We start from the raw sequence: 72,089 nt of genomic DNA on the forward strand, positions 1-72,089 counted from the left end.
AGGGCTACAGAGCACTTTGAGAGGAGTTTAAGTGACACAAAGCGAGAACATGGACTTGGTTATTATGGGGCTTAATTACTGTGGGAGTTGGAACATGCTGTAAGGGGGCTGTGTTGTATGCTGTAACCTCTGCCCCCAGCAGGGTCTCAGCAGGGACTGAGTTGGAAGCAGCTGGCAGGCTGCATTCAGAGAGAAGGGGCTGCTGAACTGTGATCCTGTTCTATGATTTTTTACAGAATAAAGCCTGTTCCTGGTGGTTTGTCTGAGTGGGTCTGGTCTGAGGTGCACACACATAATACACAACACAGAGCACACCAAGGAGCCTCAGGCCTAGCCTCCCACAGTTGTGTAAGAAGTCACAAGCCTTCCCCTGTGCTGAACAACCTCATGCTATGCTAGTGAACAGGAGGGATTACACTTACAATATCTGAATCATTGTCTCTTTCTCTTTCTTAAGTTTCAGTTTACCTTCATGTTAGTATGAATCCTGACAGCCAGTTATATTTTGGCTTCTTATATGCACCCTTCCATTTTAAAGTGTTTCTATATTTGGGTGGCCAGATAAACTAGGCGTAAATGTTTCCCTTCCAGAGAAAGGGACCAACATATAATACTTGTCAATCACAAGTCCTTCTTGTAACTGAAATCTAGGGGTGGGGAAGGCATTTCACATTAGTTTTATATAATAATGTATACCTGCATGTCAGTAATACAAACAGTTTTTTTAAACTATTACTCCCTGTGATGGATGGGAGGAGTACTGCCTACACAGAAAATCCTTGACAAAATCTAGGAAGTGTTGGCAATGGGAAGAAAGTGTTAAGATATATTTGGTAAAGCAAGTAAATCTGTTTTGTTAAAAAGTCACCTTTTTAAAGACTATGATCTCATTCTTGTGTCCAGCAAGGAGGTCTGTGCGTGCACGCTAAAATTGAGAAGTCAGTTATCAGATTAGTTTGTTTTCTTTATTCAAGCTCTCTTGTGGTAAAAGACCTTCAGGTGCCCTCTGGAAAAGGTTCCCAAGTGAATCTTCTGGAGATGAAGAAGGTTTTTTTTTTTTTTTTTTTTTTTTTACTTGGGTGGTGGCAGCATACATGGAAGATGTTTAGATAGTCTGGATCGGGATGCATAGCATACCAGGTACCCTTAAAAATCTTCCCAGAAGTAACTGATCTCAGACAGTAAGAATAATGACTCCTTGAGCTAGATTTTGTCTACACTGGTAAGTTTTGTCAAGGCAAAGAGCTTTTTGGTGACAAAACTGCATGACAGTACACATTGGAATGCAACTTTTATCAGGAAAAATGCCAATTTTTGTTGACAAAAAAATTTGATTGCTCCATGGGGGACTCTTTTTCTTTTCCCCTCCCTTTATTGTCAACAACCTGCAGTGTGGACACCTCAAGGTGTTTTGTCACTGATTCTGGCCTCCAGAAAAAGCCCCATAATTGTCAATCAACCACTTAGGTCAACAGTTTGAATTACCCTGTCCTGCAGCCAGGTGACCAGCTATCCATCTCAAATTTTAAATCCCATTTCCTGCTGGGTGGCTTTTCTGTGTGAGTTCACTAAAAGGGCTAGTGATTGTCTGGTTTGTGGTGGTGGAGTCATTTGATGCAATGCGTGAGGTACACCCTGTACCCTGAACCAGGCCCCCTTGTGGGCTGGTTCAGGGTACAGTGGTCTTATGGTGTCTTCCCAAGTGTCCATGCCCTGGCTATCACACCAAATACTCCCCCATTTGGACCCTTTCCATAAATTTCTTGAATCTGATCAGTGTGTGAGGAGAGAAGGCTGTTCAGTGCCAGCTGAGAGTGACCTGTAGGAATTGGGACACATATGGGTGCAGTTCTTAATCTTTGTGTAGGTGTATGGGCATGAGGGGTATGATGGGAACATGCTGCAGCATAGAGCAAAGATTAAAGAAATCTGACAAGCCTATCATAAGGCCCATGAAGCTATCCAACACTCTGAAGAACTGCCATATCTATAAGGAGCTGGATGCTATCCTCTGCAGTAACTCCACTTCCACTGCCAAGAGCACCGTGGATACTTCAGAGGGCATGGAGGCGAGAGACAGATGACCTAAGATGGAGGATGAAAGATGAAGAGGTTGAAATAGATATGGACCAGGAGCTTCCTGCAGGATCACCAAGTGTGTCTGGCAGCCAGGAACTATTCTCCACTGCTGTTGGCCATAGCCAGTCTGAGCAATCACTTTCTGGGGACCAGGAAGCAGGGGATGAGAGACAGGGGAAGTGGCTGTGGTTTGTGGAGTGCGGTGTTGAGGGCATAGAAAAGTGGGAGGCTGTCTGTGTTTCTTTGAGCTGCATGTAGCCCTGGATAGCCAATAGATATGGCCAAGCAAGGTCTTGTTCCTGACTGTAATCTCAATGGAATTCTGCAGAGAGAAGCTATCAAAACTTTTCCTCAGTTACTTCTTAATTTTCTGCTTCAGGTTCCATGGCTGTGCAGCTTTGTCCCTTCTCCCATTGTAGGATGCTGTCCTGTACCATTCATTAATCACTTGTGCAGGAACCATAATGGAACATAGGTGGGATGCATATGGAGCAGGGGGAAAGCCTGGAGAAGTTATGCCCTGGTTTTCCTCCTTGCCTCAGCAGGGTGATATCTGTTAGTGGCAAAGTGTGACATAATTAGAACTATTTTCCCGTTAAGGAATTTTTTTATTCCCAGCTGCAATTTCTTTTGTCCATATGCACACCCACTAGCCACCCCCACCTCCTCACTTGCCATATTTATGGTGCTTGCTGAGATACATTCCTTTCAAGGTTCACTGTGAACGTGAATAGAAATTTTGGAAAAGGGTTTTGTAACTGAAATGTTACATGAAGAACTGGAAGTAATAGGGTCATTTTTGTGCCTTGTGATAAACAGCTGAGCCCATAACAGCCTGCCATGGACCACAACAGAGCAGTTGCAACAGATAAGAAAACACCTGAAAAGAAACAGGGAAGGTATGGTTTGTGAAGTATTAAAACAATCAGTGAGTGAATGCAGACATTGGGAACAATGCTTGGAAAAGGGAGCTGTACAATGGCAAAGGCAACCAGAACCAAAACATATGATCAGGGTGATGGAGGAACAGACAGAGATCCTGACGTGTTAGTCAAGCAGCAGATTGAAGCCACATGCATTCACATACACCCAGCAGATTCACAAATTTGTGTCCATCAACCCTTCCCCCATTCCTTTTCACTCTCTGGAGTTAGGCTACATCTAGACTGCAGGCTGGGTGGCATTGACTGTGTTTCCTGAGTGGCCTTATAAGCATGCAGCTTACAGGCAACACTGGTGTAGACATACCCCTAGTGATGCAGAGGTGTAGTTGAGGATGCAGGAAGCCTGGACTGAAGAAGTTGTTTGTCACCCTGAACAGCCCGTACATACATGTGTATTGGTAGGTGTTATCCATTCTGCTAAGGGGGATTCTATTCTTTATAGGTTTCACATCTGTTACTAGTTTGGCTATGTCTATGCTACAATGATTAATTGTTTTGGAAGAGGCTTTTCTGAAATTTGGCCCACCTCCTCTTTCAGAAGAGCCTTTCTTCCCTGTGGGAGGAGGAAGACAGGGTTTCCGAAAGTGCACTGAAAATCCTTGGTCCTTTAATATGTCTTGAGATTTAGTTGAACTCATTTTGGCAGCATCCATTTCTAGAGAGGTCGTCTCTGTATCAGTACATAATCAGATCCAAGGTATTGGCAAGCTATGTGAGTTTGACCTGTGGGAATCACATGATAAAGAGAAAAAGGAGCTGCCTATAGTCCTCTGATAAATTACATTCCTCTAAAATCTGTATATTTCTGATAAATCTTTTAGTTAATATAAATCAGCTTTGGTAAAATGGAGACAAAAATCTGGCATAAAAAGTAGCAACCAACCATAACAGCAGCATGAGCAACGTTTGAGCTATAATGCTGTAACATCTTAGCAATTTTATTGACAAATTAGTACGTTATTAGGAAAATAATTGGGAGATAATTAACTTTGTGCAGTAGTATATCCAGAATATACAGTAATTACATCAATTTTCAGCATTAATTGAATAGTGCTAATAATTCTCTAATCTGCTGATCTCCTTTTAGATGTGTAACTTTCACTCAGAAAAATTCACCGATAGTATCATTGAATTCACTGGCAAAACTCCCATTGATGAAGTGATTAGGCCTCAAGAGGGAGAGTAAGTATTTTTGAATCAGGTCCTACATTCTTTGTTAGGCTCAAAACACCCCTTAAAACCAACTCAAGTTTTGAACATGCAAAGACTCTGAAATCAACTACTTTATGTGTTATAATCCAATTGCTTGCAAAATATAAGTAGTTATTTACCATAAAGTACAATATAACACCCTAATCAATTAAATTAATAAGTCAATCTGTCTTGCAGTGCTTCACATTTGAGTAAAACCTCTGTGAACATATTATTGCGTCAGCATATTGGTTGAATCTCCAAGCTACTGAGTGTCCCCTGAGTTAGAAGTTATCTTGCAAAAGACTCAAGATGTGACAAAATTGTGTGACTTCTGGTATATAGAGATTCTTATATGGGATGCATAAGTGGTTTATGTAGGAAAAGTCCTAATAGTTTGGTTGCCATCAGGAATGGGTTTGTTAGAAGACAGAGATTAAATTGGTGATTTGAAAATACTAGGCCCCTTGTGGACACTGAGTGGACAAACAATAAGCTATGATAATTTTCTTCACAAGCATGCCTTGGTGAAGAAAAAAACAACTTACATGATCTACAACATTTTTTCAAACAATTGCTGGAATATTTCAAGAATCACATTTTCTATTTCCCTACACTCTTTCCCTATAGCCATTTAAATATGAATAAAATAAATATAAAATGCTGCCATTCTGATCAGCATTGTGTGCCATTCATGACCAGCTGGTCATGGAGCAGTGGGACGACCAGGAGTGGCTCCAAAACTTCCTTATGCAGAAGGCTGCCTTTTTGGAGCGGTGTACCTGGCTCGCCCCCGCCCTCCAGAGATGCAACACCACTTGTGGCACGTCATCCCCCTGGAGAAGTGGGTCGCAACAGCCCTCGCCACCTCCAACAGCTACTGGTCAGTGGGCAACAAATTCGGCATGGGGAAGTCCACCGTCGGGGCCCTTCTCATGGGGGTAAGGCGCTCTCAGGCTGTGGTCCCTGCACAGCAGGGTGGGGAGAGTGTTGCATAAGGAGGACCCTAGGGAAAGAGGAGCTGCAGGCCCAAGGGGTTGTGCTGTCCCGCCCTCACACAAGTCCTGTTGCTGGGGGGTGGGAGTGGCCTCATAAGAGATGGCTCCTGGGATGTTTGGGAGGGGGGGGGACAGAGAAGAGGAGCAGGGCAGGCACCTCCCAAGGGCTCATGCTCCCTCGCTCTCATTCTTTGTTTTGTGTGTTTCTTTGTCTCCTTCTACAGGTTGTGAAGGCCATCAACTCCATCCCGCTGTACAGGATCATCTGCTTGGGAGACCTGGACTCAACCATGGCCAGGGGTGGCGGTGGTCACGGACTCCCTCCTAAGAGGGACTGAGCCATCCATCTGCCGTCCAGACCTGGAATCTCGGGAGGTGTACTGCTTACCGGGAGCTCAAATTCAGGATGTGACTGAGAGGCTTTCCAAACTGATCAAACCTTCGGATTGCTACCCCTTCCTACTTCTCCACATGGGAACTAACGATACGGCCAAGAATGACCTTGGGCGGGTTATTGCAGATTATGTAGTGCTGGGAAGAAGGATCCAAGAATTCGGAGCGCAAGTGGTGTTCTCATCCATACTCTCTATTGAAGGGAAAGGACTGGGCAGGGATTGTCGAATTGAGAAAGTAAATGCATGGTTGTGCAGGTGGTGTTGCAGAGAGGGCTTTGGTTTCTTGAACTATGGGACTCTGTTCTGGGCACAAGGATTGTTAGGAAGAGATGGGATCCACCTCACAAAGAGCGGAAGGAGCATCTTCGCGGACAGGCTTGCAAACCTAGTGAGGAGGGATTTAAACTAGGTTAATTGGGGGACGGTGACTAAAACCCTGAGGGGAGTGGGAAAGTCAGATATCGGGAAGAAATGCAAAAAGGAACAAGCAAGAAAGGAGGACCCCTGATTCGAATGGAGAAGATAGGGCGATCAATTGGTTATCTGAGGTGTTTGTACACTAATGCGAGAAGCCTCGACAACAAACAGGAAGAACTGGAGGCCATGGCCCAGTCCAAGAAATATGATTTAATTGGGATAACAGAGACTTGGTGGGATGACTCACATGACTGGAGCGCTGTCATGGAAGGGTATAGACTGTTAAGGAGAACAGGCAGGGAAGAAAAGGAGGAAGAGTTGCACTATACGTAAAAGAGCACTATGATTGCTCTCAACTCCAGTATATAGAGGGAGAAAAACCTGTTGAGAGTCTATGGGTTAACCAGCAGTGATGTTGTGGTTGGTGTCTACTACAGGCCACCAAATCAGGTGGATGACGTAGATGAGGCATGACTGAGAGAAGCTTCCAGATCGCAGGCCCTGGTTCTCGTGGGGGACTTTAATCACCCTGACATCTGTTGGGAAACCAATTCGGCAGTACACAGGCAATCCAGGAAGTTACTGGAGAACGTTGGGGATAACTTCTCAGTACAAGTGCTGAAGGATCCCACCAGGGGCCATGCGCTGCTTGACCTTCTGCTCACAAACAGGGAGGAACTAATAGGGGAAGTAGAGGTGGGTGACAACCTGGGAATCAGTGATCATGAGATGGTAGATTTCAGGATCCTGACCAAATGAAGAAAAGAGACTAGTAAAATACACACCTTGGACTTCAGAAAAGCAGACTTCAACTCCCTCAGAGACCTGATGGGTAGAATCCCCTGGGATGCTAACATGAAGGGGAAAGGAGTCCAGGATAGCTGGCAGTATTTTAAAGAAGCCTTATTGAAGGCACAGAAAGAAACCATCCCGGTATGTAGCAAGAGAGGCAAACATGGTAGGAGACCAGATTGGATTACAGGGGAAATCCTCGGTGAACTTAAGCACAAAAAGGAAGCTTACAAAAAGTGGAAACTTGGACCAATGACCAGGGAGGGCTTTAAATGTATAGCTCGAGAATGCTGGGGGGGGGGGCGGGGATGATTATCAGGAAGGCGAAAGTGAAATTGGAATTGCGACTGGCAAAGATATGAAGGATAACAAGAAAGATTTTTACAGGCATGTTAACAAGAAGAAGGTGATCAGAGAGGGTGTGCAGCCCGTACTGCATGAAGGAGGTAACCTAGTGACAGATGATGTAGGGAAAGCTGAAGTACTCAATGCTTTCTTTGCCTCTGTATTCACGGACAAGGTCGGCTCCCAGACTAACGTGCTAAGTGACGCAATATGGGATGAAGATCAAAAGCGCTTGGTGGGTAAAGAACAGGGTCGGAACTATTTAGAAAAGCTAAATATACACAAATCTATGGGTCTGAACTTAATGCATCTGAGGGTACTGAGGGAGTTGGCAAATGTCATTGAGGAGCCTTTGGCCATTATTTTTGAAAAGTTGTGGAGATCAGGAGAGATCCCGGATCATTGGAAAAAGGCAAATGTAGTGCCCATCTTCAAAAAAGGGAAGAAGGATGATCCGTCTTACCTCGGTTCCTGGAAAAATCATGGAAGGGATCCTTAAGGAATCCATTTTGAGGCACTTGGAAGAGAGGAAAGTGATTAGGAATAGTCAGCATGGATTCACAAAGGGCAAGTCGTGCCTGACCAATCTGATTAGCTTCTATGATGAGGTAACTGACTCTGTGGACATGGGAAAATCAGTGGATGTTATATACCTTGACTTTAGCAAGGCTTTTGATACGGTCTCCCACAGTATTCTTGCCACCAAGTTAAGGGAATGTGGATTGGATAAATGGTAAGATGGATAGAAAGATGGCTACAAGGCCGGGCACAGCGGGTAGTGATCAACAGGTCGATGTCAGGATGGCAGTTGGTTTCTAGAGGAGTGCCCCAAGATTCGATTCTAGGACCATTTTGTTCAATATCTTTATTAATGACCTGGATGAGGGGATGGATTGCACCCTCAGTAAGTTTGCAGATGACACTAAGCTAGGGGGAGAGGTAAATATAGTGGAGGACAGAGATAGGGTCCAGAGTGACAAATTGGAGGATTGGGCCACAAGAAATCTGATGAGGTTCAACAAGGACAAGTGCAGAGGCCTGCACTTGGGACGGAAGAATCCCAAGCATTGTTACAGGCTGGGGACCAACCAGCTAAGTAGTAGTTCTGCAGAAAAGGATCTGGGAGTTACAGTGGATGAGAAGCTGGATTTGAGTCAAGAGTGTGCCTTTGTAGCCAAAAAGGCTAATGGCATATTAGGTTGCATTAGGAGGAGCATTGCCAGCAGATCCAGAGATGTCATTATTCCTCTTTATTCAGCTCTGGTGAGGCCACATCTGGAGTACTGTGTCCAGTTCTGAGCCCCCCACTACAAAAAGAATGTGGACGCATTGGAGAGGGTCCAGCGGAGGGCAACCAAAATGATTAGGGGGCTGGAGCATATGACCTATGAGGAGAGGCTGAGGGAGTTGGATCTGTTTAGTCTTCAGAAGTGATGAGTGAGGGGGGATTTGATAGCAGCCTTCAACTTCCTGAAGGGAGCTTCCAAAGAGGATAGTGAAAGGCTGTTCTCAGTGGTGACAGATGGCAGAACAAGGAGCAATGGCATCAAGTTGCGGTGGGAGAGGTCCAGGTTGGATATTAAAAAAAACTATTTCACTAGGGGTATGTTTACACTACAAAGTTAATTCAAACTAACAGCCGTTAGTTCAAATTAACTTTCATAGGTGCTACACATACAAACCACTAGTTTGAACTTAATTCGAACTAGCGTAGAACTTAATTCGAACTAGGTAAACCTCATTCTACGAGGACTAATGCCTAGTTCCGATTAAGTAGTTTGAATTAAGGGCTTTGTAGCCACTTAATTCGAACTAGTGGGAGGCTAGCCTGGGCCAAACCAAAGAAACTTTTCTGCCCCCTTCCTGGCCCCGGAGCCCTTAAAGGGGCATGATCTGGCTACGGTGCTTTTGCCAGGTGTAAGCCTGCCAGCACCTAGCCAGCAGACCCTGCACCCGACACGGCATGAGCCAGCCATCTGCTGCCACCCAGCCCTCCGCCTCTTCCTGGGACCAGGGTGGCAGCTCTCAGGAGTCTGCCCAGGGCCGCAAGAGCAGGTTTGAATGAAAATCAAGGTGGTCCAGTGAGACACCCGACCCTGAGCTTCAAACATAAGAACATAAGAATGGCCATACTGGGTCAGACCAAAGGTCCATCTAGCCCAGTAGCCTGTCTGCCAACAGCGGCCTACACCAGCTATCATGGAGGGGATGGACCAAAGACAATGACCAAGCCATTTGTCTCATGCCATCCATCTCCAGCCTTCTACAAACAGAGACCAGGTACACCATTCCTACCACCTAGCTATTAGCACTCCATGGGCCCAACCTCCATGACTTTATCTAACTTCTCTTTAAACTCTGTTATAGTTCTAGCCTTCACAGCCTCCTTTGACAAGGAGTTCCACAGGTTGACTATTTACTTTGTGAAGAAGTTTCTTTTATTAGTTTGAAGCCTGCTACCCATTCATTTCATTTGGTGTCCTCTAGTTATTATATTATGGGAACTAATGAAGAACTGTTCTTTATGCACCCTCTCCACACCACTCATGCTTTTATAGACCTCTATCATATCCCCCCATAGTCTCTTCTTTTCTAAGCTGAAAAGTCCCAGTCTCTTTAGCCTCTCTTCATATGGGACCTGTTCCAAACCCCTAATCATTTTAGTTGCCCTTTTCTGAACCCTTTCCAAAGCCAAAACATCTTTTTTGAGGTGATGAGACCACGTCTGTACACTGTACTGAAGATATGGCGTATCATAGTTTTATACTTCCCCTCCTCCTTCTTCCCCTGGCTTCCCCCTTCCAGCTGCCTCTTCCCAGGTTTCCTCCTCCCCTCTCCCACCTCCTTTTCCCAGTCTCCCCAGAGGTTAATCCCCCCCTCCCAGTTTTGTTAAATAAAGAGAGTATCTATTTTTGAACACACGTGTCCTTTATTTTTTACATCAGGAAGGGGGGCTAGGGAGGGGTAAATGGAAGGAGGTGAGGGAGGAATCGGGCACAAGCCCCTGATGGGGAGGACTGGGGTGGCTCTGCAGGCTCCTCAAGGTGGAAGCTCTCCTGCAGGGCCTCCTGGATTCTGACAGCCCCCCGATTGACCTCCCCTCTCCCGGATGGCAGCCTGCGGCAAGTGCAGCCGGACTGATGGCTGACTGCTGTGATGTGCCGAGTGTGGGCACTCAGGGCGCTCCAAGACAGGACTGCTTTGCTGTCCCTCATTGGGGTAGACAAGCAAGTGGGGAACCTTGGGAACTGTCTGTCCGGAGTGGGAGTTGGGTCCCTTTAAGCACAACCCTCAGCTAGCCTGAGGCAGCAGCTCCCCACTCTAAGTCCTAACCTGATGCCCTGCCGGCACTGGTTCCTGCCAGCCTTAACTTCGGTTCAGGGTCCACTCAATGTGGACATGCTATTTCGAATTAGCTAAACGCTAATTCGAATTAGTTTTTATGTCTAGATGCACTAGTTCGAATTAGCTTAGTTCGAATTAAACAAATTAAGTTAATTAAACAAATTAAGTTAGTTCGAATTAGTGCTGTAGTGTAGATATATCCTAGGAGAGTGGTGACACTCTTGACTGGGTTACCTAGGGAAGTAGTGCAGTCTCCATCCCTAGAGGTGTTTAAGTCTTGGCTTGACAAAGCACTAGCTGGGTTGATTTAGTTGGGATTGGTCCTGCCTAGAGCAGGGGGCTGGACTTGATCACCTTGGGTATGTCTACACTACCCTCCTAGTTCGAACTAGGAGGGTAATGTAGGCATACCGCACTTGCAAATGAAGCCCGGGATTTGAATTTCCCGGGCTTCATTTGCATAAGCGGGGAGCCGCCATTTTTAAAACCCCGCTGGTTCGAACCCCGTGCAGCGTGGCTACACGGGGCTCGAACTAGGTAGTTCGGACTAGGCTTCCTATTCCAGAGGTGTACCGGTAGTTCGGAATAGGAAGCCTAGTCCGAACTACCTAGTTCGAGCCCCGTGTAGCCGCGCTGCACGGGGTTCGAACCTGCGGGGTTTTAAAAATGGCAGCTCCCAACTTATGCAAATGAAGCCCGGGAAATTCAAATCCCGGGCTTCATTTGCAAGTGCAGTATGCCTACATTATTATGCCTACATAGTGTAGACATACCCCTTCTGAGGTCTTTTCCAGCTCTATGATTCTATGGTCTCTTAAAAAATGACATTGCTCATTTCTTAATGTATAGCACTAACTATAGATACTTTCTGGTGAGCTGAAAAAAATGCTCACAACTTTAGAGATGCACTTCTGAGACTGTTGGGGTTCAGAGCATTTTATATATCAGCCGAAGTGCCTCATACATCTTCACAGTGGTAGATGTACTTTGATTTGCCAGTGACCCACTTTGAACAGCCTGAGGAAAAGTTTTAAAATATACGCCTTACATTTTAAAATCATAAGTTGTCAGAGGTTCCAGGATCTAGCCTTAGGTCGTGATCCAGCAAAACACTTAAAGGCTTGGTGAATTTTAAACATGTGAGTAGTCCCTTTGGGGTAGACTCAATGAGATATCGGTGCTTAAAAGTTGAACACATTTTAGTGTTTTGGTAGACTAGTGCCTTAGGCCTTAATAAGCAAAAATATTTTCTATGAACTTAGTTCATATTACTATTGCTTTAACTGTGTGACTCCTCCCTTTGCATCCCTTCACCACTGCCCCCTTTTCTATGGCATCAGACGTAAGCTATGTTGTCGTCACTTTCATGACCTATCCCCATCCTATCTATCATCTATAATTCTGTAGCGAGAGGCCTTGACCTCATGATGCCAGCCTCCATTCCCCACATTCAAACAAATACCTTTGTGCTTTTTCCTTTGAGGCCTCTCACATTTTGGGGAAGCTCCCTATACACAGCCACAAAACCCACTTCATTATCCTCCTTAAAAAAATCTCCTTTGCTAGTAAGCAAAAAACCCCTTAACAACAGTTAGGCTGCTGGTGCACTGCATTTCAAGGTGAATAATATTGTCTCTTTGTTTCCTTGAAGTCTCTGGCTTCTGAGTTCCCTTTCATCTTATACTACATCTACATTGCCCAGTCTTGTGCAAGAACATAGGCAAATGAGGTGCGGCGATGAATATCACTGCACCTCATTTGCATGCTTTATGAGCTACCATTTTGCACAAGAAGGCACAGTCTATTGAAAATAAGCAGCAGAACAGCTCTTGCGCAAGAGGGGGGTTTGGCGCAAGAAGGGTTAGTGTACACTGCTCCTTCTTGCGCAAAAGCCTCTTGCGCAAAAATGGTGGCTTGTTAAGTATGCAAATAAGGCTCAGTGATATACATCACCATGCCTCATTTGCATATGTTCTTGAGTAAGACTGGACAATGTACATGTAGTCAAAGTGTAAGCTCTTTGGGAAAGGTACCATCTTTTGATTTGTGTTTGAAAGATACCAAGCACAATGAGGTTCTGGTCCATGGCTAGTTCCTATTGTAATTCACATTAGTAAAAATAAATTGAGAGCTACTGTTGAGAGCCTTACTAATTTTGGTTTCAGGAAGCTAACAAATTGTTACAAATTTGTTAGCATGTTTGGAGTGAGGAACTGAGAAAAATAAAAAATGGAGGCTAATCTGCCATGTGTTCTCACCCCAGAAAGAATGTTTGATGACAAACCACTATGAAAAAAGAGAGTCAGATGGAGAGTTGTTCCCATATAAAATGAGGGTTAGAAGAGACCTCAGAAGGTCATCTAATCCAACCCACAGCTCAAAGCAGAATCAACCGCAACTAAATCATTCCATCCAAGACTTTGTCAAACCCCACCTTAAAAACTTGTAAGGATGGAGATTCCACCACCTCTCTAGGTAACCCATTCCAGCGCTTCACCCCCTCTCCCCAGTGAAATAGTTTTTCCTAATTTCCATCCTGGATCTCTCTGGATATATCTACACTACAAGGTTTTTGTGCAAAAACTCGCAGTGTCCACACCTCAAGTGCGCTTTTGCACAAATAAATCGACAGTCAATCGACAGAACAGAGGGCTTTTTGCATTGTAGGTAAACCTCCTTCTATGAGGCATAACTCCTTTTTGTGCTACAGCTCTTGCACAAAAAGGCAAGTGTGGACGCTCTGGAAGGGTTTTTGCGCAAGAATTGGCCTCCAGGGGAAAAAAATGGGGGCCTGTTGGTCACTCCAGCCAAGTCAATCAGAATTCTATTGTTCCTGTCTGCTGGCTGCCTTTAGGCACAGGCACCCTGCACAAGCCTTGTGGTTAGAAGTTTGCCCAGAGCAGATGCCTTCACCATGCCACTCTGCTTCAGCCACAAATGGCCTCCCACCAAGCTCCCCAAGACCTCCCTGGCCCTTCCAGGGACCAGCCACAGGGGTCATAGGACCCCCCCCCCCGAGGGGGACCAAAAGGCATGCCCCCAACTGGAGTGGCCCTGAAAACGCCACCCTCCTTGAATTGTGGGGTGAGAAGTCCCTGCAGGATCCCCAGGCTAAGCGCCACAATACGAAGATCTTCCCTGCATGGTCGTATCCCTGGCAGAGCGAAGTTGTGTCTGGTGGGGTGCGGCAGCCAGACTGAAGCAGCCATAGCCATGCAGAGGGACATGAGGAGGAGTTCAGTGTCCTCATCCAGTAGTAACAAGAAGGCTGCTGGAATGAAGTGCTGCAGGAACTGCAGCATGGCCATGTAGGACCATTGCCTGCCTAGGGGCAGCTCGAGCTCCATGGTAAACGCCAAAAGGCAAAATTTGTGTCATCCCCAAAACGCAAAGGGCAAACACAGCAGGCACTGCCGGAGTTTTGCTTTGCCAAAAAGGCTAACAAGCAGGCAGCAGAAACAGAGAATTGGCAGTCCAGGGGTCCCTTTAAGTGCCCATATATGGAGGACTCCAGCAACAGCACTCAGGAGTGACTGGTGACTTCTAGCCTGGCTAGAACTGGTTCTGTGTGGCTTTTATGTGAGGGAGAGCGCCCAATAGCATGGACACTCTCTTGCACAAAAGCGCATCACAAAAGCGATGCGCTTTGAGGTGTGGACGTGTTTTTGCACAAGAAATTTTTGTGCAAAAATTCTTGTGCAAAAGGCATCTTTCACAAAAACACTGCAGTGTAGACGTAGCCCCATAGTGCAACTATTGCACCTTGTTCTGTCACCACTGGTAAGAGCTTCTCTCCTTCCTTTTGGAACCCCCCCTCCGGGTAGTTGAAGGCTGTGTCAAATCCCCATTCTTCTTTTCTGTAGGAAATTTTTTTTTCAAGAGGAAAGGAATGTCTGACTACAGGAAATGAATTAAATAATGACAATGGTTTTCATAGAATATGGCCATTTGCATCATGTAGTGGAACTGGCCAAACTAGAATTGGCCAACTCTTTTTATTTTTATTTTGTAATCTGTTGTGATATTGTCCAACTGTGCAGTTAAACTTTCCCAAAGTGAAAATTAGGAGCGGTGAACCCTGAATTGATCTACTGCATCAATAGCAATTGGTTGCCACATAACTGTAACAATTTTCAGTTATTTAATACAGGGTACTTTAGAAATAAACTTTCTGTAGTGCTCTCCTCTCCTCTCCTGAGACCAAACATGCAGGCTACGTCTACATTGGCAAGATTTTGCGCAAATACTTTTAACGCAAGAGTTTTTGCGATAAAGTATTTGTGCAAGAGAGCATCTACACTGGCATATGCTCTTGCACAAGAGATGTGCTTTTGCACAAAAGCATCCGTGCCAGTGTAGACGCTCTCTTGCGCAAGAAAGCTCTGATGGCCATTTTAGCCATTGGGCTTTCTTGCGCAAGAAATTCATGTTGCCTGTCTAAACTGGCCTCTTGCACAAGAACAGTTGTGCAAAAGGGCTTTTTCCTGAGTGGGAGCATCATAGTTCTTGTGCAAGAAGCACTGATTTCACACATTAGAACATGAGTGTTCTTGCTCAAGAACGCCCCCCGCCAGTATAGACAGCAGCATGTTTTTGCGCAAAAGCAGCCACTTTTGCACAAAATCATGCCAATGTAAACACAGCCACAGAGCCTTCAAAAGAGTCAAGCACTGTAGTATACAGCGTACTGTATTGTCACTGCTGCTGCATTCAGCGACCAGACACTTGACCTCTTGGGAGGTAGGAGTTGAGTTCAGCCAGCAATGAAACAATGAAAGCAGCATATGTTTTCAAACGTGAAAGTCAAAAAAGAAAAGAAAATTATATATAGAAGAGAAACAGCTGAGCTGTCCTTTATTTGGGAAAGGAATTCATTTGAGTCAAATTATTTGGGTTTAACTCCATAATGAATCTGGCAACCATTTCAATAGCTGGGGCTAATAATAAAATATTTATAGATTCAAAATATGTAGTATCTGGAATTACTTAATATTGAAACAATTATTATTGCAACAGAAATGGTATGGGTTTCCCTTATTTCCCAGGGATTTCTCTGTAAGTTTAGGTTCAGTTTGACTGAGGAGGTGGTAATAATGGCTGGTCTTTTACAAGGAAATTGACAGGATAAAATATTCAGGGAGGCGATTAGTATGTGACCTGAGCCAACTCTGCAGTGAATGGAAAAACTCTTTGATTTAAATTGAAATTGGGTTTAGGGTATAACCCTTTATGTTCTTTTCCACAATACTAAGAAACACTGACTCTATATCATGGGAATATTTTCTGCAGTATTAACATAACAAAGTTTCTAACTAACATGTCAGGTACTTAACACATTAAATGAGCCTCTAATGTGTGGTTTATGTGGTTAGTTTCTATGATTATATCGCTTATATAGATGTGTGGACAGAGTTGACACCGGGATTGATTGCAGGGGTGGGTTCCCCTTCCAACACATTGTCAACAATCTACAACCTACTCTGGAAATGACCCCTCACTCCCACAGGCCTTGGCCGACAGACCAATCCTCACCTACAGACCATCCCCTAACCTCAAGCAAATTATTTCCAGTAACCACGTTTCCTTGTGTTTCTTCCCAGTATCCCAAATCCCCAATTAGTTCAGGGCTTAGATCACCATCCCCTGACGAACCTAGTTTAAAGCTCTCCTCACTAGGTTTGCAAGCCTGCCCATGAAGATACTCTTCCCTGCCTTTGTTAGGTAGATCCCACCTCTTCCTAGCAATCCTTGTGCCCAGAACAGCATCCCATGGTCAAAGAAACCAAAGGTCTCTCTCTGACACCACCTGCACAACCATGCCTTTACTTACAAGATTTGATGATCCCTGACTGGACCTTTTCCTTCAACAGGGAGGATGGACAAAAACATCACTTGCACATCCTTGATCCTTTTTCCTAGTGCTATAAAATCTGCCCACTCGAGATCATTCTTGGCTGTATTGTTAGTTCCTACACAGTCAAGAAGGGGTAGCAATCCACAGGTTTGATCAGTCTCAGAAGACTCCTGGTCACATCCTGAATTCTAGCTCCTGGCAAGCAGCATACTTCTTGAGATTCCGGATCTGGATGGCAGAAGGATGACTCCGTCCCCCTTAGGAGGGAGTCCCTGGCCACCATCACCTGTCTTCTTTTCTTGGAGGTGGTGGACATGGAACTCCCACTCCCTAGCACCATGCTATTCATGGGTATGTCTACACTACAAAGTTAATTCGAACTAATGGACGTTAGTTCGAATTAACTTTGATAGGCGCTACACAAGCGCTCCGCTAGTTCGAACTTAATTCGAACTAGCGGAGCGCTTAGTTCGAACTAGGTAAACCTCATTCTACGAGGACTAAGCCTAGTTCGAACTTACTAGTTCGAATTAAGGGCTGTGTAGCCCCTTAATTCGAACTAGTGGGAGGCTAGCCCTCCCCAGCTTTCCCTGGTGGCCACTCTGGCCAACACCAGGGAAACTCGTCTGCCCCCCTCCCGGCCCCGGACACCCTAAGGGGGCACTAGCTGGCTACGGTGCCCGTACCAGGTGCAAGCCTGCCAGCACCCAGCTAGCAGACCCTGCACCCGGCACAGCTCGAGCCAGCCACCCAATGCCCCCCAGCTCTCCCACTCTTCCCGGGAGCAGGCTGGCAGCTCCCAGTAGCTTGCCCGGGACTGCAAGAGGCGGGCACCCTCCTGGTCCTTGTCCACAATCTCCGCACTAGGCACAGGAAAATGGCCGTCTAGGGCACGAGAGCTGCCAGCCTGGCCACCCAGGAGCAGGTGTGCATGAAAATCAAGGTGGTCCACTGAGACCCCCGACCCTGAGCCCTGAGCTTAGGATGGCCGTACTGGGTCAGACCAAAGGTCCATCTAGCCCAGTAGCCTGTCTGCCGACAGCAGCCAACGCTAGGGACCCTGGAGGGGATGGACCGAAGACAGTGACCAAGCCATTTGTCTCATGCCATCCCTCTCCAGCCTTCCACAAACTTTGGGCAGAGACACCACTCCTACCCCCTGGATAATACCACTCCATGGACCCAACCTTCATGACTTTGTCTCACTTCTCTTTAAACTCTGTTCTAGTTCTAGCCTTCACAGCCTCCTGCAGCAAGGAGTTCCACAGGTTGACTCTTTGCTTTGTGAAGAACAACTTTCTGTTACTAGTTTGAAGCCTGCTACCCATTCCTTTCCTTTGGTGTCCTCTAGTCCTTCTATTATGGGAACTAATGAAGAACTTTTCTGTATGCACCCTCTCCACCCCACTCATGCTTTTATAGACCTCTATCATATCCCCCCTCTGTCTCCTCGTTTCTAAGCTGAAAAGTCCCAGTCTCTTTAGCCTCTCTTCATATGGGACCTGTTCCAAACCCCTCATCATTGTAGTTGCCCTCCCCTCTCCCAGCCTCTCTCTTCCCCTCTACCACCTCTTTTTCCCAGTCTCCCCCAGTTTTGTTCAATAAAGAGAGATTCTATTTTTGAACACAATTGTCCTTTATTTTGTACATCAGGAAGGGGGGCTAGGGAGGGGTAAGTGGAAGGAGGTGAGGGAGGAATGGGGTACGAGCCCCCGATGGGGAGGACTGGGCTGGCTCTGCAGGCTTCTGGGGGTGGAAGCTCTCCTGCAGGCCCCCAATTGCCCCCTCTCCTCGGACGGCAGCCTGCGGCAAGTGCAGCCGGGCTGATGGCCGAGTGCTGTGATGTGCCCAGTGTGGGTACTCCGAGCAATCCAAGCCAGGACTGCTTTGCAAGTGGGGCACCCCTGAGAACTGTCTGTCTGGGGTGGGGGTCGGGTCCCTTTAAGCACAGCCCTCGGCTAGCCTGAGACAGCAACTCCACGCTCTAAGTCCTCCTCTGATGGCCTGCCAGCACTGCTTCCGGCCATTCTTAACCCCGGTTCAGGGTCCACTTAATGTGGACATGCTAGTTCGAATTAGCGAAACGCTAATTCGAACTAGTTTTTTAGTCTGGATGCGTTACTTCGAATTAGCTTAGTTTGAATTAACTAATTTGAACTAAGTTAGTTCGAATTAGCGCTGTAGTGTAGACATACCTCATGCTATTTATTTTTCCTGCTCTTGCGAGTTTTGAGTTTTACATCACTTTCTGACCACATTAGGTCTGTGCACCACCACTGCTGGAAATTTAAGAACAGTGTCCATGGGGCCACGCATGGGCACATCTGCAACTGTGTGCTCCTATGTGGCAGGCATCGCACATGCATGAGGCCTCCAGCTGGAGATGAAGATCAGCAGCACTCCCTATCTCCTTGTCATTTTTAGATCCTAATCCCTTTTAAGTTTGGGTTTTCTCCATAGTTGATTAGTTGTTGGTAGCTTACTTTAGTTTTTTTAAAAAAACCAACTAGTTTATCTCCTTCCTGTAGTTAGATAGTTGTTCGGCACCATGCCTGGCTCACTGGATTTTAAGAGCTACTCTACCTGCAAAGATCCTATCCCCATTTCAGATGGGCATGCACAATGTGTCCACTGCCTTGTAGAGGCGCATGTTTCTCAAAAATACCTGCATTGTGCAAAACTGAAATGGTGGGCAGAATGGGACAGAAACCTGAGTCTCAAGTTAATTCTGCTTGAAAAATTCCTCAGACCTGCCTCCGACCCCAGTCAACAATCTGAGGCGCACAAACAAGATGGAGGCAAAAAGCCCACCAAAAAGCAAGCCTCGTCCTTGCCTCAGGAGACACTGGTACCGAAGCGGCAGTCTCCCACATTCGAGCAGTATACGCAACATAGGATATGTCTACACTACCACCCGAGTTCGAACTAGGGTGGTAATGTAGGCATACCCCACTTGCAAATGAAGCCCGGGATTTGAATTTCCCGGGCTTCATTTGCATAAGCCGGCCGGCGCCATTGTTAAATGCCGGCTCGTTCGAACCCCGTGCCGCGTGTAGCCGCGCGGCACGGGGTTCGAACGAGCTGGCATTTAACAATGGCGCCAGCTGGCTTATGCAAATGAAGCCCGGGAAATTCAAATCCCGGGCTTCATTTGCAAGTGCGGTATGCCTACATTACCCTCCTAGTTCGAACTAGCGGGGTAGTGTAGACATACCCCTAGGGTATGTCTACACTACCCTCCTAATTCGAAATAGGAGGGTAATGTAGTCATACCGCAATTGCAAATGAAGCCCGGGATTTGAATTTCCCGGGCTTCATTTGCATAAAGCCATCCGGCGCCATTTTTAAATGCCGGCAGTTTGAACCCCGTGCTGCGCGGCTACACGCGGCACGGAGTAGCTAGTTTGGATTAGGCTTCCTAATCCGAACTAGCTGTACTCCTCGTGGAATGAGGAGTACAGCTAGTTCGGATTAGGAAGCCTAATCCGAACTAGCTACTCTGTGCCGCGTGTAGCCGCGCGGCACGTGGTTCGAACTGCCAGCATTTAAAAATGGCGCCGGCCGGCTTTATGCAAATGAAGCCCAGGAAATTCAAATCCCGGGCTTCATTTGCAATTGCGGTATGACTACATTACCCTCCTATTTCGAATTAGGAGGGTAGTGTAGACATACCCATAGAGACTTATTCATCTCTTCTAAGTTCAATTCACCTTTTCTTGATCCTGATCATTCTCCTGACAAGTTAATATCACAAATAACAGTATCTCAAGAAAGATTTGTATCCAAATTTGAAGATGACCTTTATGTGGGATTCTCTCCAGAAAACTCCCCCCGCCTCCCCCCCACACACATCAGTCTATTTACACTTCCAAGTCATGCTCTAATTATGGGAACATGTCTCCATGGTATGGCTATTTCAAAACAGCGCGTCCACGCTGAGTGGACTGTGAATCACATTTAAGGCTGGCCGGAACCTGGGTACTTCCACCTATTCCATATCCGCACTGGTAATATTTGAACAACTGGCAACCTTGCCAAAAACACCACCATGGCCAGAAATGACATCTAGTGAAATATTTCCCTTTGCCACATTCCCCAGGGCAAATCCTGGCATCAACCACTTCTACTTCCAAGAAAGCATACAAGAAATATCTTTCTCCCAAGGGCTCTGAGGTTCTTTTCATCCACTCAGTACCTAACTCTCATAGTGGAAACTGCACAACAGAAAATCAAGCAGCAACAATTCTGGTCCAGCACATTGGACTGTGATAGCAAGAGACTTGATTCATTTGGAAGTAAAGTTTATACATCTTCCACCTTAACATTTTTTATTTCCAGTTACGCTGTTTTATTATGTAAATATGACTACAGAAATTACACCAAACCCAATGACTTTATTGAGGACATTCCTTAGTAAAAAAAGACAGCAGTTCAAAGGACTGTTATCAGAGGGTCACAAGGGCAGATATAGGGTGAGGTTTTTGGTTCTGTGGCTGGGGAGAGGTGGGCTGGGGATGGAGTTCTGTGGCTGGGAGAGGGGAGGCTGAGAGAGGGAAGAGGGAACAGGGTGCCAGTCGGGGGAGAGAGTCCCCTGCACCCGCCTCCTCCCAGGATTCCCCCCCCCCGAGGGAAGCCAGCACGCGCCTCTCCTGGGGTGATCCCCCCATCCCACTGCACAGAGAACCCCCACATTTGCTTGTCCCGGGGCTGACCTCTCCTCCCGCAGTGCAGGGAATCCCTGCGCGCCGCCTTTCCTGACCCCCTCCCCCGCGGTGTGGGGAAAGCCCCGCGCGCCTTCTTTCCCGGGGCTGACCCCCCCCCAACGGCCAGAGAACCCCCATAAGTGCCACTCCCGGGGCCAACCCCCCCTCCCGTGGCTTAGGGAACCCCTGCTCACTGCCTCCCCTGGGGCCAACTCCCCACGCTCCTCCTCTAGGGCCGACTCACCACTCCTGCAACGCAGGGAAGCCACCGCGTTCCTCCTCCGGGGCCAAAGCCAGGCATTACAGGAAGGGAAAGGGGAAGTGGCAGGGAATTTGGCACCCCATTTAACTTGGTGCCCTAGGAGTGGGAGTAGGAGTTGCTCATTTAACTTGTCCTGCTATCCCAGGGAGTGAGGAGCTGCCCCGAGACCCATGCCCCAGTGCTGTGTACAGTGTAGCTGAGGTGGGGGGGGAGATGTCCCCTGCCTCTGTGTAGACTGGTCTTGTGGAGGAAGAGCATCCTGCTGTGTCCCACCCCAGGGTCAGGAGCATGTCATGTCTCTTCACACACACATGTGGCTAACAGGCCAAGGCCCCTGTGTGCACAGGTTGCTGTGTGATCCATGGTCAGCAAGGCCCACACGTGCAGTCCCTGGTCTCCCTCTCCACCCCCACAATAAGGAGACAGTGATGGCACTCACATGTTGTTGCCTCCCCGGATGACACTGGTGATGGGTCTGCTGGGATAGCTGGAGAGTGCTAGCTGTGTGGCACATTCCCTCTGGGCTCCTGTGGCTCTTGGCACTCCTCCTCCATGCCCTGGTCAGGGCCCTCTGCTCCAGGATAGATGACCCCTGGAATGGCACAGACCGTCCCGCCTCCCCGGATGTGGTCCAGGGTGTCAAAATAGGGGCAGGTGTCTGCCTCTTGTGGCCCTGGCATAGGCCTGCCACAGCTCCTTCAGTTTCATGCGCACCTGCTCCTGGGTGCGCATGTGGCCTTTGGTGTCTAGGCTGTCAGACATCCGTCTGTAGACGGCCGCATTCCTCCGTCTAGTGTGGAGATCATGGACATTGGAGGCATCCCCCCAAATCTCAATCAGGTCCATGATCTCTGCACTGGACCAGGAAGGCGCTGGCCCTCTCCGATCCCTGGCGGGCTCCTGGGAGCTGGGGGGCTGGGCCCGGGGAGCAGCAGAGGGCTGGCTGGCACTGGCTGACTGGCTCATGGTGGGGCCACTGAGGAACTGTGGCCAGGGTGTACCCATTTAAGGGCTCCGGGGCTGGGGGAGAGGAGAGGAATTTTCCTGGTTTGGCCCAGAGTGGCTGGAAGGGCTGGAGGCCCTATTTCGAAATAAGCGTCTATACAGCACTTTGGTGTTATTCCTCGTAGAATGAGGTTTATCAAATTAGAAATAAGCACTCCGCTATTTCGAATTTATTTCAAAATAGCGGTTTGGCTGTGTAGACGCTAGGAAAGTTATTTTGAAATAACTTTGTTGTGTAGACATACTCTAACAGACAAGACAAAGAACAGAGGCAGAAATCAATGTCAGAGCCCTTCCTCTATCAACTTACAACACTCACAGCAATCCAATATGCAAATCTGAATACAGGTTGAGGATCATGAGAGCCTCTAGTCTATTCCAACACTACCTTTGCAAACTTTTTCACCACCAGCTGCTACCATTCTTCAACAACTGACAGAGTATAAACTCTGACAGATGGGTTCTCCAGATAATTGACAAAGGCTATCTTCTTCTCTTCATGTCTCTACCCTCTTTCCATTCCTCATCATCATCCCAGTCCCTCTTCAGGGACCACTCTCATGAGAATCTGCTTCAACAAGAGGTAGAACCCCTCTTGCACGTAGGAGCAATTGAACCAGTCCCTGCACAATTTAGGGGGAAAGGCTTTTACCTCACATTACTTCCTGATGAAAAAACCATTGGGAGGCTAGAGACCCATCTTCGACCTGTGAACACGCAACAAATTCATTCAGAAACAGAAATTTAAGATGGTAACACTTGCAACTATTATAGTGGCTTTGGAACAAGATGATTGATTCTTGTCTTTCCACTAGCAAGATGCATATTTTCATATCTCCGCCCTTCCAGCTCATAAACGTTTTCACTGATTCATTCTAGGTTCACAGCACTACCAATACAAAGTATGCCCCTTTGGACTTTCGATGATCCTGAGGGTGTTTTTCAAAGGTTCTGGCAATTGTCACAGCATACCTGTGGAAGCAAACCATCATCATATTCCTTTACCTGGATGATTGCCTCCTCAAAGCACACTCACACAACAACTCCTGCTGCTCGCTGTCAATCACAATAAATTTATTCTAAAACCTCAGCCTGCAAATAAATCAATGCATTCACCCACACAAAAAAATCAATTTATAGGAGCATGCCTCAATACAACAAGGGCTACTACATCCCTCCAATGTACCATGTCATAAATAGGAATTGCTAAGAAGAGTCTGACTTACATGAAGAGTAAGGAAAGGGTTAAGCAACTGGAGATGCACATAGAGAGGGAGTTCGGGCTGTGAGCCAATAAAAATGCTAATAGGAATTACAAACCAGGAGAGAGGGATTTTCTTTCTCTCTTTGTTTGAGATCAGAGCAGTTTCTCCCAGGTATTGAGGGAGATGGGCTCTCTCTCCAAGGACAGACTTCTTTAAATGTGTAAGTAGAGAAACATTTAGATAGTCCATCAGGGTTTATTGTTTTCCTTCTTTGGGGTTTGGAAATCATGTCTAAGCTTGCTAATTGTTTTTCTCTTTTGTAACTGAGATTTATAGCCCATGGATTTTCCCTGAGTCAAAGTCACTTCATGGCTATCTAACACCTAGTCATTTACTGGGGTCCATCAGCAGTGGAGGCAATAATTTGCAAAAAAGGCCTTAAAGGAATCGAGGGATAATTATCTGCTGATTTACTCCACAGTGTTGAATTAATGTTGGAATGCTTCACATGCATGCCTGTTGTCTCGTTCCACCATGGGGTCCGTTCTGCAGGTGGTGGGAAAAACTGCAAGTCCAAACGCCCCTGAGCTCCGGGATACTGGCACCATCTAGTTTAAAAGAAAACTCACATAACTAGATTAACATGGTATTTTTCTTGAATTGCTGACACTCGCTTCAGCTGACCATGGTAAACCAATGTTTTCTGGGTAAGTGATTGTCTGGGCTTCTGCTAAGAAGGTGGCCTGTCTGTGGGTGTTGGGGTGACAAGGGCAGCCTGCCAAAGGGCATCCAGCAAGGCTTCCATGTCTTCAGGTTCCCCAGGCCTCCATCTCCCTATTGCCTGCTGTATATACATTGGGAGACCCTGCACGATTAGCCTTAATTCGCCCACAGGTAAGGCTATTTGGGCTATAGACGTGTGAGTACCACACCTTGCTGCAATAGGCTTATCCCGACCACACAGACATTCCAGGAGAACCTTCCTTTCCACAAACCTAGTGGGGTCCTCCCCTGGTGCGGCAGCTGCTGAAATCAGCTCTGCCAACAATGCTCGTGGCCCCACAGCTGATGTCATCCCCATCAGCATCTCAAATATATCTTTGTGTGTGGTATCACAGGCCTGCTGTCGGGTCGCCCCCGCTAAGTCCACTCCCACTCTGGATGCAGTCTTTAGTATCCGCCGAGCCTCAGTCATATTTAGGCTCTGATCTAGGTACAAGGTCACCAGATCTCGTGCCCATCCACTGAACCCAGAACAAGAGGGTCCTCCCAAGGTTCTGGCCAACTCCACCGCCTGTGCAGGGGTCAACTCAGTCTCCACCACCGTATGCCCAATATGTGGGGCCTCTCCTCCCCTTTGGGGGGTAGGCCCATAAGTCTGGACCACCCTCCGGACCACTGCAACCTGATGTCTGAGATCTGGCCCTCCAGGGTCTGGATCTGGGTGATCCAGGTCACCCCGAATATCCCCATCCCAATCTTCACCCTAGTCTACATATCGATCACTTCTCTTCGGAAGCCCTACAGCCACTACTCTTCCCTTAGAAAGCAGCCTTCCCTCTGGCCTACTCTCTCCCAAAACCAACTCCTTGAGACACTGTACCCTTTCACTTGAAGTCCCATTCTCCTCCTGATCATGATTCCATTGCTCTTCTGCAGCTGCCACTTGTATGGCAGCAACAGGACGAGAAGAGGCTTGGGCGCTGGCTGTCAGTGCCTGAGCTTTCCACATATCTAGTTCTTTCTCCAGTTCCTTCTTCTGTTCCTTCAACTGCTCCACATCCTGTTCTAGCTGACTCTTAGCTGCCTGCCACTGATGCACTGCCTGCCATAGCAGGATGGATGTTTTTCTGAAAAAAATGGATGTTTTTCCGAAAAAATCTCTAGTGTAGACATAGCCACAGGGAGCAAACACTTGCCAACTTTTTGATGGGTCTTGATCCTGCAAATGATTTGATACAGGTCCAGATTTGTCTGGACTGACACTGATATTGCTTTACTTAGTTTAGATGATCTGTTCAGTATTTAAGAAGAGTGAATGGTTGTTAGTTTTATGCTATAGTTTATTTTGGGGGGAGCTGTGGCAATCGGTGAGGAAGTTTGCTGTCTGTCTAATCTCCCTAGCTATTCTTGGAGGGGAGCTCCTCCCTTGTAATTAGCCCATTGGTGTTTTGACTGAGATGCCAGAATATGGATTGCCTTTGTACTGAGACCATTTCTGCTCAAGGACTAGTATACATAGAGTAAAATATAAAATTGGCATTGGAAATACATCCAGACCTTTGCCACTGACTTGTCCACCTATAAGATCTTCATATCAGAGTGGGGCAATAAGATTTTCATGGGTCAAGCTGGAGTTTGAATTGGTTCTATGACTAAGAGCAGGCAATCAGCAGTAGCAGTACTTCTTGCAGTGTGAATAAGATAAAGAGTGAATGTTCTGAAACACACAAACTCAAAGGTTTCTTAAAACATTCCTTAGAACATTTCTTAGAACATTTCAAAAGGGGGCTTATACACAAACTTCTCTTAAGTCATTGGGGCTGTGTCTAGACTACAGAGTTTTGTTGACAAAAGTGGACTTTTGTCGACAAAACTATACCTGCGTCCACACTACCGCTGAGTTCTGTCGACATAACGTCGACAGAACTCAGCAGTTTTGTCGACGTATGTAAACCTCATTCTACGAGGAATAACTCCTTTGTCTATGTAGTTCTGTCGACAAAACAGCAGTGTGGACACAGGGGAAAAGTTATGTCGACATAAAAGGCCTCCAGGGAGAACCCCTGGTGGACACTCCTGCCACAGCTTGCAACTCTATTGTTCCTGCCCGTAGCCATCTTTAAAAGGTACAGGCACCCAGGAGCAGCACTCTGGCAGCAAGCGAGCTCTAGAGCAGACCAGGGCTGTACTGCTCAGTTCAGGTCGAGCTATGTCACAGGGACAAGCCCCCCCAAACCCCTCCAGCCCTTCCAGGGAATCATCCCCCCGGGAACCCTGGGGCTCGAAGCGCCGGGCACCCTCCTGGTCAGGGCCGGAGATAAAAGCCCTCCTGGGCCTCTGGGCTGAGGAGGACTCCCTCCAGGCCATGCAGTGCAGCAAGAGGCGGAATGCCGACATCTTTGCCAGAATGGCAGAAGAGCTGGCCAAACAAGGCCACCATCCCCGCACACTGGAGCAGGTTAGAGCGAAAGTGAAGGAGCTGAGGCAGGGGTATGTCCGGGCCCGTGAGCAGAGCTCCCGCTCTGGGGAAAAGCCGTACTCCAGTGACTACTACAAGGACCTGGACAGGATCCTGGGGGCAGGGGATCCTCTGCCTCCTGAGAGACTGCTGGAGTCTGGACTCGAGACCCCCGTTGTACAGCAGCCGGAACACCTGCTGGGGGACCAGGAGCTCCAGGAGGAGGAAGATGAGGAGGAGGACGGCACCCAGAGCACCCAGGAGCCAGGCCTTGAGACACAGGAGGTCTCCCAGACCACCTTAGACCCCGGGGAGGGAACATCAGGTGAGTGCTGTGAGGGTCCAACACACACAGGGCAGGGCAGGGCAGGGCAGGGCAGGCGGGAGCAAAGGGGACGGTGCAGTGCTCTAACATGTCATGCTGAGCAAGGGCCGGGGGGAGGGAGAGGGCACACCCATGGCTGCCCTCAGGGAGGACCGTGCTACCCCCCTACATCCACACGGCTGCTAGGCACCGCTTGTTCCTGCAGGCAGGGATGCCACATGCAGGCATGGGCTGGAGACGCTGGGACAGCCTCACAGCTGCAGGCCTTTCAGCACTCTGTGGGAACCCGATACTCATCCGTGTTTCTCAGCCATGGGGGATGTATGGGAGCGGGGGGTATGACGGTGGCCTGCACACCGCCTGGGCCAGGCTGCACCATGCCTTACTGAGACACTGTCAAGAGGCCGCCTGTCCTGGCCGCCGCCTCTCCTGTTGCCCCTAGGCCGCGCTCAGGATACCACTTGACTCTGGGTCACCGGGCGGAGTGGGGGGTCCGGGCCCGCCCTCTCTCCGGACCCCAACCCAGGGCCCTGACACTGAGAGGTGCCCTCTCAGTGGTAGCAGGGGGGGCCGGTACCCCAAAACGCCCCTGCTCTCGGGTTACACAGCCCGCCCTGGGTCTTGCTCCACTCCGCCGACCCTCACTGCTCCGGGTACCCGCCTGTCTCTGCGGGCTCCCCGCTGCCTTGGCTGCCTCCTTGCCTGGCTCCCGTGGCTCGTTCCTCCCTCGCTCGGGCCCCTCCTCCGGCTGGCTTGGCTGCCGCAGGTCTCACCCCCGCTGCCGCTGGCTCCTGCTCCGCCGCCGCTGGCTCCTGCCCCGCCGCCGCTGGCTCCTGCCCAGTCGGGTCCGCTGGCCCCGCCGGTTCCGCCCCCCTTCCCCTGGCCTCCCCGGCTCCTTTTATCCCCCCTCCCCTTGCCGTCCCTGGCGTTGCTCTCCCGACGTCATCACCGGCGCGCCCCGGCGCCGCGTGATGACGTGTCCCTCCGCCCCCGCTCGGGCCTGCCGCGCTGATTGCCGGCTCCGCGGCGGCCCCGTCTGCCTCGCTCAAGTGGCGGGGTTGCTCCACCCCGTCACACACCTCCCCCCTTTGCAAAGTTCCTACACCCCCCGGTTGCTCGTCACCCGGCAACCGTGAGAGGCAGTCTGCATTCCCATTGTCCTTGCCGGGTCTGTGTTTGACTTCGAAACGAAAAGGTTGTAAACTTAAATACCACCGCATTATCCGCGCGTTATTGTCCTTCATGGTCTGCATCCACTTCAGGGGTTCGTGGTCCGTCACCAGCGTGAAGGCATTGCCTGTAAGGAAATAGCGCAGAGAGTCTATGGCCCATTTGACGGCTAACGCTTCCTTTTCAATCACTGCGTAGTTTTTTTCCCTAGGGAACAGCTTGCGGCTCAGGTAGGCTACGGGGTACTCCGTGCCCTCTTCCTCCTGCGCGAGAACCGCTCCGAGCCCCACTTCAGAGGCATCGGTTTGTAATATGAACGGTTTTTCGAAATCAGGTGGCCGTAACACTGGCCCTGACATCAGGCACTGGCGGAGCGCCTCAAAGGCCCGCACCCCTTGGGGCGTCCACACCACCCTTTGAGGGCGATCTTTCTTTGTAAGGTCTGTTAGCGGGGCCGCCAGTGAGGCAAAGTGGTTTATAAACCGCCGGTAATACCCCGCGAGGCCTAAAAACTGGCGGACTTGTCGCTTGGTGTGGGGCCGAGGGTAGTCTCTAATGGCTTGTACCTTGTCCAGCAGTGGTTTTAACCGCCCCCTCCCCACCGTGTATCCCAGGTACGATACTTCCCTGTTTCCGAATTGGCACTTCTTGGGGTTTGCCGTGAGTCCTGCTCGTTGGAGCGCCCGCAGGACAGCTTCCAGCTGTTGCAGATGGTCCTCCCAAGTCCTACTAAAGACGACAATGTCGTCTATATATGCCGTGGCGTATTCGCGGTGGTCTTCTAATATCTCGTCCATCATCCGCTGGAATGTAGCTGCCGCGCCGTGCAGCCCGAATGGCATGGTGACGAATTGGAAAAGCCCAAACGGGGTGGCGAACGCTGTCTTCTCTCGGGCTGCCGGTGCTAAGGGTATTTGCCAATACCCCTTTGTGAGGTCGATTGTCGACAAATACTCTGCCTGCCCCAACCGTTCCAGCAGCTCGTCTACTCTGGGCATGGGGTACGCGTCAAACTTAGACACGGCGTTCAGCTTACGGAAGTCAATGCAGAAACGTGTCGCTCCGTCTTTTTTTGGCACTAGCACGATGGGGCTCCGCCACTCACTCCGCGATTTCTCCACTACTCCCCACCGTGTCATGTCCTGCAGTTCCCTTTGGACTGTGTCCCACAACTTCCGGGGGATGGGGCGCACTGGGTCTCGAACCTTTTTTCCCGGCTCCGTGGTGATTTCGTGTTGTACTAGGCTCGTTCTCCCAGGTCAGCTCGTTAGGCTGGCCGCTGCCCGTTGCAACACTGCCCGTAGTTGGCCCTGCTGAACCTGATTTAGCTCTTTCCCCACAGGGCTAGCTGCCCAGGTGACCTCTTCCTCGCCCCAGGGCCCAAACTCGATCTCTGTACTCAAGGCCTCTGCTAGGGGCTCTTCCCGTGGTACCCACCGTTTTAATAGGTTAATGTGGTACACCTGGCTTTGACGGTGCCTACCCCCCACTTGGACTTCATAGTCTACCTCTCCGATCTTTTTAATGACCCGGTACGGCCCTTGCCACTTGGCTAACAGCTTGGACTCCCCTGTTGGCAGCAGCACCAAGACCGGGTCACCCGGACTGAGGGTCCTCGGCCGTGTCCCCCTATCGTAGTGGCGGGCTTGGGTTTCTTGAGCTTTCTCCAGGTTTTCCCGTGCCCACCTCCCTATGGTCCTCATACGGTCCCGTAGCTTAATTACGTATTGGACGGCCTCCAGTGCGGAGGACGTCTGCTCCTCCCACCCTTCCCGCACTAAGTCTAGTATACCCCGCGGCCGCCGGCCGTACAATAGTTCAAACGGCGAGAACCCCACCGATGACTGTGGTACCTCCCGTACCGCGAAGAGCAGGGGCGGTAGCAGCTTGTCCCAATCGTGTGGATCATCCTCCACCAATCGCTGTAGCATCGCCTTCAAAGTTTGATTAAATCGCTCGACGAGGCCGTCCGTCTGGGGGTGGTAGGCCGCGGTGCGGATCTTCTTCACCTGCAGCCAGTTGCATAGCTCCTTCATTAGCCGCGACACCAGATTCGTGCCCTGGTCGGTCAAAATCTCCTTTGGGAGTCCAACACGGGCGAACATCTTTACGAGCTCGTCGGCTATCGCGGCTGCAGTGGTCTTGCGTAGGGGCACGGCCTCCGGATAGCGCGTCGCGTAGTCAACTACAACCAAAATGTACTGATGCCCCCTCCGGGTGCGCTCCAGGGGTCCTATCAGGTCCATGCCTATTCGCTCAAAGGGTTCCGATACCAGCGGCATGGGCACTAGGGCGGCTCGGGGTACCCGGGCCCCAGAGGTCCGTTGGCATTGCGGGCACGACCGGCAGAAATCCTTAATGTTCTGGTACACCCCTGGCCAATAAAACCTCTGGAGCACCCGTTGCTGCGTTTTCTCGGTCCCCAGGTGCCCTGCCCAATGATTGTTATGGGCCATCTCCATCACCCGCCACCGATACGCCTTCGGCACGACCAATTGGGTTGCCCCATCTCCTAGCCCCGGGACCCGATACAGCCGATCCCCCTGGATCTTGAAATATGGGCCTTGCCCGGGCCTCTGCTCGGCCTCTTCGCCCTCCCCCGGGGTGCTCAGTGCGTTCTCCCATGCGTGCTGTAGCGTCGGGTCTTCCCGCTGCAGGACTAGAAAGTCGCCCTTATCGATCTCTAGGGCTGCCAATGACTCTCCCCTCCCCGGTTCCTGCGGGGGCAGCGGCCCCGCGTCCTCCTCCTGGGTGGCCCATGCCTCGTGCGTGCCTCCCTGGTCGCGGGGGTCCCATTCCCCCAGGAGCCGCCGCAGTCCGGGCCAGTCTCTGCCCAGTAACACGGGGCAGGGTAGCCGGGGTGTTATTGCTACTCGCAGATCCCCGCCCTGTTGCCCGTCGTGTATCTTCACCCAGGTCGTGGGGTACGACCTAGTGTCCCCATGCACACATTTAATCCACACCGGGGTTCGGGTGCGCACCCCTTTCCCTAGCGCGTCTCGCCGCACTAGCGTCTGCCCGCACCCCGAGTCCAGTACGGCCTCCACTGCCTCCCCATTTAGGCGTACCTGCCCTGTTATACGGGCCCGGCTTACCTCCGATCGCGGCCCTCTCTGGGGTTTGGGCTGTCCGAACGTGCAGTCCATCATGGGGCATTCCCGGCAGAAGTGGCCCTCCTGGCTGCACTGGAAGCATGTCAGTTTTACTTGGGGGCCCGGTGCTTCTTCCGTGCCCCTTTCGGCCCCGGTCCGTGTTTCCACTCTCTCGCGGTGCTCGGCCCCGCGCCACACTGGGGCTAATCGCCGTTCCGGCCCTCGGGTTGGGGGGCTTCTGGCCCTGGGCCCTGTGTTGCCCCGCCCTTCCTTCCCTCTGGGGCTGGGGTCTCCCCGACCCGCCGGGTTGGTCACGGACCCTATCTTGCCGTGTCCTACTGGTGCCTCGGCCGCCATGAAGTGCTCCATGAGCGTCACGGCTTCTTCCATAGTCCCGGGCAGGTGTCGGCGTACCCATTGCTGGCCCTCCGCGGGGAGCACCTGCAAGTACTGCTCAAGTACCACCAGGTCCGCCACCTGGGCTGCTGTCTTATTAGATGGCTCCAGCCACCGCAGCCCGGCTTCCCGGATCCGCTGGGCGACCGCTCGGGGGCGCTCCCCTGCTCCGTACTTTGCTGCTCGAAACCGCTGCCTGTACGTCTCTGGGGAAATGCCCATCTGGTCGAGGATCGCCTCCTTGACCTTGTAATAGCACAACGCGTCGCGGTCCGATAAGCTTCGGTAGGCGAGCTGCGCCGGGCCGGACAGGTAGGGGGCGAGTATCGTAGCCCAGTGCTCCTGGGGCCAACGGGCTGCTATGGCCACCCGCTCGAACGTCACTAGAAACGCTTCGGTATCGTCCTCCTCCCCCAATTTGGCGAGCCTGATGGGTAGTCGTACTGGGCCCGTCATGTCCTCCTCCCCCTCGTCGGTGGGTCCCGCCGGCCTTGTCCCATCCCTCAGCTCCCGAACTAGCTGTTTCTGCTGCTCCCTAAATTCGGCTGTCAGTTGCCGCAATGCCTCTGTCTGTTGACTCTGTAATTGACGCTGGCTATCCACCAGCCACTCCACGATTTTGTCCCCATCCATGGTGCCTCAACCTATTCGGGGTGGCAATGGAAATGGAAGAGGGGGAAGGGACCAAGACCGAAAGAAAAACGAGGCCCCTCTCCTCCTGTGCCCTCCGTTACAGGGCCGCCACTACCCACGTTCTCCACCACGTGTCAAGAGGCCGCCTGTCCGGGCCGCCGCCTCTCCTGTTGCCCCTAGGCCGCGCTCAGGATACCACTTGACTCTGGGTCACCGGGCGGAGTGGGGGGGTCCGGGCCCGCCCTCTCTCCGGACCCCAACCCAGGGCCCTGACACTGAGAGGTGCCCTCTCAGTGGTAGCAGGGGGGGCCGGTACCCCAAAACGCCCCTGCTCTCGGGTTACACAGCCCGCCCTGGGTCTTGCTCCACTCCGCCGACCCTCACTGCTCCGGGTACCCGCCTGTCTCTGCGGGCTCCCCGCTGCCTTGGCTGCCTCCTTGCCTGGCTCCCGTGGCTCGTTCCTCCCTCGCTCGGGCCCCTCCTCCGGCTGGCTTGGCTGCCGCAGGTCTCACCCCCGCTGCCGCTGGCTCCTGCTCCGCCGCCGCTGGCTCCTGCCCCGCCGCCGCTGGCTCCTGCCCAGTCGGGTCCGCTGGCCCCGCCAGTTCCGCCCCCCTTCCCCTGGCCTCCCCGGCTCCTTTTATCCCCCCTCCCCTTGCCGTCCCTGGCGTTGCTCTCCCGACGTCATCACCGGCGCGCCCCGGCGCCGCGTGATGACGTGTCCCTCCGCCCCCGCTCGGGCCTGCCGCGCTGATTGCCGGCTCCGCGGCGGCCCCGTCTGCCTCGCTCAAGTGGCGGGGTTGCTCCACCCCGTCACAGACACACATGAGCATCCTCTGACCCTAGCACAGGCACTGCCTGCTGAGAAGAAGGAGGGCAGGCCCTCTCAGGGAAAGGATGAGCATGCATGACTGACGACTTTTCCCTCTTGTCCTCCACAGCCGGACCAGCTGACCAGGAGGGGGGCGCCCCACCTGCCCGACAACCCAGACGCCTGCAGGGCACCCATAGGAGTGCATGGACATGTTGGAGTCCATGGAAAGGAGGCTGGAGGCAGATGCCGAGTGGCGCCGGCAGTTGCTGCTAGAATTTAGGCAGCAGCGCAGGGACATCTGCGCTGCCATCCAGGGGGCCATGGCCTTCCCCGGTCCTTTGCCTGCTCCTGCCCCTCCTCCTCAGCCTGCCCCTTCTCTGCCCTTACCCCCTCATCAGCCCCAGCCCCAGCCTCACCTCCTGCTCAGCCCCCTTCTGTGGCATCCCGCACGCGCAGCTGGGCGCGACAAGGCCGCCAGAGCCAAAACAGGAGGAGCTCGGCCTCCAGGCAGCCCCCTCAGCCCTAAGCCTCTCTCCCCCCTTCCACGTTCACATTCCCCCTTCCCACCAGTGACACAAACTGAGGGAAGCATTTTTTTTAAGCACTTTATTTTCTAAAGCAAACATTTTTATTTTGTCTCTGAATCGAAGAGTTATTTATTTTCAATTGTTACAAAAAAACAGTTAAATAAAGTGTACTGTATTTTTCAACATCACCTGTCTCCATTCTCAGTGAGTGGGGACTGAGTAGAATGGGTGAATGTGGGTCAGGGAGGGGTTGCAGGGAGGAAGGCACCAGGGATATGGGGCAATCCCACATGTGGAAGTCCCTGGGGACAATCAGGGGCCTCCCTGTGAGAATTGCTCCCTCAGGGCTTCCCGAATGCGCAGGCCCAGCTGGTGGGCTTGCCGGGTGGCAGCTGTCTGGGGCTGCCCAAACTGCCTCCCCTCCATCTCCATCTGTCCCCTCCACGCAGGGAGGAAGGCCTCCCCTTTCCTCTGTACGAGGTTGTGCAGCACACAGCATGCTGCAACCACATCGTGGATGTTGTGTTCTCCCATGTCCAGCCGCGTCAGCAGGCACCTAAACCTGCCATTCAAACGTCCGAAGGCGCACTCCACCTGGAAGCGAGCCCTATTGAGGCGGGAGTTGAACAGTTCCCTGCTAGCGTCCAGGTGGCCGGTATAGGGCTAAATGAGCCAGGGCATAAGGGGATAGGCCGCATCGGCCACAATGCACGTAGGCATCTGCACATCCCCGACAGCCAGGTTCCTCTCTGGGAAGAATGCCCCAGTCTGCAGCCTGCGGTACAGGTAGGAGTTCCTGAGCACACGGGCATCGTGTGCACGGCCTGACTACCCGACACAAACATCCGTGAACTGTCCCCTGTGGTCGACCAGAGCCTGCAGCACCATAGAGAAGTAGCCCTTCCTATTGATGTACTGTGCCGCTCGATGGGGCGGGGCACAGATAGGGATGTGGGTCCCGTCCAGTGCTCCACCGCAGTTTGGGAACCCCAGCCCCGCAAATCCAGCCAGGATGGTCTGCAGGTCTCCGAGGCGAACGGTCCTGTGGAGCAGCTCCGCATTGATGGCCGTCACCACCTGCAGAACGGGAGAAATAGAAACACACAGCACAGGACTTTAGAGGGATTGGCTCACCTGATAAGAAGTGCTCCCCCCTTTATCCCCCAGACAATCCCTTCCCTGGCCCTGCACCATGGCAGGGGGAGGCTGAGAGGGCTTCTGCCTGTGCCACCCTATCCCCAATTCCCTTTGCCTGGTCCTGACTGACCTCTGGACTGTCCCCTGAGAGTGACTTACCTCCATCAAGACGGCCCCAACGGTAGACTTCCCCACACCAAACTGATGCCCCACAGAGTGGTAGCTGTCGGGGGTGGCCAGCTTCCAGAGCGCAATGGCGACGCGCTTCTCCAGGGGGATGGTGGGCCGCAAGTGGGTGTCCTGGTGTTGCAGGGCAGGGGTGAGCCAGGTACAGAGCTCCCGGAAGGTGGCCTTCCACATCCGGAAGTTCCAGAGCCACTGGTTGTCATCCCACTGCTGCAGCACTAGCCGGTCCCACCAGTCCGAACTGGTGTCCAGCCTCCAAACCCGCCTCTCCAGGAAAAAGTTGGGGGGCAAGGGCAGCAGGGCTGCATCTGGATTCTGAGCGAGGGGCTCAAAGCTGGCCTCAGGATCCAGCTCTTCTGCAAAGGTCAGCATGCTCTCCTGAGCATGAAGCAGAACTTCCAGCAGCATGGTGTGGGGCCATCGCCTGCCCAGGGGCAGCTCAGGTTCCATGCCCAAAGAAGCCAAAATAACACACAAACAAAAGACCAAAACAAACAAACACACACAAGAACAAAAATACAAAAAAACAAAAAAACCCAAAAAGTCTAAACCCAAGCAAGCAAACAAACACAGACAGAAGCAAACAAACACACAAACAAACAAACAAAGAAACAGACAAACCAGATAATACACAGCTGGGCTACGTCTACACTGGCCCCTCTTCCGGAAGGGGCATGTAAATTTCAGCAGTCGTCGTAGGGAAATCCGCGGGGGATTTAAATATCCCCCGCGGCATTTAAATAAAAATGTCCGCCGCTTTTTTCCGGCTTTTAAAAAAGCCGGAAAAGAGCGTCTAGACTGGCCCCGATCCTCCGGAAAAAGTGCCCTTTTCCGGAGGCTCTTATTCTTACTTCAAAGTAAGAATAAGAGCCTCCGGAAAAGGGCACTTTTTCCGGAGGATCGGGGCCAGTCTAGACGCTCTTTTCCGGCTTTTTTAAAAGCCGGAAAAAAGCGGCGGACATTTTTATTTAAATGCCGCGGGGGATATTTAAATCCCCCGCGGATTTCCCTACGACGACTGCTGAAATTTACATGCCCCTTCCGGAAGAGGGGCCAGTGTCGACGTAGCCCTGTGGTGTCCAACAAAGCAAGGCAACCAGAGCCAGGAAAACTGCAGCAGCTTTGCTTTCCCTGTAAAGGTTGGCAAGCTAGAAGCAGGAGCAGAGCAACGGCTATCCAGGAGTATCCCTTTAAGCACGTGTCTCTGCAGAGAGCTTGCAGCAGTGCCAGGGCTTTATGGCTGCCCTTGTGACCTTTCAGAAGCACTTCCGGGTGCCTCCTTCTGTCGACAGAGCGTCCTGCAGTCTGGACGCTCTTATGTTGACAAAGCTGATCGCTTTGTCGACAAAGCGATGTAGTCTGGACGCTCTATGTCGACAGAAGTTTTGTCGACAGTATCTGTCGACAAAACTTCTGTCAACAGAAGCCTGTAGTCTAGACGTACCCTGTGTGTATAAGTAAGGCAGTGGCTCTCAATCTTTCAAGAAACTGTACCCCTTTCAAAAGTATGATTTGTGTTGTTTACCGCCAAGTTTCACCTTACTTAAAACTACTTGCTGACAAAATCAGACATTAAATATAAACATGGCATAATACTCAATAACTGAAAAAATGGTTACTTTCTCATTTGTACCATTAATTATAAAATAAATCAACTGGACTGTATATTGCAGTGCATACTATATAAAGTACTATAAATATGTCACTGTCTGTAGGAAGTTCTAGTTTGAGCTGACTTTGCTAGTGTTTTTTATGTAGCCTGTTGTAAAACTAGGCAAATATCTAGATGAATTGACATTCTCATGGGAACTCTTGCATATCCTTTGGGTACATGTAACTCTGGTTGAGAACCATTGTAATAAGGATTATTCTTACTCTGGGAGGGGAGGTTCCCCCACTTCCTGTAGAAAAGAGGAAAAACTGGTGGTATACAGTGTTGAAAGGGGTTGTGGATTGCAACTGCTTTAAACACTAAGGAGAGGGGATCACCACATAGGAGTGTAAAGGGTTTGTTTATTCAGTTAAAACTGGGAAGGGAGAGGAATTTCACTCATACATTCAACCACACTTACAGTGCCAGGCAGGATGATAAGGCGAGCAGAAGGCAGTTCATGTTGTTTGATCTTCCCAAGTTGATTCCTAAGCTGGTTTGCTGGCTGGGCAATCTGATCAGAGGGTGTTCTGGGAGGCTTCACTTGATAGTCAACCAACCGTGTCTTTGTCCCTCTCTCCTTTTAGGATCAACCACATGGAGCCTCTGTGTCTCTGGGCCCCTTGGGGCCATGTGCACTCCCTGCAGAGGCCATGTGCACTGTTGTTTACTCCTACTGTTTACCTCAGAGTTTTCCCGCCTCTGGGCTACATCTACACTGGTGAGATCTTGCTCAAAAACTCTTTTGCAGAAGCGTTCTTCTGCAAAAACTCTTCCAGAAGAGAGCATCTACACTGGCATGTGCTTTTGTGCAAGAGATGTGCTTTTGCGCAAGAGCATCCATGCCCAGATACTGTTGACAAAGCTTCTGTCGACAAAGAGCATCTAGACTACATCCAGTTCTGTCGACAAAGCAAGCTGCTTTGTCGACATGACAGTGTAGATGAAAAGGACAGTGTGGATTCAATAATGCCTTCTGTCGACAGAACTCTGTTGACAAAAGGCATTATTCCTCATAGAATGAGGTTTACAGCCGTCAACAAAGCTGCTGAGTTCTGTCGACGTTATGTCGACAGAACTCAGCAGCAGTGTAGACGCAGGTATAGTTTTGTCAACAAAAGTCCACTTTTATAGACAAAACCCTGTAGTCTAGACACATCCTCTGTTGCGCAAGAAAGCTCTGATGGCCATTTTAACCATAGGGCTTTCTTGCACAAGAAATTCATGTTGCGTGTCTACACTGGCCTCTTGTGCAAGAACAGTTGCGCAAAAGGGCTTATTCCTGAGTGGGAGCATCAGAGTTCTGGTACAAGAATCCCTGATTTCATACATTAGAACATCTATTTACTTGTGCAAGAACACGCGGCCAGTGTAGACAGGCAGCAAGTTTTTGTTCAAGAGCGGCCGCTTTTGCGCAAGATCGTGCCAATGTAGACACAGCCCTGGTGTCCACCTCAGACATTCATTCTTCTGCTCTTACTCAGGGAAGGGATAAGGGGTTAACAGATAATACTTTAAGGCTTTGTCTACACTGGCATGAATTTCCGGAACTGCTTAAAACGGAATACTATTCCGTTTTCAGTTTTTCCGGAAAAGGAGCGTCTACATTGGCAGGCTGCTTTTCCGGAAAAGCTCTTTTTCTGGAAAAGTGTCTGTGGCCAATGTAGACGCGCTTTTCCGGAAAAGAGCCCCGATTGCCATTTTCGCGATCGGGGCTTTTTTCCGGAAAAGACTACTGGGCTGTCTACACTGGCCCTTTTCCAGAACAGTGTTCTGGAATAAGGACTTATGCTCGACCGGGAGCAGAATAGTTTTTCCGGAATAGCGGCTGATTTTGTACAGTAGAGCGTCGTTGCTTTTCTGGAAATTCAAGGGCCAGTGTAGACAGCTCGCAGCTTATTCCGGAAAAGCGGCTGATTTTCCAGAATAAGTGGCCCAGTGTAGACACAGCCTAACAGTTTAGGGAACCAAATAACATCATTAACAGGTGAGAAAGAGAACAACATCCATTTTAACTCTCCCTTTGCTCCTCCTTTGCCTCCAAAATACAGATCTTTCTGTAGAAGAAAGTAAGTGAAATAAGACAGCATCAAGAAACTGTCCCTTTTAACAGGGAGTGGTTTCAGGGTGCCCTTTATCTCACCTCCCCCTGGGTGGTTGGGAGTAGAAGCTGCTACCTTACCCTCCCCAGGAGGGAGCCCTGGCCCCTAGGCCATACCAGAACCTGCCCCATGACCTTATTTTCAGGATGCTCTTTATACCGCCTCTCCCACAGGCTGCTGCTCTCCTTATTGTAGCCAATGTTAGAAGCTCCAGAAACTCTTCAGAGGGACTAATTCCTCTTCTTTCTTTCAACTTTGATTCTCCTGAGTCCTGCCTTATGAGTCTTCCTTTCACCAGCCAGACTAAATGGAGAACAGGGAAAGGTGTGGGAAATGTTTCTCTCTTCACTGGAGGACAGGAAGTTGCATTGCTTCTTACTTTAATCCCTGCTAAGGGCTGCATATTAAATATTACCTTTTTTGGTATAATGAATTAGAGTTGGAAGTAACAGAGGAGGAGAAGGACCTCGGAGTCCTGGTTGATTAATGGATGACTATGAGCCACCATTGTGACATGGCCGTGAAAAAGGCTAATACGGTCTTGGGATGTACTAGGTGAGGTATTTCCAGTAGAGATAAGGAGGTGTTAGTGCCATTATACAAGGCATTGGTGAGACACCATTTGGAATACTGTGTGCAGTTCTGGTCTCCCATGTTTAAGAAGGATGAATTCAAACTAGAACAGGTACAAAGAAGGGCCACTAGGATGATCCGAGGAATGGAAAACCTGTCTTATGAAAGGCAAAGGCACAAAGACTCAAGGAGCTTGGCTTGTTTACCTTAACCAAAAGAAGGCTGAGGGGGGACATGATTGGACTCTTTAAATATATTAGAGGGATAAATACCAGGGAGGGAGAGGAATTATTTAAGCTCAATACCAATGTGGACACAAGAACAAATGGATATAAGCTGGCTAGTAGGAAGTTTAGACTTGAGATTAGATGAAGGTTTCTAACCATTAGAGGCATGAGCTTCTGGAACGGCCTTCCAAGGGAAGTAGTGGGGGAAAAAGATCTATCTGGTTTCAAGATTAAACTAGATGGGTTTATGAAGGGGATGGTTTGATGAGATAACATGATCTTGGTAACTAATTGACCATTCATTATCAGTGGGAAATAGGTCAATGGAGGGATGATAGGAGTTACTATAGAGAACTTTCTGTCTGGCTGATGAGTCTTGCCCACATGCTCAGGGTTTAGCTGATCACCATATTTGGGGTCAGGAAGGAATTTTCCTCCAGGGTAGATTTGCAGAGGCCCTGGAGGTTTTTCACCTTCCTCTGTAGCATGGGGTACAGATCACAGCTGGAGGATTCTCTGCGTCTTGGGGTCTTCAAAGTATTTGAGGGCTTCAATATCTGAGATATAGGTGAGAGGATTATTCTAGGAGGGGTGGGTGAGATTCTGTGGCCTGCACTGTGCAGGGGGTCAGATTAGATGATCATAATGGTCCCTTCTGAACTTAAAGTCTATGGCTGTGTCTACACTGCACCCCTTTTCCGAAAAAGGGATGCAGATTAGACACTTCGGAACAGCAAAATCCGCAGGGGATTTAAATATCCCCCGCGGAATTTGCATTAACATGGCTGCCACTTTTTTCCGGCTTGGGGATAAGCCGGAGAAAAGCGCCAGTCTAGACGTGATTCTCCGGAAAATAAGCCCTTTTCCGGAGGATCTTTTATTCCTACTTGAAAGGGCTTATTTTCCGGAGAATCACGTCTAGACTGGTGCTTTTCTCTGGCTTATCCTCAAGCCGGAAAAAAGCGGCAGCCATGTTAATGCAAATTCCGCGGGGGATATTTAAATCCCCTGCGGATTTTGCTGTTCCCAAGTGTCTAATCTGCATCCCTTTTCCGGAAAAGGGGTGCACTGTAGACACAGCCTATGAGTCTATGAGAATAATAGAATCTTGGGCTATGTCTAGACTGTAGGCTTTTTGCACAAGAAGCTTTTTTTCAGAAGAGATCTTCTAAAAATCATCTTGAAGAAGAGCACGTCCACACACAAAAGCACATAAAAAAAGCAACGCGCTTTTGTGAAAGAGAGCCTCCAGACTGACTGGACACTCTCTCACATAAGAGGCCACCTGGAACCACTTCAGGCAGGGCTTTAGGTCACCAGTTGCTTCCGAGTGCTGGTGCCGGAGTCTTGCAGAGACACGCGCTTAAAGGGAATCCCTGGACAGCTGTTTCTCTAGTTCTGCTGCATGCTTGCTACCTCTTCGAGGCACAGCAAAGCATTAGCAGTGCCTGCTGTGGTTGCCCTGTTCATTTTGGATACCACAGCTTTTTCCTTTGTGCCATGGAGTCGGACCCAAACGGTCATGCTGCAGATTTTTGCAGCACTTTCTGCCAGCTACCTTCCTGGTCCTGCATGACCTAGACCCTGAGCTCATTCTGGGGACCCTCTCCATGACTGCGGCTGTTCCACTTCAGCAACCACACCCCACTGTAAAGAGGCATTTTTGGAGGCTCAACACTACTTTGGCTGGTCATGGAAAGGTGGGACAACCAGCAGTGGCTCCAAAACTTCTGCATGTGGAGGGCCACCTTTTTGAAGTTATGTGCCTGGCTTGCCCTCACCCTCCGGAGATGCAATACCAGTTCGGAGTGGGAAGTCCACCATAAGGGCCTTCCTCATGGAGGGAAGGAGCTCTCGGGCTGCAGTCCCTACAGGTGGGAGGAGAGAGTGTTGCATAAGGGGGAACTTTGGGAAAACGGAGCTGAGGGGGGTGGAGTGGCAGAGAAAGCCCCATCCCTGGGGGGGTTGCACCCTCCCTCCCTCATACAGCCCTCATGCTGGGGGAAGGGGAGCAGCCTCAGGAAGTGGCTCCTGGGGTGTTTGGGAGGAGGCAGAGGAGGGGACCAGGGTGGGCACCTCATAAGGGCTCAGGCACCCTCTTTATCATTCTCTGTTTTGTGTGTTTGTCTCCTTCTACAGGTGGTGAGGGCCATCAATTCCATCCTGCTGTGGAGGGTCATCCATCTGGGATATCTGGAAATGACTGTGACCAGATTTGCTGCCCCGGGGTTCCCAAACTGCGGTGCAGCCATAATGGGACCCGATCTGCACACCAGACCATTGAGCAACCCAGTATATTAATTGAAAGGGCTACTTTTCATTGGTGCTGCAGGCCATGGTGGATCACTGGCGACACTTTACAGACATTTTTGTTGGGTGGTTGAGCAAGGCACATGATGCCCATGTCTTCAGGAACTCTAGCCTGTACAGGAAGCTGGAGGTGGCCACATTCTTCGACCAGTGTGCCCTTGCAGTAGGGGATGTACAGATGCCATTGCACCTAATGGCTAAGTAGCAGTTCTGCAGAAAAGGACCTGGGAGTTACAGTGGACGAGAAGCTGGACATGAGTCAACAATGTGCCCCTGTAGCCAAGAAGGCTAATGGTATATTAGGTTGCATTAAAAGGAGCATTGACAGCAGATCCAGAGATGTGATTATTCCCCTTTATTCAGCTCTGGTGAGGCCACATTTGGAGTATTGTGTCCAGTTCTGGGCCCCCAACTACAGGAAGGATGTGGATGCATTGGAGAGGGTCCAGCAGAGGGAGATCAAAATGATTAGGGGGCTGGAGCATATGACCTATGAGGAGAGGCTGAGGGATTTGAGTTTGTTTAGTCTGAAGAAGAGAAGAGTGAGGGGGGATTTGATAGCAGCCTTTAACTTCCTGAAGGGAGGTTTCAAAGAGGATGGAGAAAGGCTGTTCACAGTAGTGACAGATGGCAGAACAAGGAGCAATGGTCTCAAGTTACAGTGAGAGAGGTCTAGGTTGGATATTAGGAAAAACTATTTCACTAGGAGAGTGGTAAAGCACTGGAATGAGTTACCTAGGGAGGTGGTGGAATATCCATCCCTAGAGGTTTTTAAGTCTCGGATTGATGAAGCCATAGTTTAGTTGGGATTGGTCCTGCCTTGGGCAGGGGGCTGGACTTGATGACTTCCCGAGGTCTCTTCCAGCTTTATGATTCTATGATTGTGTGGGACACGGCTTACCCTTTGATGCCATGGCTGATGAAGCCATATACACAGGCCACCTGGACCCCAGCAGGGACCAATTCCATGCCCACCTGAATCAGGCCTGGATCCAGGTGCAGTGTGCCTTCATCCACCTCAAGACACATTTCGGCTACGTCTATACTGGCATGATTTTCCGGAAATGCTTTTAACAGAAAAGTTTTCTGTTAAAAGCATTTTCGGAAAAGCGCGCCTAGATTGGCAGGATGCTTTTCTGCAAAAGCACTTTTTGCGGAAAAGCATCCGTGACTAATCTAGACACGCTTTTCCGCAAAAAAGCCCCAATAGCCATTTTCGCGATCGGGGCTTTTTTGCGGAAAACAAATCTCTGCTGTCTACACTGGCCCTTTTGCGCAAAAGACTTTTGCCCAAACGGGAGCAGCATAGTATTTCCGGAAAATCACTGATGATCTTACATGAGATCGTCAGTGCTTTTCCGGAAATTCAAGCGGCCAGTATAGACAGCTGGCAAGTTTTTCCGGAAAAGCAGCTGATTTTCCGGAAAAACTTGCCAGTCTAGCCACAGCCTTCGAGTGCCTGCTGAACAACCTGTATGTGGGGGTGCACAACATTTCTGAGGTGGTGGCAGCTTGTTGTGTCCTCCGCAATACTGTGGAGAAGAAGTAGGAGGCCTTCCTCCCAGGGTGTGGGGCAGACTCTGGCCATGAGGGGTAAGCCTTCCAGCAGCCATGGACAGCTGCCATCCGCCAGGCCCATCAGGTCAAGCTGTGACCTCAGTAGCAGCTGGTCTGGCTGTGGAGAACACAAAGAGGTAGAGGTGGTCAGTCATCCCTGAAGACACTGTCTCTGAGGCCAAGGCCTTCCCCATTGAGCAATGATCTACAGTCCATGGCCCAGAGGAGGGGGATGTCCTGTGTGCAAGACACTGTCTCACAGAGGCACCAACATGCCTAGAGGACTGTGCTGCCCACTCCCCCCCTTGGCCCACGAAGAAGCAGGCAAGGGAAGTGTCTGACCACAGTGGGATCTCCTCATGGGCAGCAGAGGAGCCATGATCAGCCTTCCCCTCCCTGGGATCTCTACACCCAGGTGCGGCTCACTGGGCTGTTTGTGGGAGCGGCTGCTGCCTCACACGTGCACGCATGACTGTGTGCTGTGTGCGACACTCCTTGGTCTGTATGGGGTTATGCCTGAGCCCTTGTGGCTAGCCTGATTCCAGCTGTGGCACCCCCTCTCTCCCATGGCAGGATGTGTGTGGCCTCCCTGAGAGCAGGATCCCACCTGTGCTTAGGAGCTGCCTGCTGCATCCACGTGCTGCACAGTACAACAGCACATGGTTGCACATGTATGGACTGTGGCGTGATGTCCAGTCAGAGCAGCCCAAGCGGCGCTCATCCTCTGCCCCCTGTGCGCCCGCCTCCCATGCCCTGTGTGTGTGGAAGTGAGACCACTCATCTGAAGATCCCTCCCAAGTGTCTGAGGAGGCTCACTTGCACCGGCTTCAGGGGGAGAGTTATGGTGCCCATCTCCTCCTCCTCCACCTTTGCCTCTGGTTGTCTCTGGTCCTCCAGCTCCTCCTCTGCTGAGACCTCCATCCAGGTGATGACAGGGGTCTTGAGGCTAGAATCAACGAAGATGGTGTAGCTCGTGGTAATAGAGGCAGGTATGGTGTCTTGATCCTGATTGCAAGCTGAGCTCTGTGACCCAGACATATCCCTGTGGGAGCCCTTTTACCTTACTCAGGACCTGGTCCAAGTAGGTCATCAAGTCCAGCCTCCTGCCCAAAGCAGGACCAACCCCAACTAAACCATCCCAGCCAGGGCTTTGGCAAGCTGGGACGTAAAAGCCTCTAGGGATGGAGATTCCACCACCTCCCAAGTAACTCGTTCCAGTGCTTCATCACTTCCTAGTGAAATAGTTCTTCCTAATATCCACCCTAGACATCCCCCACTGTAATTTGAGACCATTGCTCCTTGTTCTGCCATCTGTCACTACTGTGAACAGCCTCTCTCCATCCTCTTTGGAACCTCCCTTCAGGCAGTTAAAGGCTGCTCTCAAATCCCCCCTCACTCTTCTGCAGACTAAATAAGCCCAAATCCCTCAGCCTCTCCTCGTAGATAATATGCTCCAGCGCCCTAATCATTTTGGTTGCCCTCTGCTCGACCCTATTCCACATCCTTTCTATAGTGGGGGCCCTGGAACTGGAAACAATACTCCACATGTGGCCTCATCAGTTCCAAATAAAGATGAATTTTAACATCTCTAGATCTGCTGGAAATGCTCATAGACTCAGACTCATAGACTTTAAGGTCAGAAGGGACCATTATGATCATCTAGTCTGACCCCCTGCACAGTGCAGGCCACAGAATCTCACCCACCCCTCTTAGAATAATCCTCTCACCTATGTCTCAGATATTGAAGCCTTCCAATACTTTGAAGGCCCCAACATGCAGAGAGTCCTTCAGCTGTGATCTGTGCCCAATGCTACAGAGGAAGGCGAAAAACCTCCAGGGCCTCTGCCAATCTACCCTGGAGGAAAATTCCTTCCTGACCCCAAATATGGCGATCAGCTAAACCCTGAGCATGTGGGCAAGACTCACCAGCCAGACACCCAGAAAGTTCCCTATAGCAACTCCTATCATCCCTCCATTGACCTATTTCCAACTGGAAATGAATGGTCAATTAGTTACCAAGATCATGTTATTTCATCCAACCATCCCCTTATCATAGAATCAGAACTGGAAGAGACCTCAGAAGGTCGTCAAGTCCAGCCCTCCGCTCTAGGCAGGACCAATCCCATCTAAATCAACCCGGCCAGGGCTTTGTCAAGCCGAGACTTAAACACCTCTAGGGATGGAGACTCCACTACTTCCCTAGGTAACCCATTCCAATGCTTCACTACCCTCCTAGTAAAATAGTTTTTCCTAATATCCAATCTGGACCTCTCGCACCACAACTTGAGACCATTGCTCCTTGTTCTGCCATCTGTCACTACTGAGAACAGCCTCTCTCCATCCTCTTTGGAACCTCCCTTCAGGAAGTTGAAGGCTGCTATCAAGTCCCCCCTCACTCTTCGCTTCTGCAGACTAAACAGACCCAAGTCCCTCAGCCTCTCCTCGTAGGTCATATGCTCCAGACCCCTAATCATTTTGGTTGCCCTCCGCTGGACCCTCTCCAATGCGTCCGCATCCTTTTTGTAGTGGGGGGCCCAGAACTGGACACAGTACTCCAGATGTGGCCTCACCAAAGCCGAATAAAGGGGAATAATGACATCTCTGGATCTGCTGGCAATGCTCCTCTTAATGCATCCTAATATGCCATTAGCTTTCTTGGCTACAAGGGCACACTGTTGACTCATATCTAGCTTCTCATCCACTGTAACCCCCAGGTCCTTTTCTGCAGAACTACTACTTAACTGGTTGGTCCCCAGCCTGTAACTATGCTTGGGATTCTTCCGTCCCAAGTGCAGGACTCTACACTTGTCTTTGTTGAATCTCATGAGATTTCTAGTGGCCCAATCCTCCAATTTGTCCAAGTCACTCTGGACCCTATCTCTGCCCTTAAGCGTATCTACCTCTCCCCCTAGCTTAGTGTCATCTGCAAACTTGCTGAGGGTGCAATCTATCCCCTCATCCAGGTCATTAATAAAGATATTGAACAAAACCGGTCCTAGAACCGAACCTTGGGGCACTCCACTAGAAACCGACCTCCATCCTGACATCGAACCGTTGATCACTACCCGCTGGGCCCGGCCTTCTAGCCATCTTTCTATCCATCTTACCGTCCATTTATCCAATCCGCATTCCCTTAACTTGCTGGCAAGAATATTGTGGGAGACCGTATCAAAAGCCTTGCTAAAGTCAAGGTATATAACATCCACTGACTTTCCCATGTCCACTGAGCCAGTTACCTCATCATAGAAGCTAATCAGATTGGTCAAGCACGACTTGCCCTTTGTGAATCCATGCTGACTATTCCTGATCACTTTCCTCTCATTCAAGTGTCTCAAAATGGACTCCTTTATGATCCCTTCCATGATTTTTCCAGGAACCGAGGTAAGACTGACCGGCCTATAGTTCCCTGGATCGTCCTTCTTCCCTTTTTTGAAGATGGGCACTACATTTGCCTTTTTCCAATCATCCGGGATTTCGCCCGATCTCCACGACTTTTCAAAGATAATGGCCAAAGGCTCCTCAATGACATTTGCCAACTCCTTCAGTACCCTTGGGTGCATTAAGTCTGGACCCATGGATTTGTGTACGTTTAGTTTTTCTAAATAGTTCCTAACCTGTTCTTTACCCACCAAGGGCTGTCCATCTTCTTCCCATCTTGCGTCGCTTAGCACAGAAGTCCAGGAGCCGACCTTGTCCGTGAATACAGAGGCAAAGAAAGCATTGAGTACTTCAGCTTTCCCCACATCCTCTGTCACTAGGTTACCTCCTTCATCCATTAGGGACTGCACACCCTCTCTGATCACCTTCTTCTTGTTGACATGCCTGTAGAAACCTTTCTTGTTATCCTTCACATCCTTAGCCAGTCGCAACTCCATTTGCGCTTTCGCCTTCCTGATAACCCCCCGGCATTCTCGAACTATACATTTAAGCTCCTCCCTAGTCATTTGTCCAAGTTTCCACTTTCTGTAAGCTTCCTTTTTGTGCTTAAGTACACCAAGGATTTCCCCTGTAAGCCAATCTGGTCTCCTACCAGGTTTGCCTCTCTTGCTACGTGTCGGGATGGTTTCTTTTTGTGCCTTCAATAAGGCTTCTTTAAAATACTGCCAGCTGTCCTGGACTCCTTTCCCCTTCATGTTAACATCCCAGGGGATTCTTTCCATCAGATCTCTGAGGGAGTCAAAATCTGCTTTTTTGAAGTCCAAGGTGTGTATTTTACTACTCTCTTTCCTTCCTTTGGTCAGGATCCTGAAATCTACCATCTCATGATCACTGCTTCCCAGGTTGTCACCCACCTCTACGTCCCCTATTAGTTCCTCCCTGTTTGTGAGGAGAAGGTCAAGCTGTGCACGGCCCCTGGTCGGATCCTTCAGCACTTGTACCAAGAAGTTATCCCCAACATTCTCCAAAAACTTCCTGGATTGCCTGTGTACTGCCGTATTGGTTTCCCAACAGATGTCAGGGTGATTAAAGTCCCCCATGAGAACCAGGGCCTGCGATCTGGAAGCTTCGCTCATTTGTTCGAAGAAAGCCTCATCTACCTCATCCACCTGGTTCGGTGGCCTGTAGCAGACACCAACCACAACATCACTGCTGTTTGCTCCTTTAAACCTGACCCATAGACTTTCAACATGTTTTTCTCCCTCTTTATACTGGAGTTCAGAGCAATCATAGTGCTCTCTTACATATAGTGCAACTCCTCCTCCTTTTCTCCCCTGCCTATTCTTCCTGAACAATCTATACCCTTCCATGACAGCGCTCCAGTCATGCGAGTCATCCCACCAAGTCTCTGTTATCCCAATTAAATCATATTTCTTGGCCTGGGCCAGGGCCTCCAGTTCTTCCTGCTTGTTGCCCAGGCTTCTCGCATTAGTGTACAAACACTTCAGGTAACCAGTTGATTGCGTTATCTTCTCCATTCGAAACTGGGGTCCTCCTTTCTCGCTCCTTGCTCTATGCATTTCTTCCCGGTATCTGACTTTCCCACTCCCCTCAGGGTTTTGGTCACCGTCCCCCGACGAACCTAGTTTAAAGCCCTCCTCACTAGGTTCGCAAGCCTGCCCGCGAAGATGCTCCTTCCTCTCTTCGTTAGGTGGATCCCATCTCTTCCTAACAATCCTTCTGCCCGGAACAGAGTCCCATGGTCGAAGAAACCAAAGCCCTCTCTGCGACACCACCTGCGCAACCACGCATTTACGTCCTCAATTCGACGATCCCTGCCCAGTCCTTTCCCTTCAACAGGGAGGATGGACGAGAACACCACTTGCGCTCCAAAGTCTTGGATCCTTCTTCCCAGTGCTACATAATCCGCAGCAACCCGCTCAAGGTCATTCTTGGCCGTATCATTCGTTCCTACATGGAGAAGCAGGAAGGGGTAGCGATCTGAAGGTTTGATCAGCTTGCTAAGCCTCTCAGTGACATCCCGAATGCGAGCTCCCGGTAAGCAGCACACCTCTCGAGATTCCAGGTCCGGACGGCAGAGGGATGGCTCAGTCCCTCTTAGGAGGGAGTCCCCGACCACCACCACCCGTCGTTTCCTTTTGGGGGTGGTGGCCGTGGAACCCCCATCCCTAGGACTACGCATCCCATGCCTTTCAGTAGATGGTGCTCCCTTCTGGTTTCTACCTTGTGTGGTCCCTTCCAGAGCATTCAGCACTGCAGAGCCTGTGGAGAGAGCTTGAAAGCGATTGCTTACCTCTATAGCATCGGGGGAATCCCGTGCTGGCCTTTTTCCCCTTCTAGAAGTTACATGCTGCCAGTTCTCCTCTTGGTCGCGTACTGCCCTCACTGGCTCCTCTGCCTGCCGTGCTTGAAGGATCAATTGCTGCCTTCTATCGAGGAAGTCTTCATCCTCTCTGATCAAGCGTAAGGTCGACACTTGGGCCTCCAGTCCTCTAATTTTTTCTTCCAAAATCTCGACCAGCTTGCACTTGGTGCAGATGAAATCCGTTCTTTCTTCCGGGAGGAAGACAAACATGGCACACGCCGTGCAGGTAACAACAGCAGCAGACGCATCATCAACCATCGCTGCTGTCCTGGAGAATGGATTTAAAAAGAAAGACAAGAGAACCTCCCGCCCTTCCCTCTCCCCTTCAGAACTCCCTCTCAAAACTCCCTGTTAGCAATCACCTGTTCACAAGCTCCTTGGTCGCTTGCCCACTGCCTTATAAAGCCCCTCCCCCTACCAAGGCTCAGCCAATCAGCAGAGGCTTCTACAATTCAAACTTTAATTAGAAGCCAACAGTTTCCACCTGCCAATCACAGCCCCTACCAATCACAGCACAAACTCTATCAAGGGGAGGGGGGAAGGGGAAAAAAAAAAAAAAAAAAAAAACCCTCACTCTCAAACACAGGGGAAAATAAATAAATAAATAAATAAATAAATAAACAAGAACACACACAACCCTCACTCACAACACAAGCTCAGCATACAGCAAGAAGCCCCAAGCACAACACCCACTTCTCCCAAACTCCTGTATCTACTTGTCCTCTACCTGGAGAACTCCCCCTCTAAAGCCTCACTCAAACAGAGGGGGAGGAGGGGGAAAAAAAAAAAAAAAAAAAAAACCACAAACCACCACACACCAAACAAACACAAGCTCTGCACACACTGAGAAAGCCCCAATAACAAAACACACTTCCCTCAAGAGTCCTGTATCTGCTTCTCCTTCACCTGGAGAACTCCCTCTCAAAACTCCCTGTTAGCAATCACCTGTTCGCAAGCTCCTTGGTCGCTTGCCCACTGCCTTATAAAGCCCCTCCCCCTACCAAGGCTCAGCCAATCAGCAGAGGCTTCTACAATTCAAACTTTAATTAGAAGCCAACAGTTTCCACCTGCCAATCACAGCCCCTACCAATCACAGCACAAACTCTATCAAGGGGAGGGGGGAAGGGAAAAAAAAAAAAAAAAAAAAAAAAAACCCTCACTCTCAAACACAGGGGAAAATAAATAAATAAATAAATAAATAAATAAACAAGAACACACACAACCCTCACTCACAACACAAGCTCAGCATACAGCAAGAAGCCCCAAGCACAACACCCACTTCTCCCAAACTCCTGTATCTACTTGTCCTCTACCTGGAGAACTCCCCCTCTAAAGCCTCACTCAAACAGAGGGGGAGGAGGGGGAAAAAAAAAAAAAAAAAAAAAAAACCACAAACCACCACACACCAAACAAACACAAGCTCTGCACACACTGAGAAAGCCCCAATAACAAAACACACTTCCCTCAAGAGTCCTGTATCTGCTTCTCCTTCACCTGGAGAACTCCCTCTCAAAACTCCCTGTTAGCAATCACCTGTTCGCAATGCTCTTCATAATGCCCCTTAATATTCCATTCACCCTCTTGGCTACAAGGGCACACTGTTGACTCATATCCAGCTTCTCATCCACTGTAATACCCAGGTCCTTTCTGCTGAACTGATGCTTAGCCAGTTGGTCCCCAGTATGTAACAGTGCTTGGGAGTTTTCTATACCAAGTGCAGGACTCTGCACTTGTCCTTATTGAACCTGATCAGATTTCTTTTGGCCCAGTCCTCCAATTTGTCTAAGTCACTCTGCGCCCTCCAACATATCTACCTCTTTCTGGGTATGTCTACACTACAGCGCTAATTCGAACTAACTAGCTAATTCGAAATAATGTATCTAGACCCAAAAACTAATTCGAATTAGCATTTTGCTAATTCGAAATAACACGTCCACAGTGATTGGACGCTGGGTCGCACTTAAGGGCAGCTGAAACTGGTTCCGGCAGGGCATCAGGTCAGTAGTTGCTTTGTTTGGCTGCTGTCTGAGGCTATCTGAGGCTCATGCTTAAAAGAACTCCCCATGGACACCTTTTTCGCTTGCTTGCCTACCTCGCCAAGGGACAGCAAAGCGGTTTCCTCTCTGCCTGCCTGTGTCGGTGGTTCCCACTGCAGTTGGGACCATGGAGCCAGAGCTCTCCCTAGGCATGCTGCTCCAGTTTTTGGACTTGCTACTGCAAGCCTGCCAGCAATGGCTGGAGGCTGCCTGGCACCACCTGGTGTACATCAGCCCCCTGCCCTTCCCCCTGTCTGTGGAGGAACCGCAGCAGCACCTGGATGCCAGTGTGCCCCGTCGCATCTGGTCTCTGGACACCAGCAGCGACTGGTGTGACCGCATCGTCCTGGAGCGCTGGAGAGACCAACAGTGGACCCAGAACTTCAGGATGAAGGACACCTTCCTGGAGCTCTGCGAGTGGCTCACCCCTGCTCTGCAGCGACGGGACACTCGCATGAGGCCCGTCATCCCCCTCCAGAAGCATGTGGCCATCACCCTGTGGAAGCTCTCCATGCCGGACAGCTACCGATCCATCGGGAACCAATTTGGCGTGGGGAAATCCACCATTGGAGCAGTGCTCACGCAGGTACGGTAGTCAACGGTCACTGGGCTGGAGGGAGGGAAGCTGTATGGAGGAATAGGGCCACCCCAGGGAAAACAGGGGCGGGGAGGAGGCGAAAGTGCCCCGCGCGGGAGGATTCGGTCTGTCTCTGCCATACTACACACCAACCGTGGCAGCCAGGATCGCAGCAGGGGTTGCTTCTGGGAGTGGGGTGTGGGGCACTGCCAGGGCACAAACACTCCCAGCCACCTGGGCACCCCAGTGATTCGCGGTTTGCTGTGTCTCTCTGCAGGTGGTCAAGGCCATTAACAGGGTGCTGCTCCGCAGGGTGGTCCACCTTGCTGACCCAGACATGGTCATCCAGGGGTTCAGCGCCCTTGGCTTCTCCAACTGGGGGGTGGGGGGCGTCAACGGGATGCACATCCCCATCCATGCTCCGGAAAACCAGGCCTCAGTATATCAACCAGTATATCAACCGCAAGGGGTACTTCTCCGTCCTCCTGCAGGCCGTGTGTGACCACCGGGGCCAGTACACGGGCATTCCTGTGGGCTGGTCCAGCAAGGCACATGACGGGAGAGTGTTCCACAACTCCACCGTTTGCCAGAGACTGCAAGCCGGGACCTTCTTCCCCAACCGCCACATCAGGGTCGGAGACATGGACATGCCCGTCTGCCTGGTGGGGGATGCAGCCTACCCCCTACAGCCCTGACTGATGAAGCCCTGCATGGGGCACCTCAACCCTTCCTGACAGGCCTTCAATGCCAGGGTCACCGGGGCCCGAATTGTGGTCGAGGGGTCCTTCGGATGCCTGAAAACCAGATTTAGATGCCTCCTCACCCGCCTCGACTTCGCTGAGCACAATATCCCTCCCGTGGTGGCAGCATGTTGTGTGCTGCACAATGTACGTTAAAGGAAGGGGGAGACTTTCCTGCCAGCCTGGATGGCTGAGGCTGACCGCATGACTGGCCAGTACACGCAGCCCCGCACCGCAGCCATCCAGGAGGCCCAGCGGGGGACCATCCAGATCTGGGAAGCCCCGAGGGAGAGCTTCCAGGTGGAGGAGGATTGAATTCTCCCTGCATGCCCCATTGGGGCCTTCTTCCACCATCCCCTTCTTCCACTTTCCCCTCTCCTCTCCCTAACCCCCCTTCCTAATGTAAAATAAAAACACCTGTTCTGTATAACTGGGGTGGAGGAAGGGATGAATGAGGGTGGAAGTGGGGAGGGGGAAACCTGGGAGGAGGGAGCTGGAAGGGGGAGGAAGGGGAGGAAGGGAATGGAAAGCTCAGGGTTGGGGGTCCTGCTGGCTCTCCCATCTTGCAGCACTTCAGGTGCGGGGGTGTTGGGGGGGAATGGGTGTGGAGGGTGGGGAAGGAGGGACCGAGTGTGCGGAGGAAGCGGGAGGGGGAGCAGGGGTGGGAGGAGGAGTGAGAGCTGGGATGCAGGGGCTGGAGCAGGAGGAGGCAGGAACCTGTCCACCATGGTCTGGAGGTGGCCGTGGAGGGCATGGGCCCTGTTCCTCCAGTGCCTCCAAGCTCCGCTGCCTCAGCTGCAGGTCCTCCCGGACCCAATGGTTCTGGGTGCGGAGCTGGTGCTCTAGTAGCCGCAGATGCTGCCACTGATAGTCCTCCAGGTTGCGGGTGCACCTGCGGCCAAGATGTGGGTGGCAGGGTGGTGTGCCTTGCCATTTCAGGTGCTGCGGCTGTGGTGAAACAAGAGCAGTGGTCAGTTCTCCCTGGGGACACAGCGGGTGAAACCAGCCCCCCCCCCGCAAGATGAGGTCGGTGTGTGGGGAACGGGCTAGGGCTCCAGCATGACACCCAGCTGCTGCTCCATGGTGGGCAAGGCCCAGCCGCACAATCCCTTGGCTCCCTCTCCACCCCCCCCATACACATAAGGGGAGCACGATGGCACTCAAATGTGGAGCTCTCTCTGGCCTCGGATGACACAGCCGATGTGCTCTGTGGGATGCCACGGGGGTCCTGGGTCTTGGGCAGGCTCCCTGCAGCCTCCTGGCTCTCGGCATCCTCCTCCTCCGTGTCAAGGACAGGGCCCTTTTTCCCGGGGTCGATCACCACCCAGGGAGCATGGACTGCATGAGCTCCCAGGATGCGGTCTAGGGCCTCGTAATGAGGGCAGGCCTCCGGGCCGCCCCTGGCTGGGAGGCCCTGGAGTAGGCCTGCCGCAGGTCTTTAATCGTGTAGCGGACCTGCTCCTGGGTCTGCATGTGGCCTCTGGTGGGCAGGCTGGCAGCAATGCGGCTGTAGACGGCCATTTTCCTGTGCCTAGTGTGGAGGTCATGGACGTTGGAGGCATCCCCCCAAACTTTGATGAGGTCCACGATCTCCACACTAGACCAGGTGGGCGCCCGCCTTTTGCATCCTCGGGCAGGCTCCTGGGAGCCATCAGCCTGGTCCTGGGAAGAGGTGGAGGGCTGGGTGGCAGCGGGTGGCTGGCTCATCCCATGCCAGGTGCAGGGTCTTCTGGCTGGATGTTGGCAGGCTTGCAACTAGCATGGGCACTGTGGGCAGACCGTGCCCCTTTAAGGGCTCTGGGGCCAGGAGGAAGGCAGAAGAATTTCCCTGGTTTGGCCCAGAGTGGCCACCAGGGGAACCTGGGAAGGACTAGCCTCCAACTAGTTCGAATTAAGTGGCTACACAGCGCTTAATTCAAACTACTTAATTCGAACTAGGCATTACTCCTTGTAGAATGAGGTTTACCTAGTTCAAATTAAGTGCTCCGCTATTTTGAATTAATTTTGAAATAGCGGTTTGCATGTGTAGCCCCTATTAAAGTTAGTTTAGTTCGAATTAACTTTGTAGTGTAGATGTACCATCTGAGAATTACTCACAAGTTTAACAAATTACTGAGAATTACACAAAAGTTTAACTGATTGCTTTATAGTTTACCACGTTGATCACCCAAATAAAAAATTAGTAGCCTGAATCTGTTATATCTTCAGTCTTGGACATTCATATCAATTCCACCATGCTATAAAGATGAACCTATTTACAAACACCACTATCTTCCTTTAAGCATGTATCCACTTCCAGGGAAATAGTTTGACCTAGCACCTGTTAAATTGCCTCTTGGTGTGACCAATTCCCTGTGCCATCACATGTAATGAAAAGCCTATTTCTCTTCGAGGAACATGCTTTATAAACTTTTCTCAGTCTGAGTTTTATGAAAAATTTATCTCCCACAGGATATAACTGTTGTGGAGTCAGATTCTATATGTTTAAAAGCAACTGTTGATTCATTTGGCTTTGATGGCTTGGAGATTAGATGAGAAAACATGATTCAGTCCAATTTACAAAACTCTTGCACCATTCCGCGGAGACTTTTTACTAGATTTTCACCATTAATTTGTCTCTCTCCATTCTTCCTGCCCCTAGTGTTCTCAATGTCATTGTGAGACATTAACAAACTCCACACATCAGTATTTATTTAATTTATTTGTTTAAAATATTTTCCCTGATTTTGAATATTTGAGACAGCTTAAAAAATGTTAAAACATAATATAAAAATAAAATACAAGATGCCAAAGGGGGAGAAAAACACCCTGAGAGGAGGGACACACACACTCAAACACCAATAAAAGCACAGGTAAAAAGGATGGCTTAGTATGGTATTTGAGCACTAACTGAACCTTTGGACAAATGATTTAATATCTCCAGACTCTAGAGGGATTTTCTAAGCTATTTAAGTTGTCTGAAGATAGATGGGAATCTAATGGAATTTTCAATGGGCACTGAAAATCGCACTAGATCCTATCTGCATATTTGGGCAACTAAAAACCTTTAAAGATCTGGGCTTTCTATTGCTCATTTCCCTAGCTCATTTCCCTAGCTGTGAGGTAGACAAAATACAGGTGAGTTTTGAGAATAAAACCATTAAATATCGTGAGGTGCTTCCACATTATTGTAGTGGTAATAATATATGTGAGGAGGTAGATGATAAAAAATGTTATAATACTGAGTTTCCTTCTGTTATTCAACCTACTGTTATGAAACAGAGAAACTGCCAGCCAGCACCATATGCATTAAAAAAAAGGCTAGCCTTACCTTGCCTAGATCCACATGAGACCAGTGCCAGGCTTAGAGAGGGGATGAAAGAACGGCCATCCAAGGTTAGACCAAAGGTTCATCTAGCCTGGTATCCTGTCTGCTGACAGTGGCCCAGAGGGAGGGAGCACAAGGGTGTGTCTAAACTACATGGCTCCATCGATGGAGCCATGTAGATTAGGCTGATAGGCAAATAATCGCGGCTTCATTTAAATTTAAATGGCTGCCGTGCTGAGCTGACAAACAGCTGATCAGCTGTTTGTCGGCTCAGCGCGCTAGTCTGGACACTCCCGCGCCAACCTGAAAGCCCTTTATCGACCTCCCAGTTATGCCTTGTAGGATGAGGTTTACCAGGGAGGTTGATAAAGGGCTTTCATGTCGGCGCGGGAGTGTCCAGACTAGCGTGCTGAGCCAACAAACAGCTGATCAGCTGTTTGTCAGCTCAGCGCAGCAGCCATTTAAATTTAAATGAAGCCACGATTATTTAAATCACGGCTTCATTTCCCTTTGCCAAAGAAACAAATCTACATGGCTCCTTCGGAGCCATGTAGTTTAGACATACCCCAACAGGCAATCATCACATGATCCCTCTCCTGTCATCCATTTCCAGACAAACAGAGGCTAGGGATACCATACTTACCCATCAATGGTCCAGCCATTGATGGACCTAACCTCTATGAATCCATCTAGCTCTCTCCCAACCCCTGTCAAAATCCTAATCCTCACAATATCATCTGACAAGGAGTTCCACAGGCTGACTGCGTGCTGAGTGAAGAAAAACCTCCGTTTGCCTGTTTTAAACCTGCTGCCTATTAATTTAATTTGGTGACACCTAGTTCTAATATTGTGGGAATAAGTCCTTATTCAATTTTTCCACACCAGTCATGATTTTATAGACCTCTATCATATCGCCCGGTAGTCTCCTCTTTTCTAAGCTGAAAAGTCCATGTCTTTTTAATCTCTCTTCATGGGGGACCTATTCCAAACCCCTAATTATTTTTGTTGCCCTTTTCTGAACCTTTTCCAATCCCAATATATCTTTTTTGAGATGAGGCAACCACATCTGTATGCAATATTCAAGATGTCGGCGTACCATGGTTTTACACAGAGACAATAAGATATTCTCTGTCTTATTCTGTATCCCTTTTTTAATGATTCCTAACATTCTATTTGCTTTTTTGACTGCCACTGCACACTAAGGCCACTGTAGCCTTCTTCTGCAAAAGCTTATGCAAATGAAGCACGGAGTGGAATATTGCTGTGTTTCATTTGCATAAATAATTAGCAGCCACTTTTGTGCAAGAGGCTTTTTTGCAAAAAGGAGCTGTGTAGGCAGCTCCTTTTTGCACAAAAAACCCTCTTGCACAAGAGCTGTTCTTCCTGAAAAAATGAGGTTTCCAGGATCTTTCATAAAAGGGTTTTATTTTTGAAAGATCTCTGTCTAAACTGCCGTTTTTCTATTGAAAAGCCCTGTGTCGAAAAAAACCGTGGCTGCCATTATGCAAATGAAGCACAGGAATATTCCTCTTAAAATCAGGAATAAGGGATCTTCCGAAAAAGGCTTTATTTTCCGAAAGATCCCGTCTAGACTGGCGCTTTTCTCCGGCAAAGCCCCAAGCCGGAAAAAAGCGACAGCCATGTTCATGCAAATGCTGCGGGGGATATTTAAATCTCCCGCGGCATTTGCAATTCCGACTTGTCTCATTAGCATCCCTTTTCTGGAAAAGGGTGTCAATATAGACACAGCCCAAGAGTTTACAAAACCATTGACTTTGCAGTTACAGTTGCGATAACATTGTTTCTCATAACATATAGTGCCAGGTCTACACTAAAAAGGATGACATACCTATGTTACTCAGGGATATGCACAATCCAGACCCCTGAGCTGCGTGGGTGAACCCAAGCCTAGGAATTGACAGTGTTAGGGCAATAGGGCAATCTTCCATCTATCTGGTTACCACCTCTCATGGCAATGGATTAACAACAATAATGAAAGAACCCTACCTCTGAGTGTCTATATCAGTGTTTCACAACCAGTGGGTCACAATGCCAAAAGCATCAGCATGAGTTGTGTCCAACAGGTCAGATTGGACATCATCTTGCATGCCATTGTCCCTGAACATGACCAGACCTGATTCTCAAGTGCTGTGCCAGAAGTCAGATCTATAGAATAGTAGCCTCAGCACTGCATGGCCTTGCTGTTGAGTCTGCCTTTTTGTACAGCATAATAGGCTGCTCGTGTCATGACTTTGCATGTATGGCATATACCAGGGCATGATGTGTGGAGGCTGCTATATTATAAAATGCCAGTCTCCTGGCACAGAGTTTGTACAGCAGATCTAGACATGTTAGTTGTTCAGAGGTGGCCATGCAGATACCATTTTGCCATTAGCATTGTCCATCTGTGCAAACATCCAGGGGAAAGGCTTGAATCCAGAAGATCCTTATCTGTGGGCAGCAGCATTACCAACAGAACATCCTCACTGCCTGAGCTGATAGGAATCCATGCTAACCATTTTTGAGGTGGGCATCTGCAGTGGCTTATAAGGAGCTCTAGACAAGGCCCATATCTTTCTTTATGCCACCTTGAGGACTTTGTTGGCACTTGATAAAGAATCGTTGTAAGTCACTGTCTCTATGCTGCAAATTTCAGGCTGATAATTATTCAGCCTTTCATACAAGTCATGGCTGAGCATCTCAGCCAGCTGGATGAACTTGGACATGATAAATCATGACTGGGTGAGAAACCCCTTTCAATGCAAGTCCGATGCTATTTTTCACCACTATCTGAAATCAAACAACTCATTGACATTTCCTCTAAATGAGTCTTGTGGGGAACATATTCCCAACTTTTCCTCATGGTGTTGTAATTCACCATAAACAACAAATATCTTGCACAATCAACATGTGCCTTTAAATTGATTGTGCCATTTCTGAGCACATATTTATGTAAAGCTGGATTCAGAGAACCTATTTCTATCAAATCTGGTTATTGATCTACCACTGAGATCAAATTACATTTGCCATTTCTACTATGTCATCAGACTTCAAGGAGCTGTGTTAGAAGATATTCACCAATTTTTCATGTTAGAGTGAATTAAATAATGTACTAATGTGTATATGTATTGGTTACTATGTTGCTGGATTGCTGTCTGGTGTCAGAGGAAACACCTCTGGTTGAGCCATGGAGGTGTCTTGCCATAGTTTCCTGTCTTTCCTATGCAGGGGAATAGTGTACTCTTGTACCCTTAATAATATCTATGAAAGACTTCCAACTATGTTCAGTTGTTTTTTCCTTTTTGACTTGCTTCCATGCAACTCCCTGAGTTTGCCAAAGTCAGTCTTGAAATCTATTGTCTTTATTTTTCTGTTCTCCATCCTATCATTCCTTAGAACTGTGAACTCTATCATTTCATGAGCACTTTCACCCAACCTGCCTTCCACTTGCAAATTCTAAACCCAATTCATCCCTATTTGTTCTTATAAAATAAAGTAAGAACACTGATAGTTGCACATCTGAGAGATCTGTCAAATATAATTAGGGCCTGATCAGAAGTTCTCTGATGACATGGAAGGCCTCTTACTGCCTTCTGTGTACTTTGTATGATAAGGCTCCAATTATAGAGCCTTGTATATACCACCTATAGATATTGGTATTAAGGAAATAAGTAGTGGTCCTACTATAATTTTTATAGCTTCAGGGGGTAGCCGAGTTAGTCTGTACAGGATAAACTTAAAAAACAACAAATAGTCTGGTAGCACTTTATAGACTAATACAACATGTAGGTGGTATCATGAGCTTTCTTCTTCAGATGACCAGAGTCAACTTTTTGTGCCCGGGGAGGCATAAGGATCTTGTGCAAAAAGAGTTTGTCTAAAATGGCCATGGCCACACTGCTTATTTTTGCACAAAACAGTTTGTGCAAAAACAGCTCTGAATAGATTATGCAAATGAAGTATGACAAAATGCTAATCAGAGCTTCATTTGCATTGCCTCTTCCACCAAAAGCCATAGTGTAGACATAGCCTTAAATCATAACACTTCTAGACTCATAAATACTTTTACTTCTCTGTACAATGGGCCAATTTCAAAGTCCTTGCTCATTTTTTGTTCGGTAGACCTGACTCAAAAACCAGAAAAAATAATGAAAAATGTCACTGACACATCCAAAATTTTAAGGAGAATTTTGATATTTTAAAAAATTTTTCAGGATATCAACTCGCACTAATTCTCTACATATAGACCTGGCTGTATGTGGAGAGAATTCCTAAGCACTAGAAAGTCTGGAAAGAGAAGTGGAAGTGCAGAATGGGGAGACACTTTTTCTGCATGTGTGTCAGACAAGTGGAACTTAGAGGAAAGGCAATAAGCCTACAGCTGTCTTATAATGTTTCTCCAGAATCCACTACCCATTGCAGAACTCCCTTGAGAGGGCTTTATGGAGAAAGCTGCAGCCAGGTGTTCCTAGTAGTGAGGTTCCAATAAAGAACAGCTAGCAAGGATTCAGGAAACAGAGGTTCCAAAGGTTCCAAAGAATCACAAGTCATCCATGTATAAAGTCATAGTCTCCTACAGCACCCTGAGGTTTCTGATCAGCTTACATAGCTTATTCTGTTTCTTCCCTGATGGAATGAACATAAGAACATAAGAACGGCTGTACTGGGTCAGACCAAAGGTCCTTCTAGCCCAGTATCCTGTCTACCGACAGTGGCCAGCACCAGGTGCCCCAGAGAGGGTGGACCGAAGACAATGATCAAGCGATTTGTCTCCTGCCATCTCTCTCCAGCCTCTGAAAAACAGAGGCCAAGGACACCATTTTATCCCCTGGCTATTAGCCTTTTATGGACCTAACCTCCATGAAATTATCCAGCTTCTCTTTAAACTCTATTAGGGTATGTCTACACTACCCTCCTAATCCGAACTATCTGTACACCTCAGGTAGAAGCCTAATCCGAACTATCTAGTCCGTGCCGCGTGTAGCCGCGCGGCACGGGGTTCGCACTAGCCGGCTTATAAAAATGGCGGCGCCGGCTTTATGCTAATGAAGCCCGGGAAATTCAAATCCCGGGCTTCATTAGCAAGTTCGGTATGCATACATTACCCCCCTAGTTCGAATTAGGGGGGTAGTGTAGACATACCCTTATAGTCCTAGCCTTCACAGCCTAGTCTGGCAAGGAGTGCCACAGGTTGACTATATGCTGTGTGAAGAAGAACTTTCTTTTATTCGTTTTAAACCTGCTACCCATTAATTTCATTATGTCCTCTAGTTCTTCTATTTAGAGAACTAATAAATAACTTTTCTTTATCGGCCCTCTCCGCACCACTCATGATTTTATATACCTCTATCGTATTCCCCCTCAGTCTTCTCTTTTCTAAACTGAAAAGTCCTAGTTGCTTTAACCTCTCCTCATATGGGACCCACTCCAAACCCCTAATCATTTTAGTTGCCCTTTTCTGAACCCTTTCCAAGGCCAAAATATCTTTTTTGAGGTGAGGATACCACATCTGTACACAGTATTCAAGCTGTGGGAGTACCATAGTTTTATACAAGGGCAGTAAGATATTCTGTGTCTTATTTTCTATCCCTTTCCTAATAATTCCTAGCAACCTATTTGCCTTTTTGACCGCCACTGCACACTGCGTGGAAGTTTTCAGAGAACTGTCCACGATAACTCCAAGATCCCTTTCCTGATTTGTCGTAGCCAAATTAGCCCCCATCATACTGTACATATAGTTGGGGTTATTTTTCCCAATGTGCATTACTTTACACTTATCCACATTAAATTTCATTTGCCATTTTGCTGAGTTTGGTGAGATCTTCTTGGAGTCCCTCACAGTCTGCTTCTGTCTTGACTATCCTAAACAGTTTGGTATCATCCGCAAACTTTACTACCTCCTTTCTCCAGATCATTTATGAATAAGTTGAAAAAGATTGGTCCCAGAACTGACCCTTGGGGTACCACTAGTTACCCCTCTCCAATCTGAAAGTTTACCATTTATTCCTACCCTTTGTTTCCTGTCTTTTAACCAGTTCGCAATCCAAGAAAGGACCTTCCCTCTTATCCCATGGCCATGTAATTTACACAAGAGCCTTTGGTGAGGGACCTTGTCAAAGGCTTTCTGAAAATCCAAGTATACTATATCTACTGGATCCCCCTTATCCTCATGCTTGTTAACCCGTTCAAAGAACTCTAATAGATTAGTAAGACAGGATTTCCCTTTACAGAAACCATATTGACTTTTGTCCAACAAATTATGTTCTTCTACATGCTTCACAATTTTATTCTTTACTATTATTTCTACTAATTTGCCCGGTACTGAAGTTAGACTTACTGGTCTGTAATTGCCAGGATCGCCTCTAGAGCCCTTTTTAAATATTGGTGTCACGTTGGCTACCTTCCAGTCATTAGGTACGGAAGCCGATTTAAAGGATAGGTTACAAACCACAGATAATAGCTCAGCAATTTCCCATTTGAGTTTTTAGAACCCTTGGATGAATGCCATCCGGTCCCGGAGATTTGTTAACATTAAGTTTTTCTATTTGTTCCAGAACCTCCTCTAATGATACTTGAATTCCTATTCTAAGTAGGAATAAGAGATCCTCCGGAATAGGGCTTTATTCCGGAGGATTGGGCCAGCCTAGATGCTCTTTTCCGGCTTTTCTACAAGCCGGAAAAAAGCGGCAGACATCTTTATTTAAATCCCGCGGGGGATATTTAAATCCCCCGCGAATTTCCCTATTACGAAGTTTAAAATTAGCATGCCCCTTTCGGAAAAGGGGCCAGTGTAGACGTATCCTAGTTGTTTATCAGGTGTGCGCATACTGACTCAATGCCATTCTTCTTACTCTTATGAGCGGAGACAGACATCAAACTTGTTTACCACTTAGTAGTTTGCCAGCTCAAGTGCATGAGTTAAAGCTGATAAAGGCCAGCTGCTGTTTGCATTTGAAGTGTTCCAGGCTATATATTCCAAGGATGGAAACTTCCATCCCAGCCTGCTGAGCTGAAGGCTCCACATATGACTTTTTAAGTGACAGAGAGTGCAGGAGTTAGGGTGGGGACTGAAGACATGGCAATAGAGGAGTTAGGGGTGGGGTATGAGGAGGAGTTCAGGGCAGAGTGTTTGGAGTCAGAGCAGGGGCCTGGGAGTGTGTAAGGGCTTAGAGTAGGGAGGATATGGGGGTGCAGGAGTCAGGGCATGGATTTGGGTGTGTGTAGGGGTGAGCGTGGTGGGGAAAGGGTACCATTTAAGGGGGGCTGCAACCTCCAGGTCCCTGTTGCTTGTCCTGCTTCCTGTGACTAGGGAGCAAGGGGAAAGTGCAGAGTTTGCTGAATTCCTCTTGCTTCCAGCTGCCTAGGGGAGGAGCAGAGGAGGAATGCATCAGGCTCTGCACTTACCCTTTGCTCCTTAGTTGCAAGAAGCAGGAAAAGCACCAGTAATATGTTACGTGCAGCTACAACCTCCATGACCCATGAAATGGCAGTTGGAGGGGGCCGGGGCCTCAGGGCTGGGACAGTCCTTGTGGGGAAGCTCTCAGCCAGCCATTCCCTTTAACCTGCCTGTCTACCTGCTGCTGTGCATGACAGCCTGCAAAAAGCCAGGAGCTGGGCTGTGAGTGCCCCACCTCTCCCACTGCAGCCGACTGCCCCAACCAGATGGCTTCTTGCCAGAGTGCAGTACTGGGGCGTACCAGCTTACTTTCACCTCTGCTCCCTCCCCAACAAAGAGAGCAAATGGAGAAAAAAAGGCTGCATATATGATGTAGGCTACATCTTGTGATGGGTTTGGGCCTGATCTTTCCCTGTGTTCAGTCTTTAGATGTTTTCAGCAGTCATTTTGGGTGGAAACCAGCGGTGTCCTGGCATCTGACAATATCCCCTATTATTTGGTTTCCCATCTTTATATTCCCTTTGCCAAAGATGGGACTCCTTTGTGTTCAGTTTTATTTTTATTCTTCCAGTGGAAAAGTAAAGCATCAAAAATAGATTCCAGCATCAGATGACCTCACCCCATGTCTTGGCAGGACCAACCATAGATCAGACTTAAAAGAAGAACAAGACTAATCACAGATCATGGTCCTGAGTACCAGGCCATTAAGCTCCTTACGTACTGCTAACATTCCTCACTTAACACAGCTAGTAAACAGGTTTATATTTCTAACTTTAACTACAGGAATGATACATGCACATAAGTAGAATGTACACATTCAGCAGATTATAACTCTGTAATGGCTGTTATATGAAGTGTTTTGCATAAAGCATATTCAAGTAATGTTATATTCCTATTCATAAGCATATTTCCTCAAAGAATATGGAGTGTAATATTACACTTCTTCCTTGTAGCTATCATAAACTAGAACAAGTCGTCTTTGGGCCCATAGACAACTGGCTTAAGTTAGAGCACTCCCTGGATTGCTCACTAATTCTGGTACTGGGACAGGTTGAAATCAGGTATTCATAACTTGCATCTCAACCTTTTTAAGGCAGAGGCTGTGAATTCTTAATGGGAATTTCTGAAGAAAGATACAACTTTACAGTGTTGTATCCACAGCTAACAGGAGAGTTTGGAGAGGGAGTTCTCCAGGTAAAAGAGGAGTAAAAACGGGACCCTTGTGGTAAGTGGCTGTCTGAAGTGTGTGTTTGTGTGTGGGGGAGTTATTTGCTGTGTGCTGAGCTTGTGTTTGTCTGTATGGTTTGTTTGTTTGATTGTTTGTTTGTTTGTTTGAAGGAGCTTCTACAAGGTTTGAAACCTAGAAGCCTCTATTAATTGGCTGAGCCTCAGTCAGGGGGAGGGGCTACCAGAGCTATATAAGCCGGTGACTCAGCAACCAGGGAGCTTGCAAACAGGAACAGCTAACAGGAGAGTTTGGAGAGGGAGTTTAGAGGGGGAGGTTAGAGGGCACTACTGACTTCGGACCTTTTTAAAAACATAACTCCTAAAATCTATATTCCAGAGGTTTAAAGAGAATCCCAGTTTACACTTAAACTTATTCATTAGAAAAATGGAGACAGAAGCCCAGCAGCAGAGTGGGGGCTATCCTGTTTATTGCGTTGAGTGTAACATGTATGATTACCTACCCTGTGGGTGGGTGGCGTATGTGTGCACTCGTTGCAAGGAGCTCCTGACCTTCAGAGACCGAGTTCGGGCTATGGAGGCCAGGGTGGCTGAACTGGAGGAGCTAAGGGAGGCAGAGAGCTATGTTGATGAGACTTTCCTGGACACTGTAGTACTGTCTCACCTCCAGTCTGAGAGCCCCAGTGCTCTTAAGGAGAATGAAAGTCTCAAGGGAACAGAGCATTCAATGGGAGCAGAGGGAAATAATCCTCCCAGAGGATGTTGTGGTATCCTCTCACACTGAGGATACCTGATGGGGAGGGAGTGGATGTTGGAGGCCTCTCCCCAAACCTCGATGAGATCCACGATCTCCGCACTAGACAATGTGGGCCCCGACTCCCAAAGTTGTATAAAAAGTCAGATGGTTTCCTCTATTTTGAAAAACCTCATACTGGACTCTAGTGAACAGGAAGGGCTACAGCAGCCATGTACAAGAAAAGCTCAAAACTGGACACTCAGCCTAACTGGCCTTCTCTCTTTCAGGGTTCTGAGTGTAGGGTAGAGCTTAGGGTATGTCTACACTACAAAGTTAATTCGAACTAAGAGCCGTTAGTTCGAATTAACTTTCATAGGCGCGACACATACAAACCGCTAGTTCGAACTTAATTTGCTTAATTTGAACTAGGTAAACCTCATTCTACGAGGAGCAACGCCTAGTTCGAATTAAGTGGTTTGAATTAAGGGCTGTGTAGCCATTTAATTCAAACTAGTTGGAGGCTAGTCCTTCCAAGCTTGCCCTGGTGGCCACTCTGGGCCAGACCAGGGTAACTTTGGGATACTATGCCTGAGGCTTATTTGGGTGCTCTGAGTTGTATGCCAATGTGACTCTGGTCTGACCTTCAGACCAGACCCACTCAGACAAACCAGACAAACAGGCTTTATTCTGTAAAGAATGCAGACCAGGATTACAGTTCAGCAGCCTCCTTTCTGCTTGCAGCTTACACACTCCTAGCTCAGTCAGTGCTGAGACCCTGCTGGGGGGCAGAGGTACATCCTGCTGGAACCAGGAAGTTCTCTCAACATGCCACAATTTATCGTCCACAACTTGCAGTTCCCAGGGCTGCTCCTGAAGCACACTGGACCTTGGGCTACATTTCATTGCCTTTTTTAAATGGTTGGTTGTTTTTTCTCTCTCTCTCACACACACACACACACACACACACACACACACACACACACACACACATTTTCACTTTTTCAGTACTTATACAATTAGACAAAAGGAACAATGGAGAGCAGGCTAGTCACAAAGGTATTCTCCTACCTCCCTTAAATCTTCTTTCTTCTTTCTCTCCCCGTTCCACTGTTCATAATTGGGAGGCAAGCTGTAAAGAGGTTTCTCCATGCTTACTTTTCAAGTGGTTTCCTAATGCAGATGTTCCCATTTATTTCCGCCAACATTTTTCTACACAGATATTAGCTCCAAGTGGTGCTTTAAGAATCAGAATTTTCTATACTGGATGACAGTGGTGAACAGCAGGGCACCCGAGTTCCCCCCTAAAACATTGTAGCATTGCTCTTTTGTCCTCCTTTCCTTGTAGAAAAATCTTGTTGGGATATGTAAAATGAATAGGGGTCTGGGATAGCGGTAAGGATTTCAGACATAGTAGGCATTATCCTTGAACATGCTCTTTCCCTTCATTTTTGCAACCTAGAAAAATAGATAAGCATGATGCTGCTCTACTTTGTTTTGTCTTTTGCTTATCCTCATTGACTCTGTATGAAATATCTTCAAGGTTAAATGTCTTGTAATCTCTGTAACCTGCTGATTTGGAAAGTTTGTAATGTAGATAGTGGTGATTCAACTAGAAATTCTGTAAATAGTAATTAGGGGTGGGTATAATAATATTAATCACCTGCTTATTCATTGTATGGGATTTAACATTACTAAGTAAGGTTTTGGGAAAAGTAGTGATAGACATGTGAATTAACATACTAAAATAGATAAAAGGGTTTAATTAGTGCCAATTCTTTGCCACTTAGCCGTTGTGTTGAATGTCTGAGGTAAATGTGTGCAGGCAATAAAGCAGTTCTGTTTACCCCATCTGCTCCTGGGTCACCTGTTTCTTCTCTAACAGATCTGTTACATTCCTCCCTCTGTTCTCTTTAAGCATCGTCTTCCGCTAGTCTTTTAGCATCTATTTTGTCTCCTGCTTAAAACCTTTTAAGTGATTGGAAAACTCACTTTGTAGTGCTCTGAACAGAGATATGTGCTGTAGCACAACCTCCCAGACACATCAACAGAAACAATGCACACGATAACCCCAAACGCACAGGCATTCACAGCAGCAAACCCTGCATTCACTCTCCTATTACACCCTGCACCTCACATGAATCAACATGAACCATCACACAATCAGCGTCCGCAATAATTTCAAACACAGCCATCATCACAGACTATATCCCTCATTCACCATCTGTGCAAATCCACACAACTCTACCAGCACAACACAGCCAGTCACACAAATTAATAACCTGCATGCAGAATCATAAATGCTCTGTAGCCTAGAACAGTGTAGTGTTTCTCAAAGAAGTCCATGAACCCACTCTGAGAAAGCTGCTACCAAGCCACTTTGGTTTGTTTACTTACCAGTTCCACAGCCATGAAGACTTGCAGCTCCCATTGGCTGTGGTCCACCATTTGCAACCAAGCGGAGATACGGGAATTAGTGAGAAAGTAAACAAACCAGGAGGGTCTGGTAGCAGCCCTCTCAGAGTGGTCAATAGGCCACTTTGAGAAACACTGGCCTAGAATATCTGTGGAGTCAGTGTCAAACTACAGAAACAATTGCATATATGTTTGAAAGCCTTTTTTTGTTTTGTTTTGAATATCACCAGATTCAATCAGTGGGATTTATATTTGGTGCCATCCAATATAAGTTCAGTTGCCTTCTGCTTTTTTACATACATGGCTGTAAATTCATGGCATCAGCACAAGTTTTCAGCTATGAGTAAACCATGTTTTCTTAATGAAACTCAAATGAATTTTTGTTGAAGGTATGAAATTTCCAAAGTAAGATTTGTTTTGTTTCGCTTCCTATTTCTGGCCAGTTCTCTGGGATCAGTAATGGAAGTGCCGGAATAGCAACTTGCTATTGAGGTGGGAGGGAGTGAGGACAGAGGAGGGAATGGATAGTATGGGCAGTCTCACATGCCTTGTTGCAATAATGAGTGGAAAGCTGGGTTGTATACAATAACCTTACTGCCAAGATCAAGTGCTGCTTGCAGGCCTGTGACTGAAAAGTAACTGCAGAGAGGATATGCATTTGAATAATTTCCATGTGTTGAGTTCAGAACATATTTTGTTTCTGCTTATGGGTTTAATCTTTTACAATGCTTGCGCACTTCTGTACAGAATACCCTCAGCATCTGCTGACATTAATGGTAGTTGAGCTCTTGATAATCTGAAGAATCAATCCTTACAGAGTCATGTTTTTATCTTCAATGACTTGTGATCAAGAACAGTGATCTTAGATAAGTCGTCTCCAACCTTTTTATACCCAAGATCACTTTTTAAATGTCAGGGCAACCCAAGATCTACCCCATCCTTTCCCCAAGGCCCTACCCTTTCCTTGAGGCTCTGCCCTACATGTTCCCCATCTCTCCATTATTTGTTGTCCCCAGCCCTCACTCGCTCTCACTGGGCTGAGACAGGAGGGAATAGGGTGGGAATGAGGGATTTGGGTGGGGGAAGGGCTGAGAGGTGCAAGTTCTGGGAGGGAAGCTAAGTGTAGGAGAAGATGGACAAGGGGATACTGGCTCAGGGAGGGGACTCCAGGCTAGAGAGTGTTATGGTCAGGTGGAGGGTTGGGGTGCTGATCAAGCCGCAGGCCTGTGGATGTGGGGGTGCAGGAGTTTGGGTTGGTGTGCATGAGGGACTCAGGTCGGGGGGGTTGGGAGCATGATGGGCTCAGGACACAGATTTGCAGTGTGTGGAGGTTGCAGGAATGTTGTGGCACAAGACTGGGGATGTGGGGTGCAGGAGTTTGGGGATGTGACAGGCTCAGGGCAGGGGGTTCTGGTGTATGATAGGCTCAGGGCTGAAGTCGGGGGGTGGGTGGGTTCAGGAGTGTTATGATACTAAGGCCAGATGGGGGCTTTGCTCCAACTGGGGGGGCTTCTTGGCCAGGCTTCATTTTTAAATAAAATATTATGTCAAACACACAATGTTTCAGCATTGTCTTTATTTGTGGGAGGGTTGGGGAACCTGTTTTGGGTCAGAGGTAACTGACTCACAGAAAAATCAATTGGGGACCACAGAAGTGAGATGCAAAAAAACCTCCCTCTCCAACCCCCCCCCCCCAAGTGTCACAGATGTGACTCTAACTGAGACCCCTCATTCCCATGAGGGCAGAGGGTATGTAGGAGTGAGGTTCAAGGTCTCAGGCCAGATTAACTCTTCTGGGCTTCCAGGGTTAGTGAAATTTGTGAGCCCCTCTACACTTGGAGATGGGGCCAAAAATGAGGGATTCAGTGTGTGGGACAGGGCTGCCAATGAGTGGGATAGAGATGGGGGTGCGGAATCTGGATGGAAAATAGGATACGGGAGCAAGCTGGGGGTAGGTGTCTGGCCAGGAGGAAGACAAAAGGAGCAGGGTTCTGGTGGGTGTCTGGCCAGGAGGCAGGGGAAGGGTGCTAAATGGTGTCTGGGCAGGGGGTAGGAACAGGGTGCTGGTGAAGGTTTGGGCAGGGGGAAGGGTGCTGGTGGAGATCTGGCCAGGGAGTAGGGTGCTAGTGGGGGTCTGGCCAGAGGGCAGGGGCAGGTGGGGGCTGGGGCAGGGGGTAAGGTGCTGGTGGGGGCCTGTCCAGAGGGCAGGAAACTCTTGGGGGTCTAGGCAGTGTGCTGTTGGGGAGTCTGGCCATGGGGCAAGAACGGCTCAGGAGGCACCCAGGGATCCTGCACTGCCTTTCTAAGAAGTCGGATCTGGTGCACAGCTGGGGACTTTTCCTCCCCACTCCCTGCGCAGGAAGGAAGAAAGGCAGGCAGGAAGTCTCCAGCTGCGCACCAGATTCAGCTTTTCAGGAAGCATGCCGACTGTTTGGTGGAGGGGAGGAGCAGCCTGCATGCTTTCTGAGATGCCAGATCTGGAGCGGAGCCAGGGACTTCTCCCCACCCCACAGCACAGGAAGCTGGCACTTCCTCCATTTTCCCAGGAGGTAGCATTAGTACGAGCTCCTTGGGAGTGGGAGGAAACAAGGGGGGGCAGGAACACTTTGCAATTGACTGGTTGTACCCCCAAAATTGACCAGTCGATTGCAATCGATGGGTTGGTGACCATGGTCTTAGATGTTGAGCTGACATGGAATTTTCCAATCAAACTTTTTCATGAGAAAACGTATTCATAGAAATTGAAACAGTTAAGTGTCAACTTTGATTAATCTATTTATTTTTAAATTACATTTTCTAAATGATCTAAACAGGGTGTTTTACATTTTTCTGGGTTATTGTTTTGGGAAAATTTTGGGGATTTGACTTTTTTGACTCATCGTGAATTGGGACAAAATCTGAAATCTCAAACTCTCACAGGACTGAAAAAAAAATTCCCATCTCAGTCTATCAAGAAAGCTCAGGAATCTGATTGGAGTCATATAAACTTAGGCTTCATGAAATAATAAAAAATCCTATATAAGTTATTACAAAAAACCTACAGCTACTATTTAATGAATGATGGTAAGCACAAAGCCATCAATTATATGCCAATTTCTTTCTTCTGCATCGTAGCTGAAGGACCTTTTGAGAGACAAATTGCTAAGCTTTTGCACCCATTACTTCATTTGGTTCTAAGTTCCAAGGCTTATTATCTTGCATTGGTCTTACACAGTGGGATGCATTGTGTCAGCCTGCTATCACCTGACAGACCAGGGCTGCCTTTGTATTTAGTGAAATTGGTAAGACTGGCTATTTTGCTTTCAGTACCATTATCCAATTTACATCCTAGAAATTTGCCAATTTTTAATCACATATAACTAATAAGGTTTATGCCAGAGGTGGGCAATAATCTTTAGCCTGGGCCACCCTGGAAAGGGTGGGGCTTAAAATGGAAGGGGGGGCAGGATGCTTCTGGTCTTCCCCACCCACAGACCCCTTCTCACTAAGCACTCATGTCCCTTTCAGGGTGGGAGGAGGCTTTGCACTCTCCCCCACCCCCAGGCCAATTAGAGCCTGAGGGCGAGAGACGTGCATGAAGTTTCCTCTGCCCTGTCAGGAGCATGTAGGACTTTGAAGTTCCGCGTGCTCCTGGTAGGGTGGGAGAATACTTTACACACTGATTGGCCTGGGGACAAGAGTAGCATGCAGTTTCCTCTGCCCTAACCCTGCCCTGGTAGGAGTGTGTGGCACTTCAAACTTTGTGCACTTTCCCTGCCCCCAAGTCCTAATTGGCCTGGGGGCAGGGGAGCAGCAAGGCCTCCGCGGGCTAGATCAACCCGCTTAGCAAGCCAGATCTGGCCTGTGGAGGCCCTTTTGCATAAATCCTCTTGCATTGATAATGTAATTTTGGAATTTTTCCTACGAGTCTTGGCTGACAAATACTATTTGGCAAGATTTTGACTGACCATTCTTCAATGTGCCCAGGGTAAACTTGTACAGATGCATTCCCTGAAATGTTTGGGGGAATTCTTGGCTGCTGTTTGGGTGCACACTTCCTTCAGTAACCAGGTTTGGTTCTTTAAAGGATTTGAAACCACAGACAGAGGAATACTTCTTTTTAGGGTCAAACAAAGCTTTTATTTTCTATTTACTTTTTAATTAATTTTTCATTTAAATCAATTCACTATCTTTGATTCTTCTAAGACAACGTAACATACAAATAAAAAATATAAAAAATAATACAAATAAAATGAGAACAATAACTCCTCCTATAGCTATACCCTCCAAAGTTACCTTTGAACAATTTGTGGAGTTATTAGACATACCTATATAATACTTACATGAATAATACAGTACTTACACTAAGGCGAACCACCGCATTGTTTAGATTCAGGAGATAGTCTTTTCTTTATCTTTCCTTTCAGATTTTTTGTTGCAACTTATGACTGGTGTTCCCCTTTCATAGCTTACAAACGGCAATGAAATTCAGCGCTGGGGAGGGAGCCACTTGGTTGATCAGATCTGGCTTTTTGGATTCACAA

Source organism: Pelodiscus sinensis, chromosome 9 (genome assembly GCF_049634645.1).
Source record: "Pelodiscus sinensis isolate JC-2024 chromosome 9, ASM4963464v1, whole genome shotgun sequence".
NCBI lineage: Eukaryota > Metazoa > Chordata > Testudines > Trionychidae > Pelodiscus > Pelodiscus sinensis.